The sequence below is a fragment of the Lampetra fluviatilis genome, chromosome 13, assembly GCF_964198595.1.
Source record: "Lampetra fluviatilis chromosome 13, kcLamFluv1.1, whole genome shotgun sequence".
NCBI lineage: Eukaryota > Metazoa > Chordata > Hyperoartia > Petromyzontiformes > Petromyzontidae > Lampetra > Lampetra fluviatilis.
Genome location: NC_136287.1, coordinates 9,440,959 through 9,513,047, shown reverse-complemented (window position 1 = coordinate 9,513,047; position 72,089 = coordinate 9,440,959). Strand labels below are relative to the sequence as shown.

Below are 72,089 nucleotides of genomic sequence, written 5' to 3'. Positions count from 1 at the left end.
GCCGTTCAACCGAAATAACAAGGAGAGGCATTTTTTTCGAATTCGGTAAACCCCCCCCCCCCCCAAAAAAAAAAACCCTCAATATTTAAAGAGCCGTGATGGCGTCTGAATACAAGACGGTGGTGGTTCTTCGTAAATAACTGTCACGAAGCAGTCCTTAAAGAGCCGCACGCGGCTCTGGAGCCACAGGATGGCGACCCCTGCCCATGATAAAGTGGACTTCCATGGTGAACTGGACTTCCATGGTGAACTGGACTTCCATGGTGAACTGGGCTCATATGATAAACTGAACTCCCATGATAAACTGGACTCCCATGGTAAACTGGCCTTCCATGTTGGACTGGGCTTATATAATAAAGTGAACTTCCATGGTAAACTGGCCTTCTATGGTGAACTGGGCTTATACGATAAACTGGCTTTCCATGGTGAACTGGACTCCTATGACAAACTGGACTCCCATATTCAGGGGTCGGCAACCAAAAGTCAAAGAAGAGCCATTTTTCTTCGAATCCGGTAAACCCCTCCTCAATGTTTCAAGAGCCGCGAGGCGTTCCTCAAAGAGCCATCATGCGGCTCGGGAGCCCACAGCTTGGGGACCTCTGCCCCAGCGGCAGGTGCTGGTCAGGGGCTGAGCGAGCGAGCGAGTGGCGAGTGACAACCACCACCACCACCACCGCGCGATCCTCAGCGGTGTGGCCCTCGCCACCCACCCGGTGGTGACTTCTCCCCATTTCCTGGCGGCTGGCCGGGGTGAGACAGGAAGGAGGTTGAAAACAATTGAGTCGGTCCCATGCCGAGCGGGCGTAGCGGAGCGGGTTGGGCGGCTCCCCCATCACCACCCCCCGCCAACAGCTCCGCTTTTGCTGTAGGGAAGCGGCGGCAGACGTCAGAGGAAAGGCTAAATCAATAATGGACTCTTGCCGGGCAGTGAGCCCACATCAGGGACAAGAGGCGCGGTAGCCCACCCACCCATCCACCCATCCCAAAATGACAAAAAAAAGCAAAGTTGTTTTCCGTTCTCCCTCTCGCGGTATCTGTACAAAGAGGGCAACAAAATTCATATACAAAGTGTGCCCCCCCTCCCTCGCCCCCCGCTGGATAAGGCCGCTCCCAAACCTATTGTTTCCTGTCGAAGATGTGAAATGGAAACTTTGCGCGCGGAAGCGTTGGTAATGACATTTGTTTACCGCGTTCAGTCGCTGCATTGATCGGTTGGAGCTTTGCGTTGCTGGCGTAAGTGCAACGTGTGTGCATATGATTGTGCTACTTGACGTTGTATTTAAGTTCGGTCTGTGGCTCGAAGGGAAGTGTGCATCACGTGGGGTGTGCCACTGTGACAAGCCGTGATGTCATATAAACAACAAGCACTTGTCTTCTTGGTTCTTTCGGTAAAGTCACGTAGAAGGGAAATAATAAAATAATGTAAATTGTCTTTTATTATTTTATTATTTCCCTTCTACGTGACTTTACCGAAAGAACCAAGAAGATGAATCTCTGCAGTCACGAAAGCTTTAAATCGAAACAGGCACTTGATCACAGCACTCGTGTGTAACAGGTGAGCCAGCAGTGGAGACATTGGTGAAGCTTATTCTTTGGGTCTGTCGGTGAAGTCACATCTATCGTGACTTTACCGAAAGACTCAATGAATATGAATTATTGCAGCCACGAGAGCTTTCAGTCAAGACTGGTGATGCTGTTGCCCACATTCTAGCACTGCTCTTTCAGCATCTTGGCACGGTCTGCATTGTCCTAGTTGAGTGACTTTGTGAGTTGATCTTAGCGGAGAATCGCGCTGGTTGTTCCTTTTGGATGTTCGGAATTTCAGTCTCTCCGGCGAAGAAACGCAAAATGCTTCTGGACGTATGTCAGCATCACGTAAATATGTACGTACGCGGTTCACGAATCTTGAGCTGACTACACTGCTAGTGCATTTTAATTGGCGAGGTGTGAGTCTTGCATTGCTCATTCTAGTGCTGGCTAATAATAAAGGACATTGGGGACTCCATAGCGGTGGATGCACACCGATTTATTTTTTCACGTCCTCAAATCTATTTTCACAACTGCATTAGGTACGCAGATGATATGTTAAACAGTGCCGTTTTCTGCAGGCTCAATGTCAGAATGTCTGCAGGGAATTAATAACTATTTTTCACCGAGGTCAGCCTACATGAAGTAGGCGTAATAGCTCCCACAATTTCCTTTCATGTGAGCAATGTTCAGTTGTGATTTAATCAATAGAAACATTATAAAGGATTATTAATGTTCTCTTTGTTCTTTAAGAGCCATTCATCAATGAAATCTAGTTTAACGAGATGTAGTTTATGCGAGCTAACTGCAAACGCTCTCGCAAACAATGCCCCGCTCTTCAAATCTACACAATAACATCAAACTTCCAGTGGGGGTGATCAGACCAACACTTACTGAGAAGACAATCCAGCACAGAGTTATCCAACCTGTTCCCTCGGATGTTTTTTTTATGTAGTTATTGTGACTTGCGCGGACAACTGCAGCACCATTCAATTACATCTTTGGCTGCACTTGCAATGGTCCTTTGAGAAAGCTAGACCGGGCCCATTTATATGCCTCCGTGTGTGTGTGTGGACTGTGAAAGTTCAACTTTCATTACACGTGTTTTTGTCTGCATCGGTCACCGTTTTTTTTTTGTCAAACTCAAGGACACGGCACACACCCTTCTCGATTCACTTTGCACCGCAGGCCAAACCCTGCATTGTCTCGTAGACTTTGCTGGCATTGCCCAAATGGTTTTTTTTTAATTTGGGGGGGGGGGGGGGGGATGCAATAGTTCAGGAAATAAAATAATGATGCAAGTGAATGGGGCTATGAATTTTCTTGCGAAATAATAATTGTATAACGGTACCAAAATAGAAATCATTAATTAATGCTAGAATGTGCGCGTGGCCTGTTTTCTGTTGTTGTTTAGTTGGAGTGAGAGATATCCAGGGCGTACGCTGGCACACGTGACCGGCTTGACTATGGTAGGATATGTCCACCCCCCCCCCCCTTGACGTTGCCCCTGCTGAAACAATAACACACGGAGGACACACACTTCCTTTTCGCTTGGCGGCTGGCCCAATGCCGTTCGTAAACTGTGAGAGGTCAATTGCTTTGTGGAGGAAAAAGGGACAGTTAGCGGTAAAGTTGTGTCAGACATCCCGCCAGACAGAATTATTGCTCGGTGACTAATGTGGTTCTGTCTCTCACTTTCTCCAGCCTTTATGTGTCCACATTCCATTTTTTTTTAGCATTGCTTCATCGTAAATAATGTCTCCTGTTAAAACAAATTACACATTTGTAATCTGCAGTGTTGGGAGCGTGTGTTATGTTAACCTAATTCTTATTATGTGCACATGCAGACCGAAACCCCAGACTTTAATGTGCCCAGCAAATGTGTAGTCGAAATTAGTCTCGCTGAAATACAGGTTTAAAATTAATAACACGATTTTTTAGGTGATCATTAGCTACATTTAGGTTAAGTAGACTCACTGTGGTTAATGAAGCTTAGCAGTCTGCCGGTAGAATATATTTTATTAATTACTGCCAGCAGGTGAGTGTGCTAAAGAAATGTGTATTTACCATAATGGCAGGTAATCTTTTTTTGGGTACAGTTAGGGTTTAATGAAAATGTGTACACACATAGACTTGCCCGCAACCACCGCGGTCTCCGCATTCAGCTTCAGGTTCTGTCGGTATAAGGCACCGGGGGTCACGTGGGTCCCCTGTTCCTTAATCCACACTCCAGACTGACAGCACCTTTGCCTCAAAGGGTCACCGTGCGCCTGCCCTCCCCTTGCTCCACAGGGCCCTCTCTTCTCTTCTTATTGACCCGCTGTGCAATTAAGTGTCTCTGCTCTGATGGGGGCCACTGTCCCTGCCCAGAATGGAAATGCGTCCCAGGCACTTTCATTACAATGTCAAGACCAAAATGCCACGCCGTTCTGGAGATAATTAAAAAACATAATATTGGTATTGAATTTAATGGCGGTTATTATGGCTTAATCAATTGCAGGAAATGTATTCAAAGCTCATAGCAGCCAAGGGCCACAAAATAAACATAATTCTTTCCTTTACACTCAGAGAAGTCATTATGGTGGCACTCTTTGTTGGCAAACGTGCAGCTGTATGATGGCAATGTGTACGCTAAGATTAGGGGTATTTAAAATACTTCAATATCGTAATGATGTACGATTAATAATTGACACTGTTTACACAAGATCTCAGATATGTAACGATAATAAAACTTTGATTTAACAGGTGTCGTACCGGATTGGGACTGGTTCATTGTCTTCTGTCGCTGTCTTCACTGCAACAGGAATGAGTGGCGTAAAATACTCCCCAAGGACAAATGGAGTGTGAAAAGTGATTACATTTTTATTCAAAAGGGTGTTGCAAGGCATTTACATGTTTGTTTAGAAAGCAGGTTTGCTCAGCTCCACATAGTTAATTTGCAAGGAGGACATGGTATAATTTCATTGGTGTTTGATTAAAAATATCAGATTATTTTACGGAAAATTATTTTACCGCAATCTGCTACGCACTTGATTATTAGTTGCCAATCCATAATTACCGATAATTAAAACGTAGAGTAAATAGAAAATTATTCTATTCTTGCATTTACCATATTCCCTCCCAAAATATTTATGATTTTAAACGGAACTTGCTAGATGTGAAACGTATGAAATGAAGTGTTGCATTAGCTTCATGAGATGAATTTCATGAATCAGTGCATTTTAGTTTGAACCTTGAACTAACTTTCGAGGAATAAGATATCTCGTTGTGCCGAATAGTTCACACTGTATTTTAAATATAGAACTATTTCACCGAACCTATAAAATTAACCTTTTAAAATGGCATTATTGATATATATGTAGAGTAGAAATATATTGACTTTTTAATGAATTCTCCTTTTTCACATTGCATCTATGGCCCTGCGCATGAGATTAGATGACTGGAGTATAGGTCACGATGAAAATGATTCGGTCTCCGTGTACGCATGTGTGCATGATGTTTAAATGGCTTTAAAAAGCTCGCCAGGTCATGTGGGCCTGCCCTTGGCTCAGGCCCAGACAGTGGACAGGTGGCCCCTTTTGGCTCAAGGGTCAGTTTCTCTTTCTCCCTCATCTCCATTCAAACTGCTCTCCCTTGTCACCATCCCGCCTGCGTCCTCTACCCCTCGAGCCCTGCAGCATTTTGCTTTTGCTTCCCAGAGCGACTGTGCCCCCCCGCCCCCCCCATGCATCCTGCTGCCTAGTCCAGCGAAGGTTCACTTAAGTCTGCCCTCATGGCAGTGATTGATGATTATGATTGATGGCCGTAATGATGATGGTAACCTTCTTTTTAAGCACCGGCACTAATTTTTGGGCATAAAAAATATCTTTTTCGTTCTTTTATATTTCCTTGACACACGCACAAAAGAGTACTAAAAAGTGCGTAAAAATATAATTTGTGATTTTCAGACGAAGACCTTTTGCTCTGATATATGGAATTCCAAACGGTTATATCTCCGTCTATATAAATCCTAGTGAAATAAATATTAATTTTGAGGATATAATTGAATCAAAAGGCATAATAAAGCTATTTTATGATCCGCTCATATCTCAGCGGTGAAAAGATTTATTATTCAGAGTAAATACGCGTCTTCAGTGGCTGAGAGCTGTAAATCTGAGGAGGCTGAAAGCGTCAGACTCAGTTATAACTCACGGCAGCTCACGTGCATGAGGATTGCCATGAGCTGTGATTTACAATCACAGACGAGGCCGAGTCCCAGCACCAAAATAACAGTGGAGTTGTATAATAATAATATGACGGACAGACAAAAGAACGACCACATTCATATTTCAATCAGACTTCATACCACAAGGAAGAAGTCAATCTTGTTCATGTGCACGTGTTTTCCTGTTTGCAAAGAGCGCAATGCGTGTGAAGTGTGCACTATTTGTTGTTGATATTATATTCGCATTGTGGTTAATCTGTTCCCCCGTATATTTTGTTTACCTTTATTATTGCATACACACCTCAATATATTTGTATCTCAATGTAAATATATGTTTCCCATCCTACTTAAGACCTCTTGTATCTGATACTTGGAATGACGTATAGTATCATAATTTGGATTGCTACTACAAGGAAAGATAATATCGAGTCTACAGTATTACCTACCCAAATGAAATAGAACATGGGATGTTTTCTCCGGCTTTGACAACAATATGCCCGTGCAACAAAGGAATGCAATACTGTACTACATAAATTATAATTACCGAGCCCTGACTGCTTTTATTTATTTACTTATCTATGCCTTTGTGAACATCCTGATTGCTTTTGGGCACTCATTGCCAATTGTGCTCGTGTGTTGGTCAGTTTGCTCTGAATATATCACAAATGCACTCTGCGTGTGTTGCATCTATTTTTTTGTTCGCGCGTGTGCCCATTCATTGGTAATATGCAATGTGTTGCGCTGGCCTCGCACAGATTTTGAGTGTGTAACTTTTAATTTCAGCCACCGCAAGCACTGAATAGAAGTGGTTTGACAAATACCACTTGTCTCTTACCAAAATGGTTGCATTTTTTTTAGGATGTGTGTGTACAATAGATTTGATGATGAAGCGTACAATACGCTGTACTCAAAACGGATTGTCCTTGATTTTTTTTTTATTATTATGCTGATACGCCTTTGTGCAGCTAAATATGTATTTGGAACGATATGGCACTTAAAAGTCTGAATCATAAGTGTGCACGTGATGGAAACGCATTCATCTGTCTGTTTTAATTATCTTATATTAGTTTTTTTCTGGCCTGTTTTATAATTTAAAAAAAAATATTTGTGCTTATATTATGTATGCATGTATGTTGAACTTTTTTCGCACTGTACATAGCCAACCGTGCTAATAGGAGGTACGGGGGAAGGACAACACACGAAACGTAAAGAACAGCTCTGAAGAAATTAGTTTTCAATCGATATTATTTAAAAGTGCATAGCGCCAGTGGCTTTCTAATATTCGAAAAAGACCGTTCCAGACGGCCGACGCTGCAATGATGACATGAGTCCGCCTGGTGGTTTATGCTCCTTGACGTGATCAGCAAGGTATTGTGGTTCGTTTGTGGCAAGCACCTTGTGTGGAACGGGTGCGGTGAGCCTGCAACTGCGGCGACAGGCAGACCACGTGACACCTCTTGCTCTGCCCACTGCTCTAGGAAGTGCCCTGTGCCACGCAAGATCTCGCATCAGGCGACCTGCAAGCGCTGGGTCAAAAAGAGAAGAAGAAGAAGCCTACAGCCACGTGTCCAGTTACATGCTAACGTGTCTGTGTGAGACAGGAACACGTGGATTAAGGAACACAACACAAATGTGACACGTCACATTAAATTTCGATTTAAAGCTTTCGTGACTGCAGGGATTCATCTTCTTGGTTCTTTCGGTAAAGTCACGTAGAAGGGGAAATAATAAATTGTGAGAATTATTTTATTATGTTTTATTTTTATTATTTTATTATTTCCCTTCTACGTGACTTTACCGAAAGAACCAAGAAGACGTCACATTAAGTGTAAATACAAGTGGGCTTGAGCATGCTACGTCGCTAGAAAGGGTTGTTGGCCAGTGGAAGAGAATGGGGATGGAATGGCAGTGAAAAGAGGGAACATGCCTAAAAGAATGATCACCACGCAGATGGAGCAATGAGATCTGTCAATGTGCAGGAGGAAGATGTATGGTGGTACCACAGGACTGAGGGGGATGGTGACAGCATGGGAGGCCTTCATCCACCAGTAGACCACGGCTAATTATTATGATGGTAGTCGGGAATTTACAAGTCAGATTTTTGCGCGCGTGCGTGTGTGTATATATATAACGCAGTTCGCACAAATGAAGACTGCGAAATGCGTTAATACAGAGTACAGGCGTCCCTCACGCAACGCTGACTCCCCCCCCCCACCACAAAGCGTGAATTCGTAGTTATGCCACTCATCTGCTAGGGACATACCGCACACTTACCCGTATGAGTTTCACAGTTACACGCTGAAGAAAAGAAAGAAAAAAAAGAAAGAAACTCGAAGTAAAAAACTTATTTTAAATTATAACGTTTCAAAGTAAAAAAAAACATTTTGCAGGTTAACCAACTCAAATCCCAATCTTACCTCGTTACCGCATCATGGCAGCGTCAGCCATCTTGGATCTGAGTAGAAGCTGCCAACGGCAGTGTTGAAGAAGCCATGAAGTTACTCTTTATTAAGTCATCTTTGTAAGTAGTCATCTTTTTAATCTTCATTGTTATTTGTTATTAAACTTCTCATTAAGTAATGTTTGTAATGATAATAATATTGTTATTAAGTATGACATTTATACGTATTTTGTAAATCCGGGGCGAAATTTATGAATTCATACTTATTTTTTGTTTGCTAATGCACCTCCCCTTTTATAGCATGTGTAATGTTTATGGGAAAACAGGATTCATACAGCGCGATTTGACTTACGCTCTATTTTCAGGAATGCTTGTCACGTAATGCGAGGGACGCCTCTATATGATTTCCACAAAAATGCTAATCTAGTTCAATAAAATCTATAAACAGACACGCAAACACATACATACACACACACATTTATAGTCCCCTTTCTCGATTTCATCTTAAATTCATTTTCCAGGGCTTGATAGGTTTGAAAAAGGATGAAGAAAAAAAGAGTTGTTCCATTTTGGAGTAAAAATGCCAGATGGCTGCTTGAGTAACCTTTATTTTAGCTGCCCTATGGAACACCCCATTCATGCAAAGCTGGGGACAACCAGTGCCTCCTCCTTCTCCTCCCACCCTGGCTCCTTCTCCCGGACCACACTGACATTAAAGCTGCCGCGAGTGCGGCGTGCCTTGCATTTCCCGCGTGCGTGCCCAGCGGACGTTAGTAGCCGGCGCGATCGCAGCGGGCATGCTTGCCGCGCATCATTTTTCAAACTAACAGGCGGCGTACGCAAAGGTTATTGAAAATGGACGCATGGCTCCCATGCGCGGCACTTGCAAGGCGTGCAAAGGTTATTTCCCGGAGAGAGCGTGCGCCAAACGGATGGCCGCAGTTCTCCGCCCCGGTGCGACAAGCTACCAGGCACTGTTAGTCTCTGCCCCGTCGCTCTGCTTTGGATCAGCCACTGATGAATTATTCCCCAGCGTGATTTTTTTTTTTACATTTTATTGTTCGTACAAAGTGGTCAAGCTACCGTCGTCACCTGCAGAGCTCCGCTAGTGTGCAGCGCGCTCAAATTCAGAGTTATGCACGGGCGTCAAATTTGACACTGACCAATAGTGTCACAAATCTAATTTGAGAAAAAGGAATCGTTGTTAAAAATACATTTCAGGTGATGGGTCTTCATTTGTCTGCGCATAATCTAACGCATGTGATGAGGGCATCACTTTCTATTTCCCTCCCCAAGCAATGCCACTAAATAAAACTACCAATGACAGATACAGATTGGTTACATATCTTCTTGGTTCTTTCGGTAAAGTCACGTAGAAGGGAAGTAATAAAATAATAAAAATAAAACATAATAAAACATTTTTATTATTTTATTACTTCCCTTCTACGTGACTTTACCGAAAGAACCAATAAGATGAATCCCTGCAGTCACGAAAGCTTTAAATCGAAAAATGGTTACATATCCTGGAGACAATTTATTTTGTGTGATATTTAAATGCCATTGTTTTTTAAGAAAATTGAATTGGTGAATCCCGGTAAAAATACTCTAGGTCAGCGAGTTTTAACATTCAGTCTGGTGCCACAATGTTCGATGTGAACCATTTTTCCCTATTCACATGTACACGCGGTATTGTTTGGTATGCGCATTGCATCAATGCACTCCGTGCTCAGACATTAATTAGTCGGTATTCAGAGGTAAATTGGGTTCATATAACAAACTTTCAAACTCCTGAACGAGGTTTTATTGACACAAGCCCAACCACCAGCCGCCTATTTTTTATTTTAATTCCCACACATTCCGATCTAAACATTGCACAGAGAAAACACTTACATGGCTACTATGTAGCGGACCCCACATGAGTGGGATAAATGCGTGGAAGAAGAAGGTGGTTACTACGTCACAAAACTTTACTCATTGAAATGTATTGTTCGTGATTTTGTTTGTGTGAATATTATTAAACATTTAAATGTGAATGTATTGAACGAATCTAAACTGTACTTTGTTATTGCAATTTTAATGGGAAAATTATGACAATAGAATTAATACATAGTGTTCAGAGCACAGTTATCCATGTCATGGCAGGATCAGCCAATGGCTTATGCTTTGACCAAATCCGAGTGCAGGTGCCCTGTGGATTATTACATCACAGGATTGTGAAAGATGGCAACAGCTTCGGGAGCCCTTTGTCCAGCAGTGGAGTGATCAAGGCTGCTGAGTAATGATCATATTAAACCAGCAAAACATCCTGATGAATTTTGTTCAAGTATGAAGCCCATTCGATTTACCGAATAGATTACCAGATGAAGTTCAAAGCAGTTTGAGTGAAACATCGTATATGTTGACATTTCATTCAGTGATGAAAAGCCTTAAGTCACCAGCAAGGAGCTTTATTGGTCAGAATTTGATCAATACATTGGCACGCGTAAATAATTTATTTGTAACCATGACAATCTTGTCGGGTGGTGGAGGGTTATTGGACTCAAGTGACGTCAGAAAATGTTTTGAAAAGTTTATTGGAGCAATAAAGCCAAGCGAATAGAAATGGAGAAATTATTAAACACCCCGGTTTTGCTTCTGGCATCGTCATTATAACCAGAAATTAACGCACGAAATTTTTGTTTGCAATACAATGCATGTTAAAGTTATCATCGCACCAATTGAGCTGTGCCCTTTGAATTGTAGTCAGAATGTTATATACGGATGCATTACGAATACATCTTGTCCAGGAGGATATTAATATAGGATGCAGATATATTGGCCCTGCTTTATTTGATGTGCCTGGCAATTCTCAGGTGAGGTGTTGTGATTAATTCTGATCTGAAGACACTCCTGACCCGATGCTTAGCCAGAGTTGCTGTGAAGTAGTCTCATGATCGTTTCACTTTCAAGGAAGGCTTGTTCTCCAGGGTTCATCAGTTTCGCTGAGCTACTCGAAGCATTTATCTTCGTAACGGTGCTTGCATGTTAATGAGGAAATGTGCTCAAAGATGCAGCATGCACCTATAACACTCTTATCAATTGCTACTGGGGGGTGGGGGAGTGCAAGCTTATGCAACCTGTGGGAATATTAATTTACGTTCTGAGCTGATTATTAGTGGAGTAGGATTTCCACATTTGTCGACGTTGGCAAGTCAGGCAACAGTACGTTTCTGATTCTTGGCCACGAATTATTACTTCACATATGGATGTTTTTTGGAATATAAAACATGACAGAAAATACAACTCTTTGCATGTGTTATGACATATATATTTACAATATTATTTGCATATTTAATTATGAAAACAAACACCTCCCAATATTCACTCTTCTGTGATGTTTTTTTGTTGTAAAAAAAAACCGTAATATCAACTTATACATTGATTTAACTATTTTTGTATGCATCGTTAAAGCTGTACACACATACATCTTTGCTAGTTTCACCTTTGCCATACGAGAGAAGAAGACTAAATATTTGTATATATTGTCCATCAAGTTTAAAAAAATATTCATATTATATTCATGGCCCTTCGTAAAACCACTGCTAGGTGAAGCCCTCTACACACAACCTTTTGGTCATTGAGATGTATGGCTATATTCTTAGGTTTTTTCGGTAAAGTCACGTAGGTAAAACATTAAAATTTATAAAAGTAAATTAAAATAAAAATCACGACGTTTCGGAGGCAACACAAGCTTCCGTCTTCAGGTGGAACCGTCACTTTAATTAATTTTAATGTTTTACCTACGTGACTTTACCGAAAAAACCTAAGAATATGAATCCTTGCAGTCACGAAAGCTTCAAATCTAGAATGTATGGCTATACTATGGGAACCTCATTTGCCAGTAAAAATATGATAATTGGTTCTTTACCCTTCTATCTGGCAACAAAACTGACACCTTTTTACAAGGAGTCATGTTTGCATAGACCGCAATACCTGCAGTCATAATACAAACAAAAGAACATAACTCTGATAATGTGCACTGTCCTTAAAGTTGATTGATCCACACCCGAGACAGCTTTCCTTAGAGCCTAGTCTCATATGGGTTGGACCAGATGACGCCAAAAGGCGCACAACTCAAAGACAATGTACCATCAGAGTATGAGAGCTCGGGGCAAGCATCTACACTATGGGAACCTCATTTGCCAGTAAAAATATGATAATTGGTTCTTTACCCTTCTATCTGGCAATACTTTACCACGCTGGTGAATGAAGTGTTAGGGGGGTTCGGGAACGATGATTCACATTGAGTTCGCTAATGATGTTAGCCATGGTTGCAAATCAAACTCAGGTCGTCTGGTTCACGGTGCAGTGTGCTAACCATTGCACCACAGCTCCTATATAGACAAATCCCGAACGCAGCACCTGCATACCACTTTGAGGGCTTGCATCTAATATATGTAATCTGCAAAGTCCCAAGAAATAAGTGTGTCATTATGCACCCATAAATACATTTCATATACTTTATTATTCTCAGACACTATTTGTGTTATGTTTGCATTATTTATGGTCATTTTATGCTGCTATTTGACATTGCGACTCCATAGTAGACTGTTGCGATGAAGTGGTGGCACAGTGTTGAGCACACTGGCCGATGATTTCTGGCCATGAGTATCAGTGGTGAGTGATATCTGCACAGGCCTGAGAGCCCCACCATCTCAACCCCCCCCCCCCCCAAAAACCAAGTGTGACGAGGTCCTCATCCAGCAATGGATTGACTAAGAGCTGTAGATTACATAACAAATAACAGGATATACACGAACGCATTGTCTTGTCTGTTTAGGTGATATTACCAAAAATCAGCCCCGGACGTACGATTGAACGGGCATTGTGCTTTAAATTTATACTCAAGCTGCATACAAAGCATCACAATGGACTGGTCTCTTCCATCTTGCTCGGAAAAGATAAACGAAGCGTGAATGCGTGTGCTTGTTGACGACAAAGGGGATTCTTGGAATCCAAATAAAAAAAAGTATATTTCCGTGTTATATATATTATTGTGAATGTTTACACTCTGCACATATCATTTGGCCTAATTGGGCAATGACATGATCGCGCAGGTCAGAGGTGAAGGTTGGGGGTGTGTGTGGAGTCTGAAAGCGGGGAATCAAATGTATGTGTGCATTCGCCCCACACGCTGGGTGCTCTGATACACCCTAATTAAGCATGATGAAGGTGAAACAGTGTGTTTTAGTTGTACAGTTATGCTTATGCATTCAAACTTTTTTTTGCCAAGCCCCGTGTGCAATTAAAGCAGGACACTGCAAGAGAACAACTGCAAGTTTGAGCGTCTGCCTCGAATCACGTGAACGTTGCAAAAAAAAAAAGATTATCCTCGCAAACATGTGCACCGTGATAAAGCGTGCGCACCCTCTTTGTCGGTGGGAAATTACAAAATAATTGGGGAAGCGACATAATTATAGTTTTGTTTGGCATCAGGTCACATATCAATCTGACGTGATGGAAAGTTGATGTGTTTTCGTTTTTCCTAGAAAGGAGCCCAAATAAATATCTCATTACAACTGTCTACTGATCTGTTCCAACCGTAAATTAAAATGGCCATATTTTTTGACACTGTATATCAGGAATATACATTTACATGGCATACGCACAACTCCAACTAAATTAAATTATTATCCCACCGTGAAAATATTTCATAATCACCTAGCAAAAATTGGGGATTACTTTTTTATTAATGGAATTCCTGTGATGGTGCACACTGTAAAGGGGTTTAAATGGCTTGCCAATGCCCTCCCCTTGTCTGTCAACCCTGCTCTATATTTGCAAACAGCTGCCCTGAGGGGTATTTATAGCTAATTCATTTTCCACTAACGGCAAAGGGCTGTTCTGCCTTCCGCAACTGTGGCCAGTGAAGAAAAGCGACATTCGGTAAAGTGGCTCATTGCGTCAAAGCGCACACCTGAGACCAACCTGTCAACACTCCTTTCCCACTGAATGCAATCTCAGCGGCCATTTTTTTTGCAAGGTGGATTCACTCCATTGGCTCGGGTGAGGTCACCTGATCACGAATGTGGTCGGATTGGTGTGCATCTCATTTCTTTTATAAATTGGCAAAATGATGAGCCTTTGTTCACTTTCTTGTACTGGCTCATTTATAATTCATGAGTTCTGGCAGTAATTGCAGCACATAATTATAGCATGAGACAGGCATTACAAAACAAGCTGTAGTTGGAATGCTTTATTGCGTGTATATTTTTTCGCCTCATCCACTCTGTAAATGTGATATAAACAATAAGCAGTGAATTACATTCTGCTGTGGATGCACACATCATATATATATCTTTAAAAGTACACAACTAGATTATTGTAAACTGTATTAAGTGGTAGCCGGTGTCCAACCATATGTCATAGTACTTGGATATCAGATCAAGCCATCTTTATCTAGAGAACAAATATTCACACAGCTGAATATAACTATCGGATAACAACGTGACTAAATTTGTTTGCAACACTTAATCACGCATTATTTATAGCCTACGTTCATCACATTGCAACACACACTGCATACACTCCTCATTGAGTTATATCGTTATTATAAACAGCAATTGATAATCCACACTGTTTCAATCATGGGGATCGCTTGGCCATACTTCACCATATTGGTCAGTGTGGGTTGGTGAAAGGGGAAAAGGGGTGCTTAGAACCAATTCAGGTTTCGCCACTGACGTTAGATTTGACCGAAAATTCATACTCGGGTCACGGGGTTCATCGTGCAGGGCACGAACCACTGTGCTTGCCGCTCCTCACTCATACTGACCTGCCACTCACGGAATGTTTTATCTGATTATGGAAACCATTATCACAAGTAGTGGCAGCAATAGTATATTATTATCATTTTAAACTAGTGTCCTGCTTTGTGCCTTGCAACATTCATATATGTATCTGGCTGTTTCTTTGCAATGTCTTCGTGGGGCTGTCAGAGCTTTAATCATTTCCATTGAATGTTATTTATTGTTTATAAGCTATATTACTACCAGTAAAGAAAAACAAAACCAAAGCGATTACATGCTTGGCAGTTTCTCTCATTTGACGTTGTAAATAACTTGATGTCACCAATAGTGTTGCCATGTATTCCGAGCACTTGCTAAACATGTATTCCTAAATGTAATACAAATGGACATGCATACTGAGCATAAACCATCATGAAAACTCTGTTCTTCCTTGCAGCGGCTTTTGGCTGGTCATCGAACAAAGACGGTCACTGCATCGTGTGCTTTCAGATGCGCTTCTGCGGCCGCCTGGAATGCTCTTCCTTCCGACATTAGGAAGCCACTGGAGCTATGCACTTTTAAATAATCGAGTATGTTTTTTTTTCTTCAGAACTGCTTTTTGTGTTCAGTTTGTTGTTCTTCCCCTGAACCTCCGATTATCGCGGTGAGCTTCGTACGGTGCGAAAGACGTTCAACATACATACATACATACTGTGTGTCTGGTAGAGTACAGATTATAACATTTGCAGGCAAACGCCAGACACAGCACATCCACCTACAAGGACAGACAGACAATAGTCAGTCTCAACGCTTCTCTGGATGAACTATCGGCATATCTGCAGGAAAAATGGTAGTTCAGTCCTATGTAATGTTGGCTTGTGTAGATGAAAGATAGTTCCAGCTGTGACTGTGGAGCGGAAACAAACAATGGGGCACACAGTCAACTGCTGCCCATCAAAACCATTGAATAGCAACACCAAAGCAATTCTCCAGCTTACAACCGACACTGTAGAACGGTTAAAGAAATAGACATCAATTTATTTTGGACTTGCTGTTCCAAAAATCAGTTGATTATCCCTACAGCATGCTCAACGAAAAAAGGAGAAAGCATTGTGTGTGGCTGCCATCTTCACACATCATGCTATGACGATATATTTCTTGGTCATAGATCCAGAGCCGTATTTTCAGTGCTACGTGTGTGTGTGTGTCGGTGTGAGCTCGGGTTAGCGGTAATGCAGCGGTTAGCGCACTGCGCTACGAACCCAGCGACCCGAGTTCGATTCCCGCTCAAGACGAACACCAGTGACGGTGCCCAGCCTCCCCTAGGTCGACTCAGCCTCAAATTAGTACCTAGTGCGACGTGCAAATATCGCCACGAGGGAGACAAAGGCGACCGGGCATCGTGCTGGTCACCCATTGTGTCGTGCCGGCCTTAATAGGTGCTGGCTAACATCACTTGCCCTAACGGTCTGTTAAGGCTATACCATTGTTTTCTTGAAGCAATTATCAAGGGGGTGCAATGGTGGGGGGGGGGCGAGGTGAATCTCGTCAGCCTGGCCGTGGTAAAATGGGCAGAATCTTATGTAGCAACACAGCCACACGACATTTTGTCCTGCGTCAAGATTTGTGTAGTAGGGGGGGAGGGGGGGGAGCATGCGTGGGGGGGGGGGGCGAATTGCAGTTTGATTTCACGTGGCAGGGGAGGGGGGTGTACCTTATATTGAGTGCAGTCCGTGAGATGCATCTTGTAATTATTTAAAATTACACCGACTGTGTGAAATTATATTGCGTAGGACGACTGCTAGACTAAGAAGAAGGCTGGGCATTTGATTTTTTTTTTACACACGTAATATTATTTAGCATTTACTGCTCACTTTCAAGATGGAAAGCTTTGCGTAAATGTTTTCTTTAACAGAGTGATTCGCATTTTATAGTTATAGCATTTCACGCTGGTGTGGTACTTATTTTCAAGAAAATGTGAGAAGAAAACACCTCTATGAGTTTAGTCTGAAATTGAACAATTCCCACACAATTGTTACATTCTGAAAACACTTTACGTGTTAACGTTCATACATTATCTTTACTTTTCATCACGTTCAAACCATAAAAGCACGGTGGTCCTCCTAACTCTTTGCTTGAACAGTGCAGAGTTTTGTTCGGGGGTGGGGGGGGGGGTGTTTCTTGTTTCTTTCTTCAATGTGGCCTGCATGAAATGTATATATTTTTTAAATGCTCGTTGTGTTGTCAGCAGGGGGCGATCTTCCTCTTCGTGAGCTGTGGCTCACACAGAGCCAATGTGGGGGGTTTCACAGATCGCACTAAAATCACTTGTGTGGTTCAAGTACACAGAGACGGATCAATTCAAATGACGGCGTTTTTGCTGCTGCGGACAGAACAAAATGGTTTGTTTCTCACTTCGCATTGATCTAGCACGTATGAATTAACACTTTAAATTTGCATAGCTTTTTGTTTGTCTTGCCACGTTAACAGTACGCTCAACAGGTACACCTACACCCATGCCATTACATTTTGAAGTTTACTACATTGTTATTTAGTAGATTTATATTATTATTATTGTTGTTACTGGGAAGGTGAATGCTTGTGGCCTGACAGCTGCAAGGGGCTGCTATAAAAAGAGAAGCCGCATTTTATTTGGCATTGACGGTGGGATTATTGGAACGGCTGTTTTCCACTGACGGTACCAAAACTTGAGACGCGGGCTATCGGGTACCGGGCCTGGGCAGGCGCTGTCGAAAGAGGCTGCTACACGCTGGCTAAGCCTGCAGATTTAATTGAGATTTTCAGAGTGAATTCCAGAGCTCAAGTTTGGCAGGGTCCTGTGTGTGTGTGTGCAAGCGGGCGGGCCAGCGAGAGGCAGCCGGCAATGAAAAATGCCAGACCAACTCATGACAAAGCTGGCTTTGGTGCCACTTAATGCGCTTATTACCAATGCACGGCGCCTTTATTATGGTTTATAATTTGTGCTTTGTTAGCCTTTGTAACCTTTGCTTTATCTCAAGGCTGTTTGATAATTTTTCCCTACAAGTATTTTTGATCCCAATGCCCTTTTAGTTTTAATTACAGTCATTTGTGTTTTTTCTGTGCACGTTTTGGAGAAAAAAACATACCGCATTAAGCATTTCTACTTTGTACTTGGAATAAACTTCCACTAAAAAATTACGTCGGTGGCTCTAAAGCTGAACAGGCTCACAATATGCCTAAATGTAAGCACAATCCTGATGTGTTTATAAATGGGCATCAGGAAAGGGTGTCAACTTTGAAAATGCAAGGTTAATAAATAAAGTTGAAATAAGGTGAGCACTTTATAATGGTTCTTTGAGAGAAAATAATTTAATTTAATCGAATGCACATCAATATTCATTAAATACTGACAGTTTGCATTAAACAGACATACATTAGTACAACACAGTGTTCGAGATCAATATTGAATGCTTAAGTAATAGAAAAATGTTAGGAACACAAGCACACAATTCGGTGTGCCAGAATTACCTTTTGTACATAAAATCAATACAAAGAAAAATGTGCAAGCAATATACCATAAATAAATGGGAATTAATTTTGTTTAATAATAGCTGCAATGGATTACCATGAACATCGCAAATTACATGTCAATGTCCCAATCAGACTTTTTGTCAGCTTCGGTTCTGCTTTATTAATTGCGCCGTCCGCGTTCACAATAAATGAAGCGGAGTAGTTTTTGTGTGCGTGCGTCTGTGTGTGTGTGTGTGCGTGCGCGTGTGTGCGTGCGTGTGTGTGCGCGCGTGTATGTGCGCGCGTGTGTGTGTGTGCGTGTGCGTGCGTGTGTGTGTGTGTGCGCGTGCGTGTGTGTGCGCGCGTGTGTGCGTGTGCGTGCGCGTGTGTGTGTGTGTGTGCGCGTGCGTGTATGTGCGCGCGTGTGTGTGTGTGCGTGTGCGTGCGTGTGTGTGTGTGTGCGCGTGCGTGTGTGTGCGCGCGTGTATGTGTGTGCGTGTGTGTGCGCGTGTGTGTGTGTGTGCGTGCGTATGCCTCCTTGTTCTCTCCTCTAGATTTGGGGGCACGCGCGATTCCTGGCCCTTTCCCTGTTTATCCGGCAGCCCACAACGAGCGGCCGGGGAGAGCTGAGAGAACGCAGAGCAGGAAATTAATAGCGACCTTCGCCGGGGCTGTCCCTGCCAAGTCCACGCTTCCTCATCTCATTTACTGTCTCTCTGGCCGCCATGTGACAGCGCCGAATACACCTGGAGAAGGGGAGAACGACAACAACAACAAGAACACTTCGACTTCCACAGTAGAAGCACGAGTGAGGGGTGATTTCTTGGAGCCTCTGATTCCGATTCTTTTCCACACACCCCACTGCCATCCCGTGATAAAGAGCTGGGGCCTTGCCCCCCCACCCACCCTGCCCATCTCCCCACCCCCCCATTGAAAGTTGTCTGGCTCTCTGTGGCCTCCTTGGAAGGGGTGGGTGCGGCAACATTGACCAGCCTGTGTGCGCATTCCCAAAGTAGTTCCACGCGTCAATTGTGTCCGTGCAGTGTGATCTACTCTCGATTTGCAATTCGTGCGGCAATGTCGTACGTGCAGTGGTATTATGCGTGGCCTATGTTTTTCAGAAACGGTGATTTTAAAGAAGTAAAAATGTCATAATACAAATTGAAAATGCTCTCAGTGTTTGCCCATGTGTAAATGTTGCACTGCATATGAAGATATCGCCTATTTAACATTTCAAACAATAGATATTGCTTTATTGTGATCTTTACATGTGTATTACTTTTATCGATCACAAAGCCTGAATGCCGTTCGAATTTCTGCAAACCGTGCCAGGTTTTGTGGGAAGGTTTGCGATGCTTATTCTGTGCACCTCTCAAACTTTGTGTGGTCAGCATCGGGCAAAGCATTATTTATGGAGATTCGCAGTTCTCATGGTTGTGACATTGAAATATGCCTCTAACTTTTTTGGAACAGAGCCCAATGAGGATAAAGAAAATATATCTCTAACTCCCCACACTAAACACATTGACCATCTGACCTAACAGCAAGTCAAAACGTATCACAGGAAATGTCAGCATTCTGTTAGGTTTGTGTAACTTGCTTCAAACTGATAATTAGCAGACCCTGATAATTCTCATGGGTACCAATTAATGATAATTAAAAGGGAACACTATGGGTATGAATATGATTAATTTACACCCCCCCCGTCCCTTCCCCTCCCTTCTGGAAGGTCAGTTCGCCAGAATGCCACGCATTTTCTTTCCGTCTACGTATATGTTTTTTTTTCTTTCATACAAGCTACGCATGATTGCAAACACAACAACAATTAAAGAGTGTACAGAGGGCGATCAATATATAGACACCCCACTTAAATAAATTAAGAGAGAGAACAACATTCACATCGAAATCCTCTACTTCTCTACCTCCAATCTCAACGCTGGACGCTTATGAAATATTTCACAATTTCCCGTGATACACTTTGCCCAACATCGCTTTAACAATATTCAATCACCTGTTGAGAAGGAAATGAGAGGGTCACTGGGAATCGGTGGGGTGTCCGTCAATGGATCACCTTGTACTCCATACCCTGATTGTACAGCTGGGAGTAAATTAAATACATTCTCTGTTGACACTGGGTGTGTCGTCTACACGTGTCAAGTTCATTGCACCGCACGCGTTTTATTTCTCGACTAAGAAAGTTGAAAGTGCCCATTGCAAATTGACCCCAAGTAGAGTACACTGATATTGCGTTATGTCACGAATCAGCAAATTGACCCCAAATAGAGTACACTGATATTACGTTATGTCACGAATCAGCAAATTGACCCCAAATAGAGTACACTGATATTGCGTTATGTCACGAATCAGCGAATTGACCCCAAATAGAGTACACTGATATTACGTTATGTCACGAATCAGCGAATTGACCCCAAATAGAGTACACTGATATTACGTTATGTCACGAATCAGCAAATTGACCCCAAGTAGAGTACACTGATACTACGTTATGTCACGAATCAGCAAATTGACCCCAAGTAGAGTACACTGATATTACGTTATGTCACGAATCAGCAAATTGACCCCAAATAGAGTACACTGATATTACGTTATGTCACGAATCAGCGAATTGACCCCAAATAGAGTACACTGATATTACGTTATGTCACGAATCAGCGACCAATTATTTCGTCTTTGCCGTCTGAGCGGTGCGACGTACGCAACCCACGCGGCCATCTCAACGCCATCAGTCGAACACAAACCTGCAACATCATCGCTCTCCAGCATCTGCTGGCGACGTCAAGATCGAGAGGCGTCCGAGTGTTTTTACTTGCCCTCTTTGCCTGCAGCGAGGTTGTGACCACCGCGATGCGCAAACGAAGCGACTTGGCCCTGTCGTGCGGCTACGTAGCTTTGACCCCGTGTGCGCATATGTGGGAGACTTTGCTCTGAGTAAGCGGGCTGCCTTTGGCAAGTTCTCTTTTTTTGTTTATATAAAATGTGGGCTGCTGCTGCTGCGGTTGCTGCTTTAACACAAAAAAAAGACCGTCCAACACTTGACAAGCAACGAGCCCGGGGTTAATGCTGTGTTTCCCTGTGCGACGAAAGGACGCGTGCGCTCAGCAATAAATGTGTTGCCTTCACCGCTCTCGATGTCAATAAAAGCAGAGTGTGCGCGGGACAGATCAGATTTACTAACTGTTGTCTAGAATTAGGTTTAAGAGGCTGTGACCTGATTACATCGGATATTTATGTACGCTGCGTGTTTTAGTGCTTTGCCGCCTGTAGAGTTGTGTTTTATTTCCCTATGTCTGTTTTAATTGTTGAACATATACAAAAAATAAACTTGCTGGGTAGAATATACCAATATCATGTTCTGTATCGTTTGAAAATAATCAAGCTTTATTATACAGTTTACAAATAAAAGATTCACAGAGTAAAACATACACTTTTAGGAAACAGCAGGTGTGGCAATGAATTCATCATCGCACAATGGAAACACATTACGGCGCTGTGCTGTATGTTGAACTTCTTTCGCGCCGTACGTAGCCAACCGTGCTAATCGGAGGTGCATGGGGAAGGAAGAGCATTCCAGACGGCCGCAGAAGCGCATCTGAAGGCGCGCTATGTGGTCACCGTCTTTGTTCGATGGTTAGCCAAAGGCCGCTGCGAGGATGACCCGAATGAGGTCTCTGCGTTGTGTCACCCTCAACAAGAAACAGATTTCCTCTCGAACAACATTTCCATGGACCGGCACCGACGGAGCAAAGCCGAGCATCTGTTCACTTATTCTCAGTAGAAGTTTTATTTCATTGCCCATAGTTGTTGCTCTTCATGTAATATACTTATTTTAAACATCCCTTTTATTAATACAGATCTCCAGAAAACTTTACAAAGATACCAAACTACACAATAAGAGGTGGAAGTTACTCGCAATTAAGCAATTGGCGGGCAGAGGTGGGACAAAGTAATTTTTATGCAAGTCCAAGTCGAGTCGCAAGTCATCAAATTCATGACTCGAGTCTGACTCGAGTCCAAGTCACATGACTCGAGTCCACATTTCATAGGTGGGACAAAGTCATTGTTATGCAAGTCCAAGTCGAGTCGCAAGTCATCAAATTCATGACTCGAGTCTGACTCGAGTCCAAGTCACATGACTCGAGTCCACATCTCATAGGTGGGACAAAGTCATTGTTATGCAAGTCCAAGTCGAGTCGCAAGTCATCAAATTCATGACTCGAGTCTGACTCGAGTCCAAGTCACATGACTCGAGTCCACATCTCATAGGTGGGACAAAGTCATTGTTATGCAAGTCCAAGTCAAGTCGCAAGTCATCAAATTCATGACTCGAGTCTGACTCGAGTCCAAGTCACATGACTCGAGTCCACATCTCATAGGTGGGACAAAGTCATTGTTATGCAAGTCCAAGTCGAGTCGCAAGTCATCAAATTCATGACTCGAGTCCAAGTCACATGACTCGAGTCCACACCTCATAGGTGGGACAAAGTCATTGTTATGCAAGTCCAAGTCGAGTCGCAAGTCATCAAATTCATGACTCGAGTCTGACTCGAGTCCAAGTCACATGACTCGAGTCCACATCTCATAGGTGGGACAAAGTCATTGTTATGCAAGTCCAAGTCGAGTCGCAAGTCATCAAATTCATGACTCGAGTCTGACTCGAGTCTAAGTCACATGACTCGAGTCCACATCTCATAGGTGGGACAAAGTCATTGTTATGCAAGTCCAAGTCGAGTCGCAAGTCATCAAATTCATGACTCGAGTCTGACTCGAGTCCAAGTCACATGACTCGAGTCCACATCTCATAGGTGGGACAAAGTCATTGTTATGCAAGTCCAAGTCGAGTCGCAAGTCATCAAATTCATGACTCGAGTCTGACTCGAGTCCAAGTCACATGACTCGAGTCCACATCTCATAGGTGGGACAAAGTCATTGTTATGCAAGTCCAAGTCGAGTCGCAAGTCATCAAATTCATGACTCGAGTCTGACTCGAGTCCAAGTCACATGACTCGAGTCCACACCTCTGATGGCGGGTAACTTTAAAATGTGGAAAATGTTTATTAGCGCACACACACTCACACACACACGTGCGCGGATGGCTTTCTTTTGTCCCCCATTAATACCAAAAGAAAGTGTCAACAATAGAATGTGTTTACAATATTTTGTTTATTTAGTGCCTGGCTTTAAATGAAGCCCGATTGGATGGATATACATTCTGTTTCTATTCTAAATAGAGTATGTCAAGAGAATGCAATACATACTCTTTGGTTTGGTCGGCAAAGTCACGTGGGTAAAAAATGAAATAAATGAAAACAACTAGATTAAATCACGACGTTTCGGCCGCAACACAAGCGTCCTTTTTCAGGTGGGGAAGGACGCTTGCGTTGCGCCCGAAACGTCGTGATTTAATTTAGTTATTTTCATTTATTTTGTTAGATTTTTTAACTACGTGACTTTGCCGAATAAACCAAAGAGTATGGATCCTTGCAGTCACGAAAGAAATAATGCAATACAGTACCCGCCGATACTTGGGTGCTTGGTTTCAAACATTGACATTGGGACATAATTAGAAATATCTCACGACGCATTCGCCATATTCACTGTGCACGTCAGACAATGTCATCTTCGGAGCCGGTAAAGCTACCTCTCGCTGTCGGCTCGGCTCCGCTGCGGTGATTTGCCAGAGCATGGCACAGCAGTCGGCACTCAGTGGCACACTCATCATAACTCTGACCTCTCTTTGAGTACAACGGCACTTTTATTGACTTATGCAGTTTTTTTTCAATAGCCAAATTTATTTCTATACTCTTTGGTTCTTTCGGTAAAGTCACGTAGTTAGAAATAAAATAAAACAAATCACGACGTTTCGATTGCAACCAAAGAGTATGGATTCCTGCAGTCACGAAAGCTTCAAATCAACTTTATTTTTATTTAACAAAAAATCCAAACCTTTTCTTCTTTAAATATCGTTATCGACAGTTGTATCTGAGATGGTGGCAACACTTTTCCACTTATTTTAGACTGTTGTTTACCTTTTGTCGTGTTTAAAAAGCTATCGTTATTCAATATACCTTTCCACCATCATATCTTGCCTCTTGCTCTTTCATCCTCACGCATTCTCAAGTACGGCCGAAATCACGGGGGCCCCAATATAAAAGGAAAGAAACATTCTTGGTTGAGGCTTGAAGCTGGGGCAATTTGCTGTCCCGAGGTTTGCCCATTGCTCTGTATTCTGTCGCAGCTGTTGAACAATACATAAAAGCAGCACCGGCAGCTTTGTTGGTAGGCAGGCCATGCAAGTGGAGGCAAAAACATTTTTGTTCAATCAGAAAACTGCATTACAGCGTGTACGCGATATTACCTTGTGACATCAGAGAATTGCTTATGAAGTGCTCCCATTGGGATGATATGCATGCAGGGAAACGAACATCACAAAAAACAGAACACACAACGACTGTCGAGAGAAAGGTCACGAGACCAATGCGCAAACTACTGTCTCGATCTCGGCAATAGCAAGTATTGAAAGTGAAACTTTCACTTCGGATGAAAGTGTGGATTACTTTTCACATCGTGACTGGCACTTTTTTTTGAACGTTCGAAAAATGCGAGCAAATTTAAACTGAAAATGTAACATTTGCAATTGCATTTATAATGCTATCCGTTCAATATAGTTTTTCGGTTTGCGTTTTTTTCTCTCTCGCTCTTAGCAAACCATTGGTGAAGCGTTATTATCTGCATTGTTAAGCTGAAAATAGCCGTGGTATTCAACAAGTCGACACCGGAGCACTTTGAGCAGTGGAGAACGTGGGAGGCTTTATAAACATTTAACTTTCATCAAAGGATGCGAAACGTATTGTTTACAACTTGCCATTGCAGACTTTCCATGTCTGTGAAAGCTGTTTGAAGAATAATTAATAAAAGCTAACCCATTTTGAAAAGCACTATAACTATGCAACAAGCTCCGTTAAATCGTCCGTGCATTGCAGAGCTCGAAGGGCAATTGCCATGATGTTCAGCAACAATTTGCGCCTCGCGTCAATAGGAATATATTGAAGGTTTCGTTGAAAGTCGACTCGGAGTTTATTGCCAGGAGTGTTTAAACGTGTCAAGTTTAGGCAAAGGCGTGATAACGCAACTGGAGAGAGAAATGAAGTCCTTTATTCATTTTAACACGTAGGCTTTCTCGACCAATATCATCCACACTATAGGTTTTTGAGTTTGATCGCGAAAATATAAATGCGTCGTGAAACTCGCCACCACGTAAACAGAACATGCCGATTCGTTGCTAGTACAGTTCCTTAAGGAACGAAACATGAGGATATCGCCTCAAATCTGTCTGTTGCCTGATGATGCTAGTTGTAATTACTGGCGATTGTAGATGTTGTGGATTTGCTCTCCAACACACCGGTGTGCTGTACGAGTAACGATTTGGCATGTTCTGTTTACGTGACAAACCTCACTAATTGGCTGTGTCGAGTGTTGGCGGGTTTAACGACACGTTTATATATTTACGCGATCTCACAACCCCCCCCCTATACAGCTTTTGTGCGTAATTGCCTGAAGCTCCCCCCAAGTTTGATTTAACTTTGGAGAAAATGTAATGATATACGGACATAATAAGTGATACTAAATTATTTTTAGTTAAGATTGTTAAAACTTTAAAAGAATGTGAGGCAAACCAATTTTAGGTTATGCAATGTTGGTTGCTTCTTTCGTGATCATTCATGGCCAGTAACTTGATGAGATTCATAAAGGGTATGAGGAGAAATGTTGACGACAAACTTTCGTGACTGCAGGAATTCATATTCTTTGGTTCTTTCGGTAAAGTCACGTTGATAGAAAAATTATAATATAAATATGCACAAATATTTTTTTATTTCTACGTGACTTTACCGAAAAAAAAAATAGGATATCAGTAGATTGGCATTTTAACATTTTTGGTTTATCCGTTTCCACATTATCTGGGCAACGTTGATACTATCTCCATACTGCAGATATTGTACTGTCGAGTAATTCTTACAGACACACTTTGAAAAAGCAGAGAATAATATTTGAGTGATGTGGTTTGCAGTGTATATTTCAGACCCTCATTGACATCAATTCTTACAAATGAGCCATGCTATTAATCGAGGATAACCAACCAACTGAAAGTTGACTCATACAGGACTGACCTTAAGTTAACTACAATGTGTGATTGTGAGGATGCCATCTGTTAAAGTAATTTACGCGTGCATTACGGTGACACTCAATATGCATATGGAAAAAGTTCAGTTTCGGTTTTTTGAGATTAGACCATCCTCTCAATTTATTACTTTTGGTGTAAAAGTCAACGGCTGACAATTTCATTTGAATCTCTTCACATTTCAAGGTTGTTTGGGATATTAATCCTCTTCTCATCTGTATTTAAGTCCTCTAAACTATGACGATGTCTACTGACGGTAGTGCATTTTTTCCACTCCGTTAAGCAATCGGTAAAAATTGAGGGGTTGTATTTAAACTCGCAGGGGCTTCAGTTTAGCGGGAAAATTATTAAAACCGGGAGGCGGAACCTTGAAAATTAACCAACTAAGATTTTCAGTGACACCCTGATGTGCATGTCTGTAGTCAGGAATTATTTCATTTAAAATAAAACAATGCATACTTAGTACTTCAGTATTACAAATAAACAAAAGACCGTTCACGAATAACGTGTAAATGTTCTTAGACACAAAGATGAAGAATGTCAGTTGTACGAAATGATACAATATGACATAAATTATCAGCAGCAGCACTGCTCTATCTGCTGCTGGATGAAGGCCTCCTCAAGTTGTTTACATCTCTCATGGTTCTATGATGCAACAATCCACATAGCTTCAAAGCATCAGGCTCATCTCATCATTGTCCTCTCGGGCCTGTTCCTTCTTTGTGCGTAACAGATTATCTGAATTGGTGCTGGGCCTCCGCTAGGTCGACTCAGCCTTAAATGAGTACCTGGTGCGATGCGTAAACATCGCCACTGGGGATGCCAAACGGTAGCCGAGCGCGGCGCTGACCCCCCCTCTCCCTCGTGTGTCGTGCCGGCCTTCACAGGGGCTCACTAACAGCACTTGCCCCAACAGTCTGTTCAGGCTATAAGGGGGATCTTTGTTTTTGTGCTTTCCTTCTGCTGCCACTCTCTCGTCAGGCTCAACCATCGGCCACCGAGGGAAACACTTTTCTTTCTTCACTGTCAATATGATTTCTCTAATCTGCATTTGTTCTCTGTATCCATGCGTTCCTCTCCCGCCTCCCCATGCTTCTTTGCGCACTTTCGACCATGTCCATCGTGTTCACGTTTGAGAGCCTTGCCATAGCAGTAAATAGTCACTCTAGACACTTTGTTTTGTCACCTTAAATGATCAAGATAAGTTTTATAAAGCATCCAACCTGCTCTCGCTCACTTCCTATTTCATCATTGTTTTCACAGTTCACCTGCAATAACTACCTACTTATATATACTCTGATGTGTTTTGCATTTCTGTCCATCCAACAGATATCTTCACCTGATTTAAAGTTACTCCGCATATATTTGAATATACATGCCTACATATTGCCACCATGAAAAATGTTGGGTGTCTGCCTGGTATCTTTCGCAGACAAAGCTTGTTCAGGAGATAAGTTGTTGAATCAACACCCCGGGGGTGTTTGAAGACATATGAAATAAGTCATTGCTGGTGGTTTTGATGGGCGGGGGTGGGGGCAGCACGGTCAATATTACAGCTCATAGCTTGTGCCCAATTCCTGTCCACACCACCACCCGCGGGGCCCTTTCGGGCCGAGCTGCGGTGTCCCAGGGTGCACGCGCGCACATGCTTTTCCACTCCGCGAGCTTGGGGGCCTAATCACAGCCGCAGCCACCGCTCGCCAGCAGGAAAAGGCACCCCAGTTGTCTGCGACAGGAAGTATCATGTCAGCTGCAGTTGTGCGAAAGAGCGTCCGCTCATGTGTAAAGCCAAGTTTAACGTATTGTCTGCGCGAAGTCTGCTCTCCCCGACCTATTGAAATTATTTTGCGAAACAATAGCTCATTGAAATGTTCATTGTTCAATCGGGGGGGGGGGGGCGGGGGGGAGAGAACATTTTTGCTATCAAATATTCTATGGCAAGATTGGCAAAGGTAGCTAGCTATAGTATGACTAAGAAATGCTCGTCTGCAGATTAACTGAATCTTGGAAACTGGTTTACTCCATTGGGGAACGTTATATTATAACATATTATTCCTCGAAAGTCAAAATCAAGCAATCATTGGTTCCCAATTAACAAAATACGCGTACACATTTTGGTGGATTCTCCACGAGTAAAAACTTGCTCACAGATATGAAAAATTTATGTACTGATGTTGTAGCTTCCCTGAGGGACAAAATGATAATAGGTAACAACATGTTTGCTAACCAGAGTTGATATTTGATTTCTAACGGCTGCTTTCACTGGTGTTTCAGAACAGTTATCTGAATACACATTTCACGTGTTTTCATTATCAGATTAATCTTAGTTTGATGCGTACCTTCGATTACAGTAATCTGTTCCATAACTATAAGTAAAAGTTATGCTAAAGTCGCTGTGTCGTTCATACATGATCTTGTATTTTAATATATTAAAACGTGTGTTCTGCATGTTTGGTGATTCAACTTCTTAGATGGTCCGATGACATTTTTGTTGAATTTGTGTTACATTTAACATGGACACTTTTGAAAAAACGCATCTCTCATACGGAAATTACGTGCCACTATTTTTGAATATGCAACTCACACAATCTAAAGCCAATTATAATTGTGGCGGTTAACATATCTAATAATCTTACCTGCAAAACGCATACTTAAAGGCTTACACTCATTTTAAAGTTTTCCTGAATCGGATCATGATAAGTTATCTTTTTTTTTACAAAATGTCATTAACCACTGAGCCCAATTATGGAATTTAATGTTAAGTAGCAGTCATCCAGATGAGCCAAAAAAAAGTGTCCTTACACTCAGAAGATATTGTATTGTTTGGTGTAATTATTTCCCGTGTATCAGGCTGGGATATAATGGATTATTATGCCTGCTGTCACCCAGCTTACTCTCGTGCGTGGACAAGCACACAATGTGCCTGGAGTGGCAACGAGTGGGGTTTGCTCAGCCTCGGTTCCTAATCCCAGCCCTGAGATGCCGGCATCTGCCAGCAAGATTGGAAGCCCTAGGGACACAGCCTTCTCCTATTCTTTCTTACAAAATTACTGTATTAATGAGCGATTGCCTTTTCATAACGGCAGGCAGGCAATTTTCATGCAAATTAGGTAAAAAATTTGAATAGCTGTCGTGGAATTAGAGGGGAATTAATGCCTTTGATAAAATGCTCAGGGTCTTTGCAGTAAACAGGTGCAGACTTGGTGCTTTTTTGCGAAACTTTTTTCCTCCTCCGATATCATCTCTTATTGATGCATGACTTTAATTAGTGTCTAATTACTCGTGGAATTTAAATGCCGTGGTGATATTAGTGCAGTCGTCGCAAACTATTTTTCTGGTGCGGTATGCAAATACCATCTGTGATATTGTTCGGCTTTGTATTATTCATGTGTGTGTGTGTTTTTTTTGTCCGCTTGCGAAAACACTGCCGGGTGTTTTGGTCTAACACCTCCCAGAAGGACACACAACTTGGGAATTAAGGACACGTTTTTGATCCCTTCAGAGAGCAACCAATGCTAATTTCTGCCACAATGACCAAATCAAAGTCCACTATTCTACACGCGTGTGCGTGCCGTAACGGCCTTCATAGATGCTCGCTAACGGCACTTGCTCCTCGTGTTTGTTCGGGCTATACGGGAATCTTTGTTTGTATATGTGGGGAGTGATAGTGTGGCGGTTAGCGGGCTGCGTTATGAACCCGGCGACGTGAGTTCGATTCTCTCTCTTGACCAATAACAGTGACAATTACATGAACCGGTCCTGGGCTTCCCCTAGGTCGACTCGGCCTCAAATAAGTACCTAGTGGGGTAAGTTAAGCATTGCCACTGGGGAGACAGAGGCGGTCGGGCGTGGTTTTAGTCATCCGTCCCGTCGTATGTCATGGCGGCCTTCATAGGTGCTTGCTAACCGCACTGGTCCAAAAGTTGGTAAGGCTGTAAGGGGGAGCTCTGTCTTGTGTGCGTGTGTATATAGATAACTGCCATTAACTATGTATTGCCTACATCTTCCATTGCTGACAAAACAGCTATGCATATAGGATGCACACTTAAAATCACAAACAATGGAATTATACATGTGCCATATAATTGATAATTTTGGCATATCTAGAGTTATGTTATCGTCCACTCACCCAGATACTATTTTGAATCGTTTCATGAAAACCACAGCTACAAATCCAATTAAAAGTTCGTAAAGGATCGATAATGCCAATGCATTATTAACTTTTTGTTTATTTGTATCAGTGAAGCACGTGCATTGCTTTGAACTCGTCGAGTCTATTGCCAGTATCATTGAGGATAATCATTCGTGCCACGGTGCATGTTTTTTAATTGTTTATCTTGTTTTTAAGCAGTTTACCACGTGGCCTGATGATGCAATGTAAGTTCCTGACGGTGATTGTGAAGGCGAAAGGGCAAGGCCGGTTCACATATCAGAAATTACCTCTGATGTTAGCCGTGGCCAGGAATCAAACTCAGGTTTGCATGAGAAAACCCCCCTCGTAGTATCTCACAAGCTAAAACAAATCATATACCTTTACATATACTTTCACATTAAGTTTTTCACTTGTGTGCAACTATTTGTGAATGCACACGTATATGAATACAGTACTTATATTGTATTATTATAGTTATTATACCTTATAAAAAAAAAGAAAAAATACATTTTGAGAAGGAAAAAAGTACCCAGTCATTTACCATTTTCACAAAATTTGGTTTTTAACTTCGATGGAAAACATATTCCGTGTTAAATCAGTTTTTTTTCCAAAAACCAAAACGTCAATTGAAAAAAAAGACGCTGACATTTTCACATTCGCAAAGTAAACGTTAAAAGTGCGAACAAATTGTTAAAATGCTTCACCTCGTTAATAACTGTGCATCAGCAGTCACCCGCCTCTTTGCGGATGTTTTTTTTTTGCGCCAGGAGTCGCGTTCATATGGGCCGCCTGACAACACAAAGCGTCCCTTGAACAACAGCCACAAATAATTAAACAAGAAATAACATGGGAGGCCCCTGGCTCACCTCTCTGCACTTAGTTGGAAGCAAGGGCAGCCGTGGAAAAGACGTTAAGCCGGCACTCCCGTCCGCTCCTGAATGTTAAAGATCCCCCGAGACTGGCTACGGCTATGGGGCCACAACACTGTGACCAGTTCTTAGCAGACGAGCCCAACCCACCATAAAACAAAATTATGGCTCCTGTTATAGTCCCACAGACGAAAATTTTACGCGACAAAAAAGTGTCGTTGAAATTTTTTGGCGCTCGACTTATTAGGGTATAGCACCGGCGAATTACCGAGGGGATGTATATTGGTCTCGTGCGCCGCTATAGGCGCGTAGCTCACACTCAAAGATTTCGTAACCCTGCGTGCATTGATGTGCGAATTGTAAGCGGTGGTCACGAGTGAGGAGGTGATGTGGCGAAGAGCAAATGCGCAACGTGGTTGTTGCACGTACTCCCTCTGAAATGAGCACTGAACGTATCTACGTGTGTTGAACGTATTTCGCACCGCAGCGGCTTTTGGCTGGACATCGAACAAAGACGGTTACTGCATCGCCCGCCTTCAGATGCGCTTCTGCGGCCGTCTGGAACGCTCTTCTTGGAGTTATGCACTTTTATGTTGATTAACTAATTTTGTTAGAACTGCGTTTTGTGTTTAGTTCATTGTCCTTCCCCTGCACCTCCGATTTGCACATTTGGCTATGTACGGTGCAAAAGAAGTTCAATATATATAGCCTACCGTGTTAATCGGAGGTGCGAATAACTCCTGTGTGGCATGCGAAAACTAAATCTGTTCCTATAAATAATAAACAGTTTTTGGAATCAAATCACCTGCGTTTGCCCTTTTGTATGTGCAAGTGCGCATATAAAGCGGTGGAATAGCGCGCAGAATAATTTGCTCCCGATTTTGGCAACCAAGATTCCATTTTTGGGCATGCACGGCAAGGATAACTGGAGTCTGAACCTGACCTAGGCATCACCAAGGTCAGATCAGCCTCCCGTAAGTACCTGATGCGGTAAGTTGTTGATGCTCAATCCCTTGGCACGCCGCCCTCATCATGTGCTGCAATGGCTGCACTGCATAGGTGCTCGCTAACAGCACTTGCCCCGGCAGCTCTATGAGGCTAATCTTGGAGGATCTTCGTCTTGGTGCGCGTGTGAGTGAAAGTGAGTAAACATTGCGTTTGTTCCACTCCGCTTGAACTGGTCACATGGCCCATTAACCCCACTACAACTTTTGATCCTGATGGATGCAGGTGGTAAGTAATATTTTTCAAAAGACGCGTGTCCCAATGGGGCATCTCATGCACTCTCACATGGCGTTGCTAACGTGGTAATGCCAACACCACTTTGCGGATAAATGGCCGTGCTCTCATGCCCCGCTGTAGCATGTGCGCGTGTGTGCGTGTATGTCAGCGTGTCGTGTAGCGGTAGTGCAGTGGTCAGCACGCTGCGCTACGAACCTGGTGACCTGAGTTCGATTCCCGCTCACGGCCAACACCGGTGACGATTATCTTAATCGGTCCTGATCCTTCCCTAGGTCGACTCAGCCTCAAATGAGTACCTGGTGCGGTGTGTAAAATCATCGCCACTGGGGAGACAAAGGCGGCCGGGCGTGGTGCTGGACACCCACATCCTTCGTGTGCCGTGCCCGCCTTCATAGGTGCTTACTAACTGCACTTGCCCCAACAGTCTGTTAAGACTACACGGGGGATCTTTGTCTTTTTGTGTGTAACGGTGCCTATGTGCATTGGGTGGAAAACACTGACCTCCAAGCCAAAGGTGCTGGCAACCCTTGAGCATGGGGCTTTGCGATTAGGAGACCCACATGACCCACAGAGCTTTTAAATGCATTTAAGCATCTCACCCACATGGTTTCATGCACACATCTGTACAGTTTACATGGACAATTGAATCCGTGGTGCGCTTGCTTACATAATCGAGTAACGCACGTTGTTTTCGAGTCGGCGGGTTTGTATAATCCGTGGATAATGCACCGAATAACGTAACAATATGTGACGCAAAGGGCACATGCATTCCAGGGAGTGCAGAAGACACAGACGTGAGGTGATCAGGGTAGTTTAAAATGGGATATTAAAAGTAAGACACATGCGTCGAATGCAATGCGTTCGTTCGTAACCATGACTATTTCAGCCGTTATCTATCACATTTATGAGGCTATAAGACCCTCCAAAAAGTCAGATGCAACCCAATATTGTGCCCAGTGACAAAATAGTTGTCCGAATCTGGCATCACACACGCGCGTACACAAATCCACTATTTTAGACTGAATGTTGAAACCGGTCCAGAGTTTGCGTGTATTATACCAGCGGTCCACAACCTTTTCGTGGAAGACAATTTTTTCACGGACCGGGGGGGGGGGGGGGAGGGTCATCATTGGGTCTTTCCCCCTTTTCAAAGAAGCTCTCCAGCGACGTTTGTTTGTTACTCATTGTGGCTACTAGGGGTTAGCAGCTTGTGGGCTTACCAAGACTGTGACTGAGACGAGCGCGCAGTGCGGTAAAGAGGCGCGGATGGAAGTGGTCAATAGAATAATGGGGGCGGACCGCGCGCGGACTCACCGCTCTCACCTCCTGCTGTGTGGCCCGGGCCGCGGACCGGTACCGGTCTGCGGCCCGGGGGTTGGGGACCCCTGTATTATACAATGCTGCTGTAAAAAATTTAATCCCAGAAGGCCATGCGGTCGATGGGATGTGTAAGAAATATATATATACTTTTTTTTACGTGGAGAAACAAATATGGGAAGGAGGCTAACGATTATTCTGTGCTATGTACCAGTTATAAGACGTACCCCCCAACTTATTTTCCTTTAGAAATAGGGGGGGGGGGGGAGGGGGGAAGTGCCACTCATAATTTGGATAATGCCGTGTACTGTGTATGGCGGTGATGCAGTGGTTCGGGAAATTTGCTCCGAGCCCAGCAACCGGGATGGCCCCGGGTGAAGAAAATGCTCGTAAATCCAGCATGCTATGATTGCAGTAGGCTCCAGAATGCTGTCAGAGTTAAAAGGTTTAAATTAGTTTGAGTAAATCTACGGGCGTGGCAGCAGTTGCTAGGGATTACATCATCGCTCATCACTGGCACCAGCCAATCAGCTGCAAGGGTTGATCGCAGGTTGCCTTCTGAGAAACTGAGCGTCTAGGAAGCTGCTGCTGCTCAAGTTTCAAGTTTTCATTTATTTGGTATAGCCCTGTGAGCCATGCGGCTCTTAAGTCGGGTGCAACCGCAACAAACAAAATATGAACACAGAACATCTTAAAGCGACGACGCGCAACAGAAACATCCTGGAATAAACCAGCAAATATTAAAAAAACGTATTAAAACGCTGTGTGCAAAAATCCCAATGTGGTGCAAGTCAACAATAAAAAGCATAAGACAATTGAGATTAACCATATGTTTTCGAATCACTAAAATAAAGCTATAAAAACACTGTAACAACAGTAATCATAGGAAGTGTGATTCAAATTTAACAATAAACGATATACATAACACGTACGACCAAACTTGCAGCCATAGCATGGCAATCCCAGTGTATGATGTGTGAGTGAGTCAGTGGTAGTATGAGTGAGTATATGATGTGTGAGTCAGCGGATGATGTGTGAGTGAGTCAGTGTATGTGTGAGTGAGTCAGTAGTCGCTTGAGTGAGTGTATGATGTGTGAGTCAGCGCACGATGTGTTAGTCAGCGCATGATGAGTGAGTCAGTGTATGATGTGTGAGCGAGTCAGCGGCAGTGTGAGTGAGTGTATGATGTGCGAGTGAGCCAGCGCACGATGAGTGAACCTGTGTATGATGAGTCAATGGGTCAGTGGTTGTGCGAGTGTATGATGTGTGAGTGAGTAAGCGCATGATGAGCGAGTCAGTGCACGGCTGTCGTTGTTATGCCACAATGGAACCACAACACCTCAACTGATCTCTTCAAGGGGCATAAACTATCATCACGCGAACTCCGGCCATTCTCGCTGTGGCGTTTTTTGGCCAGCCATCGAACAAAGACTGTCACCGCTCAGATGTGCTTCTGTGGCCGTCTGGAACACTCTTCCTTCCGATATTGGGAAGCCGCTGGAGCTATGCACTTGAAATCATCTAGATTGAAAATAATTTCTTTAGAACTGGTTTTGTCTTTAGATTGTCCCCCCCCCCGAACCTCCGATTGGCACGCTTGGCTATGTACGATGCAAAAGAAGTTGAACATACAGAAGAGCCCTTGACACACGTCAAGAACTCTTGTCTGCCAAGCCGTTTTGTCTCATCCACAGTGGTCAACCACCACACTGCAGATCGAAATACACCCCCACGTTCTGCTTCTTCCCCCGCCCTCTGGAATTCCCTGGCACCCCCTCTATTCTTATGCTCTCATATAATAATCTTGCGCAGTTCGATAAGTGCGTTGAGCCCGTTATCTGTGACGTATCTGACAGTGCTGCTTGTTGCTGGCCCGATTGGCGCTGCGGACCACTGGCCCTGTGTTCAGCAGCCACGATGAAGGAAGAAAAGAGATGCAAACACAGCGGCTCATTCACAACCACGCACACCACAAGGACACAAAAACCGTTCATTCACAACCACACAAAACAACCGCTCATTCACAAACCGCAACCACACACAACAACCGCTCATTCACAAACCGCAACCACACACAACAACCGCTCATTCACAAACCACACACAACAACCGCTCATTCACAAACCACACACAACAACCGCTCATTCACAAACCACAACCACACACAACCGCTCATTCACAAATCACAACCACACACAACAACCGCTCATTCACAAACCACACACAACAACCGCTCATTCACAAACCATACACAACAACCGCTCATTCACAAACCACAACCACACACAACCGCTCATTCACAAATCACAACCACACACAACAACCGCTCATTCACAAGCCACAACCGTACACAAGAACAGCTCATTCACAACCACACACAACTCCTGTCTATACGAGGCGATGTATATATGTCCATCAGCTGACTGGAGACGGTTGGGTAGAAATTATCTTGTGCAGTGTAACAATCATCATCAGTGTCATTCGCAGCAGTATGAGCAGAAGCAGCAGCAATATCAGTCTCACCTTTGCACACCATCATCCATTCATTCTTTTTCAACACGTGATCATTCAAGTGAGAACATACATGCATTGCCACGCATACAGTTGCATTACTTGCGTGCATTCACTCATAACACACCACGGGTTGGGTGCGTCACCTCCATCTGATCTGCACGGTACACTCCAATCATCATCAGCAGCATCATCATCATCCACATGTGCTCAGCTTCTCCGGCGGTGAGCTGGACCTTGGAGGATGTTTTCTCGGCTGGCAGGAACTCAGCAGCTGTGCAAATGGCCATGGCTTCAATATCCCCCTTTGTCTGCCAGAGTGTTTCCACCCAGCACATCCTGTCATTGTACCCACTTCACACGCTGGCCGAAAATGTTTTGGCAAAACAACGGCGATCTTAGGGATAACATGTCATTGGCATGGACGTGCTGACAAGCACAATTGGCAAAACATTTCCAAACTCCAGCGTGTTTGATGTGGTCTTTACAATTGTGGCAAATGCACACGTGGGCCCTGCACAACTTTAAAGGGGGGGTGGTGGTGGTGGTTTCACTTGTGCGTAAACTGTGATCCATCTGGACACTCATTAGCTCACGTGTTTACGTTCGTGTCCATTCTCATCGAAGGGACGTTTTCCATTTGTTTTAATTTGTGCCCGCGCGACTCTCATCCACTGGGATATAGATATATGTGTGTGTGTGTACACGTTGTGCCTCGCACTTTTATTCGTGTAATTATTTCAACGACGAATCTACCGCGTGCTTCGTTAAGCACCTGATGGGTTATTCTCAAAACGTTACGCAACCTTTGCGAGGCGTTATTGGAAAGCAGCCTTACCCGCATCCAAAAATTGAAGCGTGCATTTTTTGTTTTTTTTTGTGCACGAGAAAACTCTAAAGATGTGTTTTTTTAAAGTATGAACTCGTGCGTATGTGAAAGTGGACACGTAAAGTGTAACTTACCAGAAAGCGTGACATATGATCACGTTGGCTTCTGCAGTTTTCATGCCGATGTGGCACTATGCCATACGTCGAGATTTGCTTACACGACTGATATTTAAAAGTGTGTCTGGAGACCTGTTAGCTCAAGTGAATCATAACCTCGTCAGTGTGCCGAGCTGGCACCACAGACATCCTGGGTTTGAGTGTGGGAAGCCATCTCTGAGTAAACTCGATGTTCAAGCGTTGTGGGTTCGTGGTCTCTACTGGGTAATAAAACATTTAAAACATCCTATGTTTTCGCTTAGAAACGTCTGGCCAGCGTGGAAGAGTAGGCCAAATTCCATCTGGAAGGGCTCCCATGAGCTGTCAAGTGGAGGTCCTTCCTCCAAAAGTGGTGTGAGCCAGAAATTGCAGAGCTGCAGCTTTCCCACCTCTTACCTTGAACGTCGCTCAGAAATGGGCATGTTGCTTTTAATGACACGTGATGAACACGTCTTGAAGGACATGTAAAAGAGGAGCCCCCAGTGCCGATAAAAGGGGTCCCTTGAAGTGACTTCAGAAGTAGTTCTGTAACGTATTGTTCAGGGGCCATGCTCTGGCACACGGTGGTACTGCTGGCAGATGTGAGCGTTTCCAAAATAACGTTTATTTGATAAGTTACGGCTCATTTACATGCCTAAGGTGTATCAAGATCACTGGCTATGCCCGGTTTTTATTACAGCTTTTATGAAGTGTGTCGACACAAGAATTGAGAATTGTAACATTTTTGGTCCGTTTCCTCGAGAGATGTTTAAGGCGGCCGCTTGCGGCGATGTAGCTCTAAGGCAAGCGGCTGAAAATAAAATTGGACCGTCTCCATTTTCGATGTGACCGCTAAATTGGCACGGATTTCCCGTGCGGCATCATCTCTGCGGAGAGAGTTTAGCGGACAATGGCGCAATTTCACCGCAAACTTGTTCCACCTAAGAGCGCCCCATTGTTTGCATCAAGTGGCGCCTATTGCAGTCGCGTATCAATGTGCTTGTGCCTTCGCTGCCAATTGGAACTGACAGAAAATTCAATCTCGGCCCTCATTAGTCCGACGAGGATTCTAATGAGTGCCTATGCCGTGTCAGACACTCTATTAATTAATGCGCAGGCAGCGTGGCCGCTCAGTTAAGTCAGCCTCACATGATTAACCACAGGCAGATGAGTGCTCTCTCTCTCTCTCCTCTCGCTACACTGGAGAGGTTCACTCGGCGATGCGCAGAGACTGGGATACCACAAGTACACACGCACGCGGCGAGTTTAATATTGGTGTACCGAGCACGCAAACACAGGCCCTCGTGAAAAGAATAAAAAATATATCTCGCATTGAAAGCACCATCAAAATTGTAACCTTGATGTCCTTTGGTCGAGCTGTAGTGACGCTGACTGAAATGGTCCTCCAACGATTATAATTGCACACCGATGGCAATCATGCTGGGACACAGTAACAATGGGTGGAACATGCTCTATATAGTGAGAATGCCTTTAAGATAACCTTGCTATGAACCATTTTGAAGATGTACTCTATTGACTATATTTGATGGATATGCGCTATATGTGTGTGCGCTGTATCATATTGTGAAAGGTCAGCTTTTGAAGGTCTCTAATTGATAGCAACAGATATAAAATATTTCCTCAACATTGCCGCTTGTCTTGATTGTCAATAAAATAAATAAAATACTATTGGGTGTGGGATCGATGCAGTGTATGTACTCAACAAACATGAATAGGCTGCAACTTTTATGTATTTGTTCAAAATGTCGCTTACTGTGGCTGAGCCAACACATTACCTTGAGCAACACTTTGCAATGTATACACTGTCTAGGGATAGTAAACACTTATATATGTAAAAACATATTAAGACACAACTTTACATTCAATTACGTATGAATGCAGCGCACAGCGGTTTGCACAACCGTGCCATGAAAGTAGCACATCTGAGTGTAATTCCAAGCAACAAACTTAAATCCGTAGCGAATGATACCTGAACCGGTCCTGGGCTCCCTCCTTCACCAAACCCACTTTGACGAGGTACAAGTTCATGTTATTTAAACTAGCAGGGTAACTAATGGTCAAAACACTCCCATGACTGGCATGGCATCTGGAGATCTTTATCCAGCAGCAGATTGACAAAGAACTTTACATTATTGTTGTTGTTGTTGATATACCACAAACAAGATAGGATGCTGCTGTATTGCAACGGTCAGCACACCGGACCAGAGGTCGCAACCGGGTATCTGATACCCGTACCCTACCCGATACCCGGCTACCCGTACCCGGCCGGGTACGGGTACGGGTAGCCGTTTGCGACCCTGGTGCGGCCGGGTACAGGTACGGGTAGGCCGTGGGTCACTGGTGAGTAACCGTTTGTCACTCATTTCGGGTAGGGTACGGGTAGGGAACGGGTACCCGTACCCGGCCGGGTACGGGTACGGGTACCCATTTGCGACCCTGGTGCGGCCGGGTACGGGTAAGGAATCAAAACCCGTTTGCGACCTCTGCACCGGACTCACAAGCCAGAGGTTAGCGGTTCAATCTTCCAGGGCGGCAGTAAGGGGGGGAGGGGGGAGGGGGGTGGCATTTCTTGAATCCCTCCTTGCCTCTTTACAACCATTCGCACAAGTGGCACCCATCAGCAGGCTAGCGCGTGTGGTGGGGTAAAGCGTGAGCACTCACACCTCCTCCAAGACGGCTGCCCAGCAGTGACTCGGCAGCTCCCTCCAGGAGGAGGCACCTTCCGCTGGAAGTGGCGTAGGCCAGCGACTGCGGGGCTGCACAATTCCCCTCCCCGAAACATTATCAGACACTGCACGTGAAATGTGCCAGTTCAGTAGCTCAATTCCGTGGTCGTATTTTCCTTAAATACCCAAAACGACTTGCGATCATTTTAATCGCGTAATTTTGTTTTTGTTGTACTGCCGCGGCCAACAACAAGACTGTACCTGCTTGCAATGGAACCCCCTGGGGTCTGGCTCAAATGTTCAAGCCGTACTTTGTTTAATATGTATACATAGATAGTTGAGAATTAATGCTTGGCCGTCATTGTGTGAGTGAAATGTTCCATAGTCAAGCATCACACAGGCCATTAGTGGCTTCCATGACCCCTTCTTGCCCTCACCATTGGCCTCCCTCGACTTCATGTTCATCATAAAGCGCGCAGCGGCAGCCGAAGAAAGGGAAATGCTCGAGGAGGATGACAACCGAGGAGATAGATCGTTGAGATCGGCTCGTGTGCATGAGACTAGCCGTTGCATCGATCACCGTGAGGGATGGTGGCAACTTCGGTACGACCTCATCCAGCAGTTGAAAAATCGTGGCTGATGATGATGCTGACACTAAACACAATGTTCAAATGAGCAATGGGCAGAAGATATTTTGGCTGGTAGCCCTAAGCGGGTGATAGAAATTGCATATTTATATGGTAGGGCCAGTCTCTGCATATGACAACCACTGCTACAGTCTCACAAAGTGGTATGGTACTTATTTAAATGATAGGTGGAGTTGCCTTCCCAACCGAGGATTTGATGTGATGGGTTTTCTGATTGTGGGCCACAGTCATATTAACTTTCCAGTGATCTCAGCTGAGCTCATAGCTTTGCTGCTGTAATCACAGAGACCATGGCTTATGGATGCACGTTTGTCTTACGCTATTTCCATAGAGTCCGTATGTGTTTGGGTCAGGAGTGAATTTGAGTCGGAAAGGTGAAGGTACAGTCGTGAAATTGCTCGCTCGTCCCACCATTGACGCAATGGGGCTCCTGTAGAGGGTACCTCCAGAAAGCATTTGGCCTACTCTTCCGTACTGGTAAGACATTTTGGGAAAGGAGCGAATACCCACTTTACCTCACCACACAACCTGACAATCGACACAATTTGATGTACCCATTTAGACTGATGGGCGAACAGAGGCAGTTGGTTTAAAAAAAATACCTGCCCATGGTTTCAACTACCACTTCGGGAGACGTAATCGCACTGGCAACCTCCAGGATTGCAATTCCACTGCGCGCTAACCAATCCACCAGAGTCAGAAGTTGACCTTATTTCCACGAGAAATACCACACTGGCATAAATGAAAATATTAATTTAGGAAAATAGTGTCGCACATCAATTACTATCACTAAAACTTGTGGATTGTGTAACATCTAAATTAAAGTCAGCGTTAGCGTTAACCATCTGACTTTGAACCATTATCAATGTATCAAGTTTAGAAAATGTAACTTTGAGTTGAATTCCGAGAGAGTTTCATAATTAATCTTCCCATGCCTGGCTGTGCAGTGTTCAGTAATACCTGTACTCCTCTTTTGTCTGATGAAGTCACTCAAGTTTTTAAATGTCTTTAAATCACTGGCTGATAATAAAACTTGGAGACTTTGAACCCATGGTAGATTCCATGATCAGAAGACTACTTCATAATTGTATAACATTCCTTAATTATCTGACTTTAACATTTTAATGAGCAGCCGAAACTAAAATTTTTTCTTCGCTTGATTAAATTATTATTATTATTATTGTTTAAATATTGTTTTTAATTATCAAGTGTATTATATATGTACAATGACACCTAAAATTCCCAAAGAGCTTTGTTGAGCAAGATTTTAATTTGAATCTACAGGACACACTTTTTTTTTGCTTTTTCACAGCCGTTACCTGGCTTCTCGCTGCGAGAGCAGCATCTGTTGGAGGTGGTCGTTCGCGATGTTTCATCGTAACGCATTCTGTATTTTTTTTCTTCGCCACTTTGGATGCTTTCATTTCACAGCTCAAAGCTGTTCCATTATTCTCTATTTTTCTTGCTTCCTGAAGTCATGCTGTTCCCATCCACCCTCTCACATCATTTCACTTCATCAGGGGCTCAGGTAGAAAGGGCTTTCAGAAGAGCCTGTTTGAAGTGGGACTTTCTTTACATTTTATTATAGCTTTGATAATCAGTGAAGGCTAAATGCCGCGTGACATATCTTTTAGATTCTGAAGAGTACACCGTTAAATTGTTCTCATATGTGCTTCTGGGTATATATACTATATGTGTCTGGATAAAGTAGTCAGAAATGCTCTACTTAATATCATATTTACTGGGCGTCAATAAGTGTATTCTTCGTACAACTGAATATTATATTTTATTGTTTGAATATAAAATTAAACCAGCTTTGTTATACAAATCATGCAAACCTATGAAAATATTTACAAGACGTCATTGGTTATGCCAGTCAAAATAAAACACAACGTGGTATTTGAGTTGTGAAATACAGGAATAGAGACAAATAAAATGTGGGGCCACATTTTAAATTAAATCACGCAATGACGACTCAATTGCACATGTATTCAAACGGGGTACTAACGATGCCTTGAAGAAAATAAAGAATATAGAGTCATATTTGCATAGCAGTGTTGTCCCTAACACAGTAATTACATGAGATAACACAGCCATACATCAACACCTACCTAGATGACGGTACTTACATGTTTTTATCTGCAGCCCTCTCTATTCGTATCTCTCTAGTTTGGCATCTTTTTCAGCTGTAGCTCTGTAGTATTCCCCGCTGCAGCCTCCTGATCGGGTGCCACTGAATGGTTTGCGCTAGTACTGCTTTGCGCCCGAATCTGCACAAATCGTCTTGAATGATCATCCTGTTTTTGTGTAAAGTGACACAATAACACAGCCTGGCTGCCATGAAAACCTGGCCCAGATTTTCGGTAAAGTTACATTCCTATGGTTTGATAGAGGAACGTTACTCCATGCGGAATTTTGTATGATTTCAATCGCGTTCATAATCTGATAGTCGGCTTAGGCCAAATACTTTCTTTGATGGAAATTGTACAGCTTAGTGGTTTGTGCGTGACCTTTTTTTTTTTTTAGAGCCGCTGCAGACTTGGCTTGCAAAAATTTGTGGTAGAATTTGAGTGAAAATATATCTTGAACTTTAGCACTTGTGCTGTTGCTGTGGCTTTATAGAATGGAGTCATATACCAGAACTGGAAATACCACAAATTATGCAATATCCACTTAATTCTCTAGCATGCAATAGGCTGTGCTGAGAAATCCGTGATGTTAAATAGATGAATTTCGATTCAAAGGACACATATAAGGCCTGGCACAAACAGCACATATTTTGCCTCTCTAGAGCCTCCAAGCTCTATTTGCCCATATTTACCGCATCATATTCCACCATTATGCATTATTATTTATTGTTGACCCAACAATTTTATTGTTTCTGACCTATTACAATACGCTGCAAAGATGTAATAACTTCACTATCGCCCATACCCACCCTCCCCCCCCACACTAACATTTCATATTATGAAGGCGACGTGATCTTTGATAAGATATCTGTTGAAGCTGTTTGAATGTTATTAGCAATAGCCCTGAGAGCCCCAATAGGATCCGCGAGTACCCACCTTCTGATGCATCAACTGACCCGTTCTCGGGAAAAGAGCAAGCACATGATATCATTGCACCGGATTTTTGTTGGTGTTCCACCAAAAGGGCGGAGGCTTAAATGTTCACGTGCTGTGGCCAGAGCCTGTTTGGCTGACAGCGTGGCCTGACCCTGCACGCTTCACTTTATGTTTGGTGCCGGGAGGTTGGCCAAATTCACATCTCCCTCGCTTGTGCTCAGCTGCCTTTGGATTCAAAGCATATTATCCATCCCCAAGAATCAAAACCGAGCTTTGATCTCATCTGCTGCATCATCCGCTCAGATTAAGGAAAATCCCTACTCACCTTTTGACCGGAAGGTGTGGCTCTCGTAAAAAAAATAATAAAAGTAATATATATTTAAAATAAAAATCCATCCAATTCACCGCCCCCCCCCTCCCCGTCACACACGCAGAGCCCTGCGGGATCGTGAGGTGGTCACTGCCAGGGCAGGGAGGACGTTAAATAAAATTCTACGCCAGCTGACAAGACTCGCTGCCATTTCCGACAGTTCGTAGCCGAGGGGAGTCTGACAGCAGTCCAGCGGTAAGGTTTAGGATGCTCAGACGCAGGGTAATGTCACGCGCTCTTCACAAGACAAGCGCGCCTTCGCTTGGAGGCTGCGTCTCAGCTTTATCAGGAAGCCTGTACGAATGCGTGCCACACGAGAACGCTGCAGGCCTGAAGGCAGAGATAAATGTATCTCATGCTGGTTCAACAGTGTCTCCAGTATGTTAGAGTCGTCGCGATGACTCGCTTTCACGACGCTGACAAATGCCATTATTGGCAAAAGAGATGGGGAAAAGTGTGCAGCGGCATGTATTCAACGGGAGCTTATAATGAGTGAAAGAAGCTGATCCGTTCTCCCAGTGAGAGTACAGAGGACCTACCGCATTGGAAGGAAACTGTTCTGTGCACATGGTAAAGCTCCTCCGAGGTTTGAATGTTGCAACTGGCATACAAGATCATGTTTTATTTTTTTCCGAAATTGCCACTTAAGCTATTCTCACGTTCTGTGTAATTGCCGATACTGTTTCGTTGCTGCTGAATGTGCTCGTCAAACCATTGTACGCACACGTTTATAAATGTCCCGCATTGAGTCTTCAGGGACCACGTAGACACTGGTGGACTCATAATGACACTGCTGTGTCATTATGAGTTTTTGACATTTCGAACGGCATTCATGATTGTGTTGTGAATTGGAATAAATGATGACAGTGGGAAGGAATTCTCGAACACAGCGGCTTTTCAATAACCAGTACACTTTCACGATTTTTTTTAAAATGCACACAGACGCTCCCGGAAAACACAACCTTGACAATTTAAGGAAATGTGCCGAGGTTCATTTTATATATCTATTAAAATCTGACTCTTACATTGGCTTTGTTAAATCTTCTTATATCACCATGGCATTACGACCTGTCTTTTTACTTACGCATTCTGAGATTAGGTACGGTCATGAAATACCTAAAACCATAGCCTTCCAAACATATTATTTAAAATATTATTTTAATATTTAATTCCACATTTTCGGTCTTGCATAGCGACCACAAGACCAGACCAGTGGATTTTTTCATGAGATTCAAATTAAATGGACAATTGTGCATGCTATGTATTTTGTACGTATATGTAAGAATTATATTCACCTTAAAGTGATATGTTGATGTGCCGTTTTCATGCAATTTGCAGTGACATTATTTTTTTATTACTGAAAGGTTAATTATTTTCCAGTAATTTTGAATACTATTGCATACATACACTACATGCGCACATACACATCACGATCTGCATTTACCACGAAATAAGAGACCGAATTCATTTTTTGTAATTATACATTTCTCTTTAATTAAAAAAAAACCCCTACCATAAAATCAAATACATAACTTCGAATAAATATAAAAAATACAGAAACAAGCATGGCTTTTTTGTGCAAGTTTCACCCTGTCGGCAAAAGCAGGTTCCACTTAGGTGCTCTGAAGGGTTAATTCATTCTGGCTGGGTTTCAGAATGGATTCCATCCTGACATTTTCCCGCCATATGGGTTGAATTTGGCCTTAGACCTTGGCCATTTTCGACAAGTCCCAGCTTCGTCACTTGCGCGCTGCTGGTTTGCGTTCCTATGGGGTCAGTGGCCGGTGGGGCCTTCCCTCCCCTCCCGCCTCCCCTCGCGCCTCCCCTCCCAACTCCTCCTCGTACGCCACGCCATCCATGCCCTTCCACCCGCTCCATCCTGTCTCTTCACCTTGCCACATCTGGATTCCATTTCCTGTACGCTACAGCCAACATTCCACCTGCTGCCAGCCTTTTTGCAGAGAAACATAAGCCCACTTCACACGGCTCCCATCTATGGTAGTAAAGTAAAAAAAAATCCCTGACTGGTCCGTTGAACCCCCCCCCCCCCCCATTGGGAAAGGGGGGAGGGTTTGGTGGTGGCATCCGTTGTGTGTCATGCCCACATTTCTGAGCAAAGGGGCAGTTGAGTGTCACAATGCGCTGGTGCCAGGCATGGCTTTCTGCTCGAACGAGGAGTGTGTGTCCTCGCGCGAGTGTCTGAACCATGGGCAAGCGGGCACAATTTGATCGACGGCAAACGCTCTATCCAACAAGGTGACATGACCCGGAATGCGAAAACCCGCGCGGTTAAGAATATCGTACAAATGTGATTCATGAGGAGTACATTTTGGTTTCGCCACATTAATTACCGTTTTTAGGAATTTATCCATTGGTAGTGTGTTCTTGTTTATCTCTCAATTTCTTGAATTTAGTCATTTAATTTTTGTTCATGCTTCTAACTGCACTGCCATTTGAATGGTGTGTTATCAGGTGTACATCCATTAGTGATTTTGTAAATGTTGATTAATTCACTTCTACTTTGTTGCATGTATGTATATTGAACTTATTTTGCACCGTACATAGCCAACCGGGCTAATCGGAGGAGCAGGGGAAGGACAACAGACTAAAGACAAAAAGCAGTTCTCGCTCTTAGCAGGGATTGGCGAACACGAGTTCGTATTTTATTCCCGTTTAGCGATTTGACGTGGTGTGTTAACTTAAATGCAAAGCTGTTACCTCCGAGACCCGATATATCTTCAAAAAGGTCACTGAAGACAGCAGTTTCACTCTTTTGATGTGCAGCTTTTCCAATTTTCTCGTTTCAAGAAAGGTATCCTACCCAGAGAGGTTGGTTATTTTACACGTAGGCTATCACAAGCAAAATTATGATTCATAGTTAGTTTTATTTTGCATTAGATAATCATCTTGGTATAATGCCAATGTAGTCCTGCCCGCTCTACAGAACCAATAAAATCGAATTGTCACGTGGGGAAATATGCAAATATATATTTAAGCAAAAACTGGAATGTTGAAAAACAAACAACATTTTGTCAATGTTATACACGTTCTACTTGACATTACATCCTGCATCATCAGGTTGTTAACAGGAGCTCAGTTCCAATGTGAAAGCGCTTCCTGAATCTGGGTTCTCAAGTAGATTCCATGACGCCATCGGCACAGTCACGCACGTGAACTCGGTTAAATCATGAAATAACGCCCAATTAGAATGACAATAGAATTAAAACCCCATCTTTATCACTGACACAATACACCTTAATATGATTAAGGACACCCTGTTGTTGCCAACGACTAAATAGTTTCACCTCATTACACTAACCTGACAATCACAACCAACCGACCAATATCATGATTCTATCGACGCATTGCAATTAGAAAAATAAAAAATGGGCCAATCTATATTCCCATAATAGATTTAAAGAAATACATGATTATTATTAACACAATTTCTATTTTGTCAAAGTAACCAGAGTTAAATTGCGCTCTAAAATTGTCCCGGCAAAAAATGTGTTTAAACACTTATTGCGTAGAGCAGGTGAACGTACTGAAAGCACATTTTAAGCTATTCACAAGTCGCCACAGAATAAACTTCTGTGCTTATGTTTTAAGTACCTTAAACAGGCGCCCTTTGAGATATTGTATTAAACTCAAAATCGGTATATTCTCTGTTGGTTCTATCAATTACTGGCATGATTTAAAAGGAAGCTACAATTATGTATATATACCATTATTCTAATGCATTCCAATATCAAAGTGAACAAAATCGATTGAGGATAAAAAAAGATTACAATAATACCGGCGTTTTAGGCCAATACTTTACTTCTTAAAATCAAACGAGGAAGCCTCAAAGAAAGTGTCAATCAAAATATTAACGGTGTATTTCTGGAAGCGAATTTGAATTCGTTAATACATGTCACTACGAGTTAATAAATAGTTTAAAGATAAATTATTAGCTAAACAGACATACAAGGGTCAAGTTTACATACTCTCATAGCATATGAACCTAGGATTGATGTCAAGGCAAGTACGTTTAAGCGTTTCTCACATCAAGCTGTGCTAAGATTAATTGCAATAATTATAATCACTTTAAAAAAAATTACGTTTCATATCATATATTTAAATGTATATTTAATTTTAGTTGCCTGCACAAAAAAAGAAACTCGATTAAGTTACGCACGCGTTTAACACAATCATTAAAATACGAGAATCACCCAGGAATGGCTGTCCTTAACGCTCGTGACGTCACTCCGCATCGACCAGCCCCCCTCATTAATATTCATGAGCAGGTGACGTCACTCAAAATGGAGTACCCCCCACACTAGTAATCATGCGCAAGTGACGTCACTCCACATCGAACAGCCCCCCTCTTTAATAATCATGAGCAGGTGACGTCCTCCAAATGGACACTCCCCCCCCCCCATTATTATTACCTACTATAATGAGCCAAAAATGTCTGTGTGCAACGCTCGTGACGTCACTCCACGTCGACCAGCCCCCCTCATTAATAATCATGAACAGGTGACGTAGCTCCACATCGAACAGCCCCCCTAATTAATAATCATTAACAGGTGACATCCTCCAAATTGACATTCCCCCATTTCATAATAATTAGCGGCTGACGTCACTCCACATGGGGGGGGGGGCGAGGCGCCTCCTCCCCCTTCCTCAGCGTCAACTTACAACCCTCACTACAAAGGCAGAACCCTCACGTCACGTGATCTCCGTAACGCTGTTGAGACATCAAAGTAAAAAGGACGTCATGATGAACACGGGATTATAACCTTAAAATGAAATAGCTCTGTGTCACCACGGCCTTACAAACTGCACACGCATTAATGCAATGAATATCACGTCGCGGTCTGCTTTTCGCTCGCAAGTTTCAGATTTACTGCAATACACCCGTCTTTGGACGGGCAAAAGGCTCGTTGAATGACATTTGTTGAATGCCATATCAACACGACTAAAAACAAATACAATAAAGCAATCATTTAACCTTCTGCCCGCTTCTTTTTGCTAATGGCATCTAAGCATATATACTGTTTTGACTTAAAACTTTCGTGACTGCATGGATTAATATTCTTGGTTCTTTCGGTAAAGTCATGTACTACGATAAAGTACGTGACTTTACGTAGAACGTGACTTTACCAAAAGAACCAAGCAGATACTATTATTATGTTTAATTTTTATTATTTTATTATTTTCCTTCTACGTGACTTTACCGAAAAAACCAAGAAGATACTGTTTTAATTTTCAAACACTAATTGGGCATGCTGCATATCAAGGAGATCATATGACGATCCCCCCGCCCCCCCTACAGAGGGTGTCACACCCTGTTGCTTTCGTAACCAAACAATCTGTGACACAGGCAGCACAACCACCCTCCTTCCCGGTCCCCTCCTCCTTCCCCGCCTTGGCAAGGATGTCAGATGTCGCTCCCGGGAAGGCGTCAACCAGTGGTGCCATCACTTCTGCCACGAACACAAAATCATCGCTAACTCATGCAGCGACTCGAAGGCTGCAAGTGCCGACTTTTTTGTTTGTTGCTCCCATAGAGCACTCTGTAATGCACCTACATGCCGCCACAATGCCATTATTCTTTTCCATTCTCATTATTAATATGAATCAACATGCGTGTGTTTGTTTATTATTACTTAGCGCATTCGGACAAACATGCGAACACGCGTTCGCATTTTTATCCTTATATAGTTTATTGAGAAGCAAGGGTATTGCATATTGCGAGGCAAAGTCACCCTGGTTCTGTTATACCCTTCACATGTGTTGACAGAATGTTGAATGACAGGGCTTTGTGAGGGAATCCTTTAGGAGAAGCCGAGATGCCACGCCGAGTGTTTTATGTCGTGCCCAATCTGCCACGCGGCGATTGGCGAGTTTGTGAATGCGGCGGAGGGATATGCCCAAATCCTGAACCGTATCACGCAGGTTTTCAGCTCACCCGACGGTTTATGCGCATTTGTAAGCGTCACAATTTGACAATACATCCTCCCCATTAGATATCCACACAAACAAAACAACCATATGCTCCAAAGATAAGTCAATAGCGCCACCGACTTTTAACTGTTTTACGTTTGTGAGCAAACTTCGATATACGATATGAAACACATCGTTTCTTCAAACTTAGGTTCTAATGCCCTAATCCATTTTAAGGTGCTTACAATGCGATAAATGAAATGTTATCTGTATCACAGAGGGTGGCTCCAATAATCTGCACAAAGTTTTGTTTGAAAGAAAGCCCTGCTTTGCTTTATGAGAAATAACTTGTTAAACATTCCTGAGATTGTGTATAATTAGCATAGAGAAGCACTATTTCCGGAGCGGTGACATGCCATCATGAATGTGTTCTCTCTGTTTGAGGTAAAACCCTGCTTAGGATATTAACCAAGAGCTTTGGAAATATGCGAACAACTGAATTATGTTCTGTTTGCTGTGCTCAGATTAAGATTAGTGTCTGCTTTGCTTTATAATTCTAATAGCACGTGGTCTTAATGAATCCATGAAGTTCTGATGAACCAGCCAAATAATTTGTTTTACTGTGTCTGCCCAAATATATTTCAAGTACTATATATGAAGCTATTTAGCAGCAACACTTTTTGTTTATATTAATTAACTAAAAACGAATTGGCTATAACATGCATATTTCGTGAAAGTAATGCTTTTGTTTGGGATTGCGTAAAATGCAAATATTCGTTTTGAGCACCAAAAGTTAAGGCCAGAGTTCGAGAGGCAGGACGCCATTTTGTTAACGTGGAATAGATCACTCGCGTGCACATTTTTACGAAGCTGTTTTTCTTTCTTCGTTTCTCGCAAAGAATACAAAGACACCAAACCCACACTGACCAGCATTGGCGAAGTATGGTCGGACAACCCATCATGACGGGACAACGGTGGCATGCCCGGGGTGGCCTTCACAGCAGAAGCGGATTGATAGAGGGCTGTGAAGTATCATTTGTGTATTTATCCATCGATTTAAATCACACAAAAACAAAATCTGTAATGGGCCTATCTGGCCATTAATTTCACATGAAGTCAGTTAAAGACGCGGGTGGATGAAGAGAGTGGAATTGAGCTGATGTCCTACGCTGGCGTGGCTATAATTCCCGCTCCCCCCCCCCTTTCACCCCGCTGTGTTTGCGAGTCCGCGTGCATGGCTGCTTGTCTGGCACGTGACAAGCCGCAGAGGCAACTCGTGGTTCAGTGGTCACGCCGAAAGGTCACCACATCACCGCAGGTTCTTGGATGTTGAGCACGCGGTCAGATGGCCTGGTCGGTGGTGGTGGTGGTGGGAGGAAGGGGGTGGGAAGCTGTCACCCGAATACATGCGCGGAGTCGCATTGAAGCCTCTCGCCACTCAAAAGCGTGCGTTTTACGTAAAAGGCGTGCACGTCATGAAATCGGATATTTCATGCTCGTTCGATAGATCAGAAAATAAAGTCACGAGGGCACGTCTGTTGGCACTGGCTGTGATTTATTTTTAAAAAAAATCCGACACGTACAGGCTGCCCTTCCTAAGTGCAGCTTCGAAGTAGCTGGTGTCTATTAAAGAACACAATGATTTCGTACGAGTTGCTTTTCATAGATTGCAGTGCACAACACAACCACGAGGACCACATGTTGTGGGACATGAATGTGTGATTTCGCCTCCAAGCTTGCTGCACAATTTACAAAAGTGTTTGTTGCCATGCAGCAACAGAAAAGAAAAGAATATATATAAAGCGTACTTTAAGCAGCTTCTGTCCAGGCACAGAGTATGCCCTCCCACTGGGGTGTACAATTTAAATTCTCTGTTGTGGGCTTATAGCACACGCACATCTGCATTTTTAACCTTCGAAACATATATGTAGGAATGATAAGGTGCATTATACATCTTGACTTAAAGCTTTCGTGACTGCAGGAATTCATATTCTTTGGGTCATTCGTTAATGTCACGTAGATAGGTTCAAATAATTACAATTAAAATGAACAAAAAACTACGACGTTTCGATCACAACACAAGTGATCCCCATCAGGAAAAAAAAGAGGGTGAAAGCTGCTGAGGCAGACTGTTTTAAAGGCTTAAAATGGGTGTAGCCCAAAGGTCATAAACGAAGTGGGTAGGGCTAGTGATGTTAATGTGAGAAATTAGCATGTTAATGTAAGATCGGAGAGCGGCCTCCATGATGAGGGCGCGGAGGTGGCTATGTTAATTTGAGAGATTAGCATGTTAATGGAAGATCGCAGAGCCGCGGACGTGGCTATGTTGGTGTGGAAAAATAAATTTCAACACATTACAAAGTTAGATGTTGACAAGATTGTTATTAATCTGAGTAATAGTCCAATGTCCGATGGCCTAAAATCGGTTTTGGCTAAAGGGTTGAACTTTGCAGTCACCCCTAAACACATCCCAGTGGAAGATATCATTGCCCATGTCGATGTCGCCCTTAAGGGTTTGGGACACATCGCTGCAGACGAAGAAAAATCGGAAATCGCTGCAATCCTCAACAACGCCAACACACCAATCAGCAACATCAGTAAGGGTAAACGTTTTGAGCAATCTCAATAAAAAAAGGGATGACATCGTCATCCTCTCAGCTGACAAGGGCAATGCAACAGTCATCATGGACAAAACCACATAAAATAACAAAATTCAGGACCTTCTCAATGATGGTAGCAACACAAACATTTAAAGAAATCCCACCAACAGCCTCGTTACAAAAACCAACAGCATCATCACTTATTCGGCTTCATTAATTGAACAAACCAAACGGTTTTCCTTAAAACCCTCTGCTGCTAGACTTCCCAGATTGTATGGCTTACCAAATATCCATAAAGAAGGTACACCCCTTCATCCCATCGTCTCCACCATTGGCTCACCCACCTGCAAACTGGCCGGCTTCTGTCTGAGACCTTGCAGCCATGCACTGGTAAGACCAGTTTTTATTTTCTCCGTGGCTTCGGCTCTCCGATTTTACATTAACATGTTTAAAAAATATATTCACACCAACATCGCTACCTCCACGCCCTCGTCATGGAGGCCGCTCTCCAATCTCACATTAACATGCCAATTTCTCACATTAACATCACTAGCCCCGCCCACTTCGTTTATGACCCTTGGGCTACACCCATTTTAAACCTTTAAAACAGTCTGCCTCAGCAGCTTTCCCCCTCTTTTTTTCTTCCTGATGACGATCGCTTGTGTTGTGATTTTTATTAATTTGAACCTATCTACGTGACTTTACCGAAAGACCCAAGGAATACGCATTGTACATGTTTACAAAAGATTTGAAATCCACATCTGAGTCATGCTATAGTTGATCAGTTCCATTTTTATACATGGCGCAAATGTGTCACTTCCAGCTGTGTGGTATGTTTATGATGAGTCAAAGCAATGCTTGACAAATAGTCCATTATTAAACCTAATTTAAAGGAAAAGGGAGCAAATGAAAAGCCCGTGGCTGTAACCTTTGGATATTTAAATTAATTTTAAGTGACATCAGAGTACGGTGTTATTCCTCTTTTAATTTGCCCATTGAGGTAAACAGCCATTCATCTTCTCTAGATATAATCTGGCAAGAACACATGATGAATGCCAACGTTCATGGTTTCAGCGCGTTCAAACTGTCGCATCGTCACGAACACAGCACTTTACTTCCTCTGTCAACTGCCATGGTGCTCCCGCAATAGCCTCAAGTTACAGCGACGGGATAAGTGCAGTAATTGCTTAAAAATATATATTTCTTGGTAAAATTAATAGTTATTAATACTTTCACCAAACGCAAATAATGTATCACAAGGTTCCTCGTTTTTCTTAGGCAACGTTGTACGCACACGCGAGGCATTTACCCCACGCGAGGGCACTTTCGCGCATTCATGCTCAGCCGCATGCTACCCCTCTAAAGCTCTGAATAAGCTGACGGTGTCGTCATTGACTGTGCTGGCTTTGGTGTTGAGACGAGAGGCAGTGCAGCGGGGTGAGTACGCTCTGCTATGAACCTGCCGAACCGAGTTCGATTCCAGCTCACAGACTATCTGAACGGGTACTTAGGCTTCCCCAACATTGACTCTGCTTGAAATGAGTAGTAGCTGGTGCGGTGCGGTGTGTGTGTGTAAAAATGAGCATTGTGGAGAAAAAGGCAGCCGAGTGTAGGCCTGCCCACCTGCCTCTTCGTGTGCCGTGCGGGCCTTAATAGGTGCTCGTTAACAGCACTTGCCTGGTAACAGGCTAAAGGGTGGAACTGTCTTTTGCTGGTATGATTGAGTGATAACATGACATGATGGATGACAGCCATGATGGCTGAATAGTGTACTGGCCAGTTTACAAAAATATTGTAATTTGACTAATCATTTCTAAATAAAATGTATCCATCATGGGTATATTTTTGCATTCATTTGATACCTACCACGTTATCATTAGACGTAATTATAATGTATCTATCATGCATTAATATTGCTTGTATATTGCAATTTGGGACCAATTCTGGGAAAGCATCAACAAAAAAAGCACCAAAATAATCTGTTCCAAAGACCTGAGCAAGGCTGAGCTTGGTTAGCACTCGTGCTGAATGTTCACCAGGGATTGACAGGCGCGGTAGGTGTGGCGCTGTGAGGTGGCCAGGAGATGGCAGTGCTGGGTGTTACACCCCCCCCGCCCCCGCCCCCGTATATTTGGGAGCGTTCCTTAATTGTGCTGTAGTTTCCTCCCACGTGACAAAACACTCGTCACTGGATTCTAGATTTGAAGCTTTCGTGACTGCAATGATTCATACTCTTAGTTCTTTCGGTAAAGTCACGTAGGTAAAAAATGAAATTCAAATTAATAAAAAAAAATCACGACGTTTTGGAGGCAACACAAGCTTCCGTCTTCATGTGAGACCGTCACTTGATACAGATATTTTGCTGTGACGGTCTCACCTGAAGACGGAAGCTTGTGTTCCCTCCGAAACGTCGTGATTTTATTGTTTTTATTTTTTTATTAATTTGAATTTCATTTTTTACCTACGTGACTTTACCGAAAGAACTACTCGTCACTGGAATTGATCAGGCATCCCAATGTCAAGCATGCCCCTGCTGAAACGGGGTCTTAAGTCTGGGTTGAGGCTTTCTTGGGCAAATAATCGGCATATCTGTATGGTAAAGTCACGTAGGTAAAACAATTAAAATTAAAATTAATAAAAGTAAAATAAAAATAAAATAAAAAAATCACCACGTTTTGATTCTATTATATTATTTTATTTTACTTTTATTAATTTAAATTAAACAAAATTTACCTATGTGAATTTACCGAAAAAACCTAAGAATATGAATCATTGCAGTCACGAAAGCTTCAAATCTAGAAATATCTGTATGGGTAAATAGACATAATATGCATACGTAAATACACCGCAAATACAATGTTTTCTGAAATACGTTTAAAGACATGTTTAATTAATTTTAAGCTTCAACATTATGATGAAATGCATGCATAAATGGCAGTCGCTATATAATTACATGAAAATAAATTCCCAATAACCAAAATACACGCAGTAATATTTACACCGTATATTGCTGACTATGATAGACATTGGCGCTTAATCCACAATACAATTGATGCATGCTGCGGGATTATGGCAGAGACATTTTTTTTTGCTCACCAGATGGTTTCATTTATCATGCAATTGCCCTTAAAGTTACATGATCCGAACTAGCACAGGCAGCATTAAGGCAGCTGGTTGTTTGCTTGTTAAGTTATGCACCTGTATCAATTAAATGTGAATAAATTAAAGGGATTAGAAATGTGTTTTGTTGTGCAGGTCACCATGAGATGGACTTGTCAATCTGCATGCTACCTTTGACCCATCGGGTCATTTCAATAACTTCCCCAATCCTAATTGCATGCATTTTAAGTCGTCGTTAACGAGATATCTTTTACGAAAGTAGCCCGCCCTCCCCCCCCACCCCCATAAATGACTGCATTTAATTCAGCATTTCCTTCAATTATCTTCGGTGTTAGTCGCGTGTTGTTTACGTGCCACATTAACCTTGACGGTGGTGGTCATTTGCATGGCAGCCGACTTCGATCCAATGTCGTTAACTGAAGGGGAACACGAAATAGCAAATAAGTAGTGAACAGGGTTTTTTTTTCGAGGTAGGAAAGCACTGTTTTAAAAATGCAAAGGTAAAATGTGACAGTTGAAGTTTCATATTAAATGTGAGTGATTTAGCAACTTTTTTTTAATAAACTGTTTATACAAATATGCAATAAATAATTCCAGTAAGGTTCAAGTTCAAGAATATAAATACTAGTGTAAAAATACAATTCACGTCATCACCACATACTTCAAATTCTGACCCTGATCAATTGTGAAGAATGAGGGCAGTCAAAATGTATTTTTGAAATACTTTGATAATCAATAATCATTTATCATGATTACAGTCACCCTATCTCCCAAACTTTGTCAAAAATGACTTGATGTACCCTTTGTAATGCCCTTACTGTTTTCTCCCCTGTTGATTCTTTTGGTTTCACAAATTCAGCCAACATTATCGGAGAGAAAAATTGAATTGATCTTCAGAGTGGATATGTCAAGAACTGTTTGCACAAAGATAATCAAAGTCTAACATTAGCTAGACTGCATAGCTGTTATGATAAAAAATGTGGTGACATGAACACTGGAATAGATGTTTATTTTCAGTTTAAAATATTTACAAAAAAAACTATTCACATATCTTAAATAGAGACATTTCAAGTTGCTTCAAATATTTCTAAGTCAATTAATTTCATTAACAAAAAAACTAAGGGTTTTTGTCGAGAATATATATATTTAAATTCCCAGTCCAATTAATTTAAAGAGAATCATAATACAGCACTAATTTACAGATCTCTATCGATCCACTGCTGGATGAAGGCCTCCCCATGTCGTGTTATTTGTGGCGGTTGCTTGAACAACATACTACGCACTGGTCAGTGTGGATTGGTGAAGGCAGGAGCCACTGATGTTAGGCGTGGCCACAAATCGAACTCAGGTCAATGAGGTGCATAGTGCAGTGCACTAACCAATGTGCGACTACTTCTCCCAGTCAAATTAATATGGTTATTGCTACCTCCAAAAATATTCAAATCTACCACAAGCCTCACTGACGGCTGCAAGGAATGAGTTTAAAATCCTCCTCCTCCACGGAAACTTTAAACTTGCTTGTATTGTAAAAGTATAATCTCACGTTCTATTTATTTTAAGGATTTTCTTTCCCTGAATGTTCCATTGCATTACCTTGCTTCGACCTTCTGAGCCTCGGGCTATTCCCGTGAAAAGTAAGATGCCTTAAGATCCCCAGATTTCTCAAACCGATTTCAAAACCAACGGCACCGTGGGTGGATCAAGAATTTCACTTTTTTCGGGAACACTTTTTTTGGGAACACGACCGCACCGCCACCTTTCATCCCTAAACCCTCCTCCTCTATTCTCTCAAAAGCCAACATGCCCATCGGGGGCTCTGACTTTGAACAAGCAAGTCAATCCCCTGATGGGCATACACAGTACCTGCCAGAATTTTGCAATCGAAATGGGGGGGCGGGGGGGGGGGTGGAGGAGGCCTGTTAAGGCGGGTGGCGGGGGTAACACCCCCTTTGAAAAAAAAATATATAAAAAGCATCTCCGCACTCAACAATGTTGCTCTGGCACCTGCACTCAAGGCTCTGGGACGGGCCCCTTTTTTCTCCGGCCCCCGCGACGAGTGGCACAGGTGTCCAGCGGTAATTGCGGGGCACGGCGTCGTTGCCTTTCAGAGAGCGCCATTGTCGACGCCTCGCTCAGCGCACGCACACACAATATATACATGGAAGGCGTCCGTCATGAGGAGCAGACGTTGCACATTCGGACGGTGACTTGCGAGCAAGCCCCCTTTACAAAAACCCCCTCTCTCCCCCCATCGGTTTGTTGCATCGCGATTCGTTGCACGGTGACTCGCGCACAACGACACCACCGGCCGTGATGAGCCCACTGACCTCGCTAAACCAACGGGGGTGTTCTTACATTTCAGCAAAAATCTGCAGCTGCAGGGGAGGGGGGGGGCACATCACTATGGGGGGAGGGGTGCAGCAGGGGGGGGGGGCACATCACTATGGAGGTGGGGGGGCTCCAAACAACACACGGGGATAAATTAACCAATGGGGAGTTTCTTTACGGGGGTTATTTTTTGTGCGTGTGTTTGTGTAATTGCCGAAGCAATTAACAACAAATGATTTAACTACAGCGCCTATCGCGGCTGGTGGAAGCAGTTTTGAGGTTGGTCTGTGGGCCCAATCAGCCGGTCCCTGCTGGGAGCCTAAAAACCTTGAGATTGCCCACGCGTTCCCCAAATAACGTAAACTAATGTTGGGCTGAGGTTTTCCACCAGATTGTATTTTACTAAACGCTTCCACGTTATGCGTGCGAAATTCCCTGTGTGTGTGTGTGCGTGCGCGCAGTGCAGTAATTGCAATCCTAACGAAGAAGTACGCTTCCCAGGTGTAATTTGCGCTGAAAACGTACAATCAGCATTGTAAACAAACAAAAAAGGACAAAATAAGGATGGCAGACCTTCTCTGAATTGCCACAAAAATGAAGCTGGTTGGGTTCCGACGATGACGACGACGACAACGACGACAACGACAACGACGACAACAACAACGACGACAACGACAACAACGACGACAACGACGACGACAACAACGACGACGACGACGACAACAACGACAACGACGACGACAACAACGACGACGACAAAAACAACGACTACGACGACAACAACGACGACAACGACAACAACGACAACGACGACGACAAAAACAACGACGACGACAAAAACAACGACGACGACGACAACGACGACGTGTCGCTTTGGCAGCCGTCTCGGCACTCGTTCGACGCCAACGCAGGGACCTCCCCGGGGTTGGGTGGTAGCGCGCTTATCGAGCGCGCGTTTATCCGAACAAGCGCCCGTCGTCTCGCGTCGAGGTCACGTCGGCTGCTCGAGACTGCTGGAGGCTTGCGATGTCGCCACACTTGCCATTCCCCCCGTCGTGATGAATATGAGCGAGCCCGCTTTCATGGCTGGGACCGCGTTTCGTGCGGAAAGAAGCATTGCCTGTAAGTTCGTCGGACGGAGCTCACCGGGATATCGGTCGGAGCAAGCCCTTGATTTGATTCTCTCTCTCACCTGAAGACGGTCGCTTGTTGTTGCCATCGAAACGTCGTGATCTAGTATTTTTTTCTACCTACGTGACTTTACCGAAAGAACCAAAGAGTAGAGATAATGAATGTCACGCCTCGGGTACGCGCTCCTTAGAAGGCTGCATGCAGCCGCTAGGACGTGCACACACACACACAAAACAACGTTGCAGAGAGACGCATATGGGTGCAAGTTCGGGACATTGTCTGCAACGGCACTTGATGGTTACAGTCGAGAGTGCGGGCACACGCGCCGATTCCTATTGCTTGCGGCGGAGCGCTCGGAGGCAGCGTTGGGAGGCAGACATTGTCGGTCCTCACAGTGATCGATGGAGATCTTTGTAGGGAATGCTTGCTCATTCGCTCCCGCTGTGATGCTCTGCTGGAATGGAAACCCCCCCCCCTCCTTGATCGCGCTGTATAACTCCATCGCTTGTGACGAATGCGCTACCAGGAGTCATCATTGCAATAATGACACGGAGTGTTGGATCATTTATTTTTTTCGAGCGCTCCACCCTGAGCATATAAAAGTTTAGGTTTGTTTTTATAATTATTTACCGTAGCTCTAATAACGCCCGTGCGTGGGGTCCTAACGGCTACTCCGCGTGCGTGTTTTTCATTGACTCAAAAATAATGATATGGTCATTATGATGGCTATGTTATGATGCCAAAAAATGTTTTAACCAGGCTGTAAAATGGAATTTGACTGCAGCATATAATCCGTGTGTATGGCTTACCCAGCCACGGATAAATCATTGGCGAGTTATATCGTAACTAGTCCTGGGCATCTCCCCTGGGTCACCTCAGCCGTAAATTAAGTTAATATGTTGTGCTGTGTCTATAGATCAGCACTTGGGGAAACAAAAGTGGCCGAGAGCATGCTACTGGCCACACCACGTGCCATGCCGTAAGCAGCACGTGGGCCGGCAGTCCGTTAGAGGCTAAAATTGTGTGTGCGGGGGGGGGGGGGTCTTTGTCTATGGGGAAGTGGGATGGATACATTCATTAAATGTTTGCTTCTTTTTTTCACCTGTGCTGCCTCGTGTGTGTCCTTGTGGCTGAGTCTCTCAATGGTGACCGGGTCTCGATAACCCCTTTTTTGGACACCGCCCCTCACCGGCCCCCACCGCATAGACGATGTTTGACACGTCGATGTTTGACGCATCGATGTTTGACGCATCGATGACGGCAAACAAATATATTTACCTGCTTAATTATTTACTTATTCTCTCTATTAGCGTTCGCACGGGGTGGGGGCCGCCCCCCCCTACCTCTACAACCGTCCATGGCCATCACGGGTGGAGCCGTGGCATCGCAACCGCTGCTGCTGCCGCCGCGGTCTGCAGAGGATGGAATGCGGCAAGGGATGTGCTCATCCGAGTGTGCGGCCGAATAAACAAACGGGGCATTGACGCAGAACATCTGCTTCGCTCGCCACCTGTCCCGTCTCCCCCCCCCCAGCCTCTACGCGGCGCATTACTGCACTGGTCAGTGGGGTTGCCCAGCAGGTCCGCCCGCATTGGCTGTCCATGCTGGGAGGGGGGGGAACTGTCTTGCGACGCTTGGAGAGCGGGTGATAAGCCATGTCACTATGCAGTGTTCACCCTTCACGAGCTCCCCGCCCGGTGTAAAGCAGTGCACTGGGATTACGCTCTGACAAGGCCAACGCGATCGCAGCCAGGGTCTTAGCTCTCATTCCAAACAGCTTAGTGCTGTCTTGTGGTGTGCCAAGGCGCTGGGGCGAACGTGGACACGCCACGTTTTCTCTCCGCTTCCAGGGCCTCGTGTTTGATTAAATCGCGTGCACCCTTTTTTTTGTCGGCGGGGGTGGGAATTTACCCTCCAGGAAAACAACGTGTGTCTCTGGCAGATTCTGGACCGCCTGCCGGCAATATTCGTGGTCAATCGGGGCCCTCGACTTAAATTTTAGTTGTTACCAACAAACAACAACAAGAAGGCGTGTTTGTTTGTGCTCCAACACCCAAGAATAAACCGACCAATTTGGCAGCAATTTAGTGAAAAGCAGATGGAAGGTATGAGTACATGTGATTGGATCTTTTATTGGGGTGGGCAGTGCGTAGTTTATATATATATAAAGTTAGTGTGTGTGTAGGGTGCCTCCCGGTCTTGTCGCATTTTAATAATGAACCGAGTCACGGTTGGACTATTTGGACAAAAGTACAGCGGAGCAAGAAGTCTCCGGAGGGAATAGAGCACAGGTCTTAGACCTTATCCATGAAAAACAGATGGGGAAACAACTAAAATGAGACTGGATTACCAGCAATCGATGGACATTCCAAATGAAGCCTGTTGTTTTACCTCCTGCTTGCTCCCCTCGTGCCCCAGCCTTCTGGCCTTGACCCGGTTAGCAAAACAGGGGCTTGCTCGGGAAAACAAAGAGAGTGACAGGGAGGTCTGTAGTCTACAAAGCCATATCTCCCTTCTGTATACTTACCGTGAGCCAACAGTGTGAGGTCAGTTCATGTACCAGCATACAGCTTCTGAAGGGGCCCAGATATTGTAGAAGCTTAGCCATTGCATGCCCCTGACCAGAATAATTAAGTGCACATATCAGCTTACCTCTATTTTAAAGGAGAAACCGGCAATTTAAAATGTATTTATGCATCTCATGTGGCTTCTAATTTTTCAAATTATATTTATTATTGTATACTTAGAGTAGACCAGGAAGAAAAATGGATAGTAATTTGTGAGCCTAATTACCTTACAAAGTATTCATGTTCTCTGGCCTCGAAGAAAATTAGCGCTATCTGACCACGAGCGTGCACATTTTAAAATGCAGGATTAATTACCGAAGATCACAGTTATAAGTTTGTTTAAATTATGGTATACATAGCGAGGAAACTTGCTTTTAAATTAAACCTTTTAGGATAATGGCACCAGTGCTCGCAAAGCCACGCAGGGTAGGACGCTGTGGGTGTCTATTTGTCGCCTTGGCTCGGTGCATTGGAAGAGTCGTGTGTGGTTTGGGCACCTGTCACCTCGCTGGCTCCGATTGTTCTTCGACAAAGGTATGGGGTGCAGAAACGTACCAGGGCTTCACGTCTTGCTAGCTTCACCAAGAATAATCCGCCCCCCCCCTTCACTGGCTATACATACAAACGTGGAATCTACAGATATCAGAGCTCCAATGAACAGAATGTGACAAAGATGTAATGAATAAATACATAAATATAAATTCGTCATGATCATTTATTGCCCATTCTCTGTCCACTTCTGAATGAATGCCCCATCCCCCCCCCCCCATGCCTTCAGCCGTGGGGGTTATTTGATTGGTAGTGACCGGCTCAGATAGTACTGTTTAAGATATTACTCACCACGTCGTTTTTTTTTTTACCGTGGATGGAAATCACACTCAGGGTTACCTGGTTTACAGAGACTGTTTGACCCAACTTGAGACCCAGAATATTTTCTAGTTCTATATTGATATTTACAGATAAATGACATTCAATATGTTTTTTTTAATGTAAAGTCCTATTTATTAATGTGGGGTTCTATTAGTTAATTTAGGGCCCTGTTGTATTAATGTAGGGCTCTATTTAAAAAAGCTTTACATTTTGGGATCGTTCCACCTCCTCATTGAGAAGTTTCGTCAGTTTTCTCTTTCGGCCGTTTTCAACTCTCACCACATTTCACGTGTCGTCCACCTGCCTTTCCTCTTTCGTCCGATTTCATCCCCAAACCTTCCACGACGTTCGCGCCACACGCCGTCTTTTTGGTTCAGTCTTTGATTTAGATGTCGTTCAGTGAGCATCTCTTATATCTGTGTTTATTCATATATTATTAATACTTGTCTTATTTCTGTGATTATACTGTAAACACTTCATAGTTATTTTTGTGATAACAGTATAATACTACAGTGTTGCTATTTATTTTCGTGATTATAAAACACGTGTACAGTATTCATACTGCGCTTATTTTTTGTGATTACTGTAAAATACATAAGGTTCTCAATTTTGCAAGAAAAGCTTGGCATAGTCAAACTTAATGAGCAAGGCTAAATAAAGGCTCTGCTGTGACATTCGTCCATGCTCTGGATCCTAACCAGAGACGAAAGTGCGAGGTTTTCCTATGTTCATGTATGTTAAACGTCTCTCGCACCGTACGTAGCCAACCGTGATGATTGGAGGTGTAGGGTAAGGACAAAAAACTAAACGCAAAAAGTCGATTAAATAGTGCATAGCTTCAGTGGCTTGATGATGAAGTGGTGATGATGGTGAGGTGGTGATGGTTATGATAATGATATTCGCGATGATGATCAAGTGGTTATTATCATCATCATTATCATTACTTTAGAAGCTGTCAAATCATCACGTGATGATTTTGTGGCCATTTCTTAGGCCGGTAGATAAACAGTTTTAGGGTTATTCGGGGTTACGCAGTCCGGCCAGCATCTCACAACTTTTGAATATGTGCGCGTGCGAATGCGTACCCTCAATCGAGTAAATAGACCGCAATTTGTTCCCCCGCTGCTTTGAGAGATGTCCCGATGAGGTGTAACGTGTCTCTATTGGCGGAGGTGCACGCGCGCGGCCATGCGTCTTGTCGTGCGAGCCCATCTTTGTTCTCGGCGCTGGCAAATCGACGCCGCCGCCGCCGTGATACACGGCTGTAATGCATCCGACAGATAGGGTCTCGGACACTCTTAGCAAAAAAAAAAATCCCTTTTTCTGCTCGTAATTAAGCACATCGGAAAGCTCTCCCCGACTAATGGATGTTTATGAGAGGAAGGGAGAAGAGCCTTTCCACGGGTGATGTTAATGCTCTCATAGCTAACCTTGGATGTGGGATCACTGGTGTGCATGAAAATGAGGACATTTCAGCTGCTTGGTAACAAAGGTCTTCTGTAACATCACCGATTGCTGCTCTCCGTAATCGAGTGGCGTTGCTCTTGGTCCATTGATCGCGTTCAGCATTATCCCGCGGTTGTAAAATATATATTTGATGTAAAATATATTTAGCTTTTTTGTGCAATCGTCACATGTATTGTGTGTCATTTAGGAAGAACTGCAACGAATATTGACTTTTGAAATGAAACGGTAATCCTGGATTTTATTCCATTCCATTTCTCAGTGGCATTCATATATATATTTAATATTTAAAATACATCTTTCAAAGTTAATATTTTCAATTAATTGTCCATCATTTAATCCCTTTAATAAAAAAAATGGGAATAAAATGGCAGTGAACAATTATGCAAGAGGTTTTAAAAAACCTTTGTCACTCAAACAGAGAGGGCATTCAGCAGCATAGCTGGGGCCGCCTTGCATCTCAACTCCAAACTACAATTGTACATTAGGCGACTAAAAAAATTGCCATTTTCCACAACAGCGCCTCTGCTTTAAATTTGCATAATGGGGGGGGGGGGTAGGGGACACGTGAATATATTTCCACCGAGCTCAGGGGCTGTCATTTCGAGCTGCCCGCATTGCTCCGGCTCTGATCAGCGGTGTTAATTGAGGGTCAGCGTGAGGACAATGCCGTCCCGTCAATCTCCCCGCCTCTGCCCATCAAGGCCGGGCGACGCCTGGCCACCACGGCTGACAGCCGCGATGGGCAGGCGCTGTCGAGCGGCCATTAAACCCCGACGCCCCGAAAATTGAATATCGCACTGAACTAAATGGAAAGGTAATGATAGCATGCTGCACGTAATTAGATGCAACGTGGGAGAGAATGGGTGGGGGTGGGGTGTGGGGGGAGACTGCCTTTATTTAAAACAATGCAGAATCCTCAAAGATGCCGGAGAAATGGTGGAAATGATTTGCGCGCGCGTGCAAATCATTTCGTGTGACTCTATTGTTTTTAAATTCTCCGGCATCAAAGGAAGGATGTATTTCATAATGCCGAAACTCCCTGCTTACTTTATAATGGAAATTCATTGGTATTCTATTTATTGTGTGAAATCAGTATGCAGTTACATGGGGCATAATAACTATCCATGTGGGGGACTCTCTGATGTCATTTAGGTTTTTTGCTTGTACATGGTATACGTTGTTATAAATTGGGCTTCTCAGCAATTTAAAATATATATACATTTCGAACACGTAAAAACTACATCCCAAAAAGTTCATTTTTTTATGAAGCGCACTGCTGTGAGGGTTATTTACAGATGTGTCTCTCCATTAGACAAATGCGCGCTTACTCCCAAATGCTCTGCTTGGTCATGTGTATTTATATGCAAAAAAAATGCATTTCGAAAGTTACAGGTGGTTTACACCCTCAAGCGGTTCTCCGTGATGAAAACTCAACGATCTTGTCTGCTGCGAAACCACCCCGCGAAATCCGAGCATGAAATATTCAACAGCCACCTTTTACGGCTAGCACGTCTGCTGGGAGAGAGCAGGTACAGGAGGGTGGGGGGGTGGTGGTGTACGTGAGAGAACGAGTTCTCTACGGCTGTGAGCGAAGACGGCAGTGCGGATTTTTTTTGTATCTCTTTTCTCTCTCTCTCTCTCTCCTCCTGCAGTCAGGCCTCATTAGTTACGACAGTGACGGCGCGTCACAACGGCAAACAGCTGCTTATGTCATTTCATGTCACGGCCAAAATGTGGTCGCCTGTGGAGTGTTGCTCAACGGAACGGCGCTTTCTCATTACCACGGTCGGCATGCGGTCAGTAGCCCAAGGCGCGGGTGAGCTGCAGAACAGCCAACATCTGCACTTTGCTAATCAGCAACGCTTTGCATTCTGGACAAAGCTAAAACTGCAACAACAACAACAAAAAGTATAAACGCGTTCGATACACACGGCAACGACTTGTTGTGCTCTTGAAATGTAATCGATGAGACTCATTTCGCCCGCTTTTCTCCGTCGTCGTGTTAGGCTTTCGAAAGGAGACATCTCATTAAAACAAAAAGAGGCTTTGTTCGCTGTCTTTTTGCCGACGAATTAAAATATTTTGTTCGTAGTGCGTTAACGTTGAAACAATTAACATTTTCAAATATATATAAGAAAGTTATTGTGGGAGATTGCCACCCATTGCAAAGTGGATCCGTTTTTTTTTTTATAAACACAGTTTGGTAGGCGTTCAACGCTTGTTTGGCGCATGGTATTAACATTTAAATCATTGGCAAATATCCGGTTACACATTGCAGGGAACATGAGAATTGTACCAACAAAGTATTTGATATAAATATCTTCTGCAATTCAATCCAACACGGCAATTCGTTTTCTTTGCCTATTAAGCCCTGACGGCAATTAAGCAGTGATGGGCGGTAATCCGATTTCTGGCAATGCTGCCGGATCTCATTTTGTCCTTGGATGCATCACGGGCAAACTGCATTTGCTAAAGCCTCACGGTGGAACACCTTGAACATTTGCTGACAGATATGGCTAATTGGGAAAACATTAGTCTCATAGCGGAGTTCTTATATCATATTTATCCATCCCACAGTAATTATACAAAGGATCCTTGCTGATGTGGACGGATCGACGATTACATATGTTGCCTTTGTAAAACTATCTATCCAGGTTAATGCCTAGGCATCATTGTTGGCAGCCATGAGCTTCGCACTGCTGGATGAAGACCTCCCCAAGCTGACACTTGTCACGGCCTTGCAAGGCTACGATCCGCCTAGCTCCCGCACACGAGATGATCTCAACACTTCATCTCTGCAGTAGAAGTCCTCTTCCGTGTGTGTTCCTTCCTTTAGCCGCAATCCTGTCAACCCCCCCTCGGCCACCGTGTCACTGAGTGGCGTGTTCTGCCCAAGCTCACGTTTCCCAGCAGTCTTTAACGTGCGTGCGTTCTCTAATCCATGCGCTCCTCTCCCTGTCTTTCAATTTAATTCCAAGGGCGCGCCTCTCAACGCTTCTTTGCGCACTTTTTAGCTTTTTTTGTTTGTTCGACGTCGCACGTCATGGTGCAGGTGTCTGATCCACGTGGCATAACAGGTAATGCACACCGCTACGATTGTTCTTCTGTGGACACAGTGGTGTGTTTCTCTTCATTATTAAGTCTCATTTTCGCCAAAAGGATTCCAAACTGCTTCCATCCAACCAGTTTATTTAATAAATTTCCACCTTTAGTAACTGCCCTTGGTATATATATATAGACCCTGGCGTGCCTTCCAGCTGTGCCCCCCCATCATCCCCGACAGACATCTTCGACTGTTCATCAACTTACATCAACAGACCCGTTTGCCACGTTTAAGAAGTTGCCCGGAAAAATGCACGCATGGAGTCTAATACACATGCCTCGACTGGCAACCACAAGGTGTCTCTCTTTCGACAGCTTTCATAATCACTTCACTTTGACAAATATAGCTTCACAGGAATAAATTGGAGTTTAGATAAATATAAATGGGATTAAGTGCCAAAACAAATCTGCTTGCTAGTTGTTTTGTGCAACTATCAAGCAACCTCTTCATATTGAAACACTGATGCTTGCTTATAGAGCAGCGGTGCACATACACAGCTAATGGATAAAAGTAAAATAAAATAAAAATCACGACGTTTCGGAGGCAACACAAGCTTCCGTCTTCAGGTGGAACCGTCACAGCCACGACAGCTGTATCAAGTAAATGAGTGGTAGCTCTTGTAATCTCTCATTTACTTGATACAGCTGTCGTGGCTGTGACGGTTCCACCTGAAGACGGAAGCTTGTGTTGCCTCCGAAACGTCGTGATTTTTATTTTATTTTACTTTTATTAATTTTAATATTTTACCTACGTGACTTTGCCGAAAAAAAAAACCTAAGAATATGAATCCTTGCAGTCACGAAAGCTTCAAATCTAGAATTCAAATCTAAAACAGCTAATGGATTCGTCAATAAAACCGTAGCCTCAAATAGAAAAAAAATATATAGACGCCGTTTTGAACAATGGTCCTTCTTCATAGCACATGATGATTGTAGCGCTTCATATTATACGCACGATCCCATAATCTTTGCAGTAATTGCCAAGTTGGGTCAGTGGGCAGACTTGAGGTGGACATATACCTTGAGCACGACTGATATCACATTTGTTTAAAAAATCTGCTCAGTAAAAGTGAAGTAATATGTGGTAACCTTTGCAATGGTCATCCAAATATCATCGTCAGTTTGTTTTTTAGACATTGGAAGAAGAACAAAAACACACGCACACAAATACATCTAATCTTTGTCACCTAGACAACATCAAAAAGTGAAATGTCCTGTCTGAGCCCATGGACGTGCCAGCCTTGTTGCTTCAGCATCGGGTTGCTGATACTTTCAAATGCCTCTGCTGAATTACTGGGACCGAGAGGGCAAATTCAGAGATTGCCAAATATTGCATGACTTTTCAAACGGACTTCATTAGTGACTCCTGGCACTGTCTTCAATGCTCGTGATATAAATAAATTGCAGTGGCACCATCAGCAGCATACCGTATCAGTTAAGTTCGCTTGTTTGAAAATACATTTCCACTGACAATTTTACCAGAAATACTCATGAATGCATTATTAGACGCGTAAAAGTTGGTTATGTAACTCGCACAGAAACAATGTAATGTTTATAAAACCTTTAATTAACGTATTCTTGTTGCTTCCCATTATAGTGCAATGTAAATTGTGCATATGTGTAGAAAAATCGCTTCTGTTTACAATAAAGAAAGCAAAATATACATTTAGCATATCTTTTGATGTCATTTAATTGTGGTAAACAATACAGTTTTTTTTGTACATGTGTATGACAGGACACAAAATCATCAGCCTTGATCGGCCTTCCCAATTCTCCACTCCACCTGTCTGGCACCTGTTCATACGTGAGCTGATTTGTATCGCTCCACCTCCTTCAGGGGGAGAGGGTGGAGGGGGCAACGTTTATTTGAACGCATTCCGTTCCTTGGCTGCCGCTCCATTGATTATAATTCGCGTGCCGACGGCAAAATAATCGCCTCTAAATCGACCTGTCCTGCCGAAGCTCACTTTTATTTAAAATTCCTGTCTGAACGAGATCACGAACACCTGCAGATGTTCTCGAATGAGTGTTCCTCTTTCTCTCTCTCTCAGTGCGAAGTCCATGTAAGGGGCCATCCATTGAGTAGGTAAGCAAAAATATGTCAAAACTTCTAGATTTGAAGCTTTCGTGACTGCAATACAATCAATTTAGCTGGGACGGTCCCACCTGATGACGGAGACTTGTGTTGCCTCCGAAACGTCGTGATTTATAATTTTATTTCTATTATTATTTCTATGATTTTTATTTGTATTATTTATTTTTACCTACGTGACTTTACCGAAAAAACCTAAGAGTATGTCAAAACTTGACCCCTCCCTGTACGCACACGTACTTTCCCCCCCCCCACCCCACCTGCGTACATACGCTTGACGCACCCCCCCCCCCCCGAATCCTATAGAACGGCCGATATTTAATCCACGCAGAAACGATCAAGGATTAATAATATTAATTCAGACTCTGTCTACTTGACAGACCTGTTCTGCACCTGAAGACGGCTGCTTGCGTTGTGACCGAAACGTCGTGAGAATTATTTTATTATGTTTTATTTTTATTATTTTCCTTCTACGTGACTTTACCGAAAAAAACAAGAAGATGAATATTAACGTGTTTTAGCAAACAGATCGTCCATCGCCGGCTGCATTAAAGAATTAAGTTGCGTACATTGGCCACTTATTTTGCTGAGCTGCGTGATAGCTACAGTCAGGGGTACGGTGGTGGCACACGAGTGACGCCTCTCCCACAGTCCCACTTCTCCCGGCAGGACTTGTTGTCTGACAGCAGGAGACACTGAACTGTGGCTCATTTGAAGGCCAATGTAGACAAATTATTATCCAGGCTTCACCCCCCCCCCCCCCCGTTTCCTATGCGTACATTGTCAGTAGACCCCCCATATGCAAGCGTACGCATTTGGGTTAACCCACCTCCCTCCCCCCTCCATGCGTACGTACTCAACGGATGGCCCCGAAGTTGAACGACTTTTACTGTTTCGATGCGAGGAGTGCCTCCTCCTCTGCATTGCCTCAGTAGCCAATCAGCGCTGCAGCTTCCAGCGCGCTGGGGGCGTGGTCTTGGTCAGGGATTGGCTGCTCGACGCTTTGGACAGCGATCTTGTTTTGAAGCTTTCGTGACTGCAGGAATCCATACTCTTTGGTTCTTTCGGTAAAGTTAAGTAAATAGAAAATTAATCGATCACGATGTTTCGATCGCAACACAAGCAATTGTCATCAGGTACTGTACACATATTTTTTTTTATCTACGTGACTTTACCGAAAGAACCAAAGAGTTTGGACAGCGATTTTGACGGACGGATGTTGGGTCGGGCTGAACGATGAATCGATTTCAAATCGAAATCGCAATTTGTAACAATGCGACTAGCAAATCGCAAAGGCTGCGATTTTTTTTGCGATTTGAAAAGTCCGATTACCTTCTCATTGGAATTGTTTTATTATTATAACTTTATTTATTTAACTTGACAATTGTTCTATGTTTGATTGTTCTATTTCAGTTAAACATTTTACTAAATAAATGTTGGAAGCAATTAATATATTTTAAGTTCTCATCCTTGCATTAAAATATATAAAGCAGTTCATATTTTGATGGTATCATGTGATAATGCTCCATCACATGTTTTAATTCTATTACACAGTGAATATTGAACTGACGCTTGACTTACATTTTTCTATCGCAAATAAAATCGCAATCGCAATATCTGTCAGAAAACTCGCAATTAGATATTTCCCCCAAATCGTTCGGCCCTAATATTATTGAGGGGGTGGGTGGTTAAAGGAGCGCTGCGTCTCAACGCTGTTTACATCCCACAAAGACAAAGACCCCCCCCCCCCCGTGTAGCCTTAATAGACTGTTGGGGCAAGTGCAGTTAGCGTCTAGCACCTATGAAGGCCGGAACGGCACGCGAGGGGGGGGGGGGTGGCCAGCAACCACGCCGGCCCGCCTTTGTCTCCCCAGTGGCGATGTTTACACACCGCACCAGGTACTCATTTGAGGCTGAGTCGACCTAGGGGAGGCCCAGGCACCGGTTCAGATAATCGTCACTGGTGTTGGCCTGTGAGCGGAAATCGAACCCGGTTCGCAAGGCTCGTAGCGCAGCGCGCTGACCGCTACACCACCGCTCCCCATCACACAAAGACACTCACACACTCTCTCGCCTTGCTCCACCTTCCCGAAAACACGAACTAACCCCCCGGGCCAACCACCCACCCCACCCACTGTGGGCCCCTGCGTAGTGGCCGGCTGACGGCTCTCTGCTGCCGTACTTCGCCGCGAACAATGCAGAGAGGTGGGGGGGGGGGAGCAGGAGGTGGAGGGGCTGGATCGGCCACTGAACGGCATGGAGGAAAGACTTCCTCTGTCCTAGCTTGCGAACAAGTTACGGTTCATTTTCTTGGTTCTTTCGGTAAAGTCACGTAGAAGGGAAATAATAAAAATAAAACAAGCAGCCGTCCTCAGGTGAATAATTCTTCACCTGAGGACGGCTGCTTGCGTTGTAGCCAAAACGTCGTGAGAATTATTTTATTATGTTTTATTTTTATTATTTTATTATTTC

The 72,089-nt window shown here is 43.5% G+C and overlaps 1 long non-coding RNA gene across 1 annotated transcript; it reads right to left on the bottom strand.

Annotated features, from left to right (window-relative positions):
• Nucleotides 1-19,090: 19,090 nt before the first annotated feature.
• On the bottom strand, nt 19,091-58,167 carry LOC144935332 (uncharacterized). The gene is made up of 3 exons (XR_013637297.1): nt 58,065-58,167; nt 56,424-56,476; nt 19,091-19,137 (listed from the first exon to the last, which is right to left on the bottom strand). It is a non-coding gene; the product is annotated as an uncharacterized LOC144935332 (long non-coding RNA).
• Nucleotides 58,168-72,089: the final 13,922 nt, after the last annotated feature.